The sequence below is a fragment of the Mytilus californianus genome, unplaced genomic scaffold (assembly GCF_021869535.1).
Source record: "Mytilus californianus isolate M0D057914Y unplaced genomic scaffold, xbMytCali1.0.p SCAF_8, whole genome shotgun sequence".
In the NCBI taxonomy this organism is placed as follows: Eukaryota; Metazoa; Mollusca; class Bivalvia; order Mytilida; family Mytilidae; genus Mytilus; species Mytilus californianus.
The window spans coordinates 1,918,992-1,991,080 of NW_026262734.1; the positions used below are offsets into that span (position 1 = coordinate 1,918,992).

At 33.3% G+C, this 72,089-nt stretch overlaps 1 protein-coding gene and 1 long non-coding RNA gene across 3 annotated transcripts; both read left to right on the forward strand.

The window, feature by feature from the left end:
* Positions 1-18,247: 18,247 nt before the first annotated feature.
* LOC127711449 (LHFPL tetraspan subfamily member 2a protein-like) lies at positions 18,248-37,757 on the forward strand. 2 transcript variants are annotated; one of them, XM_052217518.1, is made up of 4 exons: positions 18,248-18,468; positions 20,341-20,413; positions 26,200-26,694; positions 37,056-37,757. In XM_052217518.1, the coding sequence occupies exons 3-4, from the start codon at positions 26,325-26,327 to the stop codon at positions 37,268-37,270; spliced, it is 585 nt and encodes a 194-aa protein (XP_052073478.1). In that variant the 5' UTR covers positions 18,248-18,468; positions 20,341-20,413; positions 26,200-26,324; the 3' UTR covers positions 37,271-37,757. The 2 variants fall into 2 exon arrangements, with proteins under 2 accessions (XP_052073478.1, XP_052073479.1); XM_052217519.1 differs by lacking the exon at positions 20,341-20,413.
* Positions 37,758-62,169: 24,412 nt separating this feature from the next.
* On the forward strand, positions 62,170-64,762 carry LOC127711624 (uncharacterized). Its single transcript, XR_007986816.1, has 2 exons — positions 62,170-62,484; positions 63,095-64,762. It is a non-coding gene; the product is annotated as an uncharacterized LOC127711624 (long non-coding RNA).
* The last annotated feature ends 7,327 nt before the right edge of the window (positions 64,763-72,089 follow it).

The window sequence follows — 72,089 nt, forward strand, 5'->3', positions numbered from 1 at the left end:
GACTTAACTTAATTGAGGTTGAACATTACCGAGTCCAATAGACTCCACTTAATTGAGGTCTAACATTACCGAGTCCAATAGACTCCACTTAGTTGAGGTCTAACATTACCGAGTCGAAGAGACTCCACTATACAATGAGAAGAGTTGAGGACTAACATTACAGAGTCCAATAGACTCCACTATACAACGAGAAGAGTTGAGGTCTAACATTACCGAGGCCAATAGACTCCACTATAAAATAAGAAGTGTTGAGGTCTAACATTTTCGAGTCCAATAGACTCCACTATAAAATGAGAAGAGTTGAGGTCTAACATTACCAATTCCAATAGACTCCATTATACAATGAGAAGATATACTAAATGGTTTGTAAATCAGGGATTATCAGGAATACGGCGTGTTTCCGAGTCATGTGTACTATTCTATAATGAACATAAAATAATTGATACAATCGTATACTTTGTTATATACATCTTTTGTCTTCGTTATATAATCCATGTTTAGACTGCAGACGCCATAATTCTTGATTCTCCACTGACTGTCCGATTTCAAGTCACTACTTTCTATCCGGTTAAATCAGGTTGATTGATGGAGATTTTGGAAAAATCGTTACTGTCCTCTACCATATTCAAATTCTATGTTGTAAGATTTTATTTCAAAAATATCATCATATTCTCATATACAAATAGATATAAGAAGATGTGGTATGAGTGCCAATGAGACAACACTCCATCCAAGTCAAAATGTATAAAAGTAAACCATTCACGGGGGGGGTCTCAACATGGGATTTTAGGTACAGTCGTGCAGCTGGGATTTAAAAAACACGCCCCATTCATATATTGAATAATTGTGAAATCCCTACCTAAACATATATTTCACAGCAAAATCATAACCCATTCATATATTTATCAGCTCATTATATATCACAATTGGTCAATTACTACCTATTGATATATTTCCTCGGTAAAATTGCACCCCATTGATATATTTGACGTATCAAAAAAGGGACCCATTCCAGCGGCACATATGTATATACCTTCATATAGGAAAAGACCCCCCCCCCCCCCCCCCGTGAAACCATTATAGGTCAAAGTACGGTCTTCAACACGGAGCCTTGGCTGACACCGAACAACATGTATGTATTGTTCTCTTCCGAGGATGTATTAAAAACAATTGATCTATGATAGATAGTCTACAAAACATTACATGGGTAATTTTGTTTTGTTTTCCGTAGGTATATCCATTATCTAAAATACAATTTTGATTTTAAAACACTTATAATCACTAGGTAGCAATTGACAACAAAACGTCGAAAAAAAGGAAGACTATACAAGGACAAACAGACGAAATGTAAAACAAATAAACAACAACAAAATTCCATACACACCAAACTTTAGACTGTTCAAAATAGCGGGGAGTGAAATCAGTTACAGGTAAGCTGATACCGCTTTGCATCAGATACAAATGGTCCGGAAGGGTAAGCAAATGCCGCTCACCATCAGACACAGGTGCTCCGGAATAGTAAGCAGATACCGCTCACCAGCAGACACAGGTGCTCCGGAAGGATAATCTCATACCGATTGGCATCAGACACAAATGCTCCAGAAGGGTAAGCTTAAACCGCTTGACATCAGATTCTAGTCCTCGGGGAAGGTAAGCTGATATCGCTTGGCATCAGATAAGGTTCTCATAAAGAATAAGCTGATACCTCTTGGCATCATATACAGGTGTTCCGGAAGGGTAAGCTGATACCGCTTATTATGAGAAATAATCGTATTACTCAGTGGTTAAGTCAGTAAAGAGTCAAATGTAGGAAAATGACGCAGATGTAAACGTTTCTTTTAAGTCTCGTGCGTGTTATGTCCTCTGCATGGAATTATATTTATATTCTATTTTGTAGTTTTTGGTATATCTACTTATTTATATTTCACATACTATCTACACCTGCTATTTAAATCTGTGTCAACCCGCTTGTATTATTGGATACAATATTCAAGAGTGAAATTCTGTCACAAATAATGAATGCAAATCGCTGATGGGTTTTTTGTTAAAAAGACCTAAAATTCCTCTAACGCATGATTAGATTAGAACTAGCTTATTAAATCAAATGAAACGAACGGTTCTAATATGAATTCCCTTTAATTGTCAAAAGAATTCATACGAAGTTCCAGTAGATGTTAATGCCTCCTTATAGAGTTCGTGGATAATTTAATTTACACAATTTAGATTTTGTAATGAAATGATAGAGAAAATATGTTCACCAATCGATAACTGTAAAACTATTTGTATAAAATTCAGAATAGACTATGAATAAAAAGGAATACAGATTGTATTAAATAAAAATATATTCACCAGAATAGACTAGGAATGGAAAGAGATACGGGGTTTACCAATTCAAACATATTGATCAGCAAACATATAGTTCGCATTTCACTTCACAAACAGACATTTAATGATATTTTAATTTACATTTATACAGGTATTTATAATACTAAACATGGAATTTAGAAACTAAAAAAATTCACATCATGATTATCTAGCCCAATACCATACAGGTATTGCTTACTGTTCGGTGTGAGCCAAGGCTCCGTGTTGAAGACCGTACTTTGACCTATAATGGTTTAGTTTTATAAATTTTGACTTGGATGGAGAGTTGTCTCATTGGCACTCATACCACATCTTCTTATATCTAGGTATACTGTTTTCTCGTTTGAATTGTTTTACGTTTGTCATTTCTAGGCCTTTTATAGCTGACTACGCGGTATGGGTTTTGCTCATTGTTGAAGGACCTATAGTTGTTAAATTCTATGTCATTTAGTCTCTGGTGGAGAGTTGTCTCATTGGCAATTATACCACATCTTCTTATTTTTAAAAATATTCAAAGAATTTAAAGATAGACAAGCACAGTGCAAGATCAGAATAAGTGCACACCCCTAAAAATAGAGACGGATAGATATTAAAAAAACTATGTAGATAAATCACATAGATAATATGTAAAAAATGCACGTTGGATAAAGTTGAAGACGAAGAACATTTTATATGTCAATGTCCCCTTTATAATATCTTGAGAAAAGTGTAATTATATGATAAAATTTAGATAAGTTGTAAAAATTTCGAAATGTTAAACACAAGTGCCAAGTTTACTTGGCTTTTTATTCAAGAAAACCTAGAGGTATTGAAAATAATTGCAATTTTTATTAATAAATGTTTTGAACTAAAAAAACTATCAATATAGTACAGATATGTTTATATGTAACCCATTGAGAATATTTTACCGGTTAATTGTTATGTTTTTTTACTAATATGCGTATGGCTCTGATATGCCTGTGGTTTAAGATCTTAGAATTGAGATGATTATATTCATATTTATATATGATTATCAAAATTATTGTGTCAATTATCTAAATCATTGTAATAAATTACTTTGCTCTTCATGGGCCCTTTAATTGGAATAAACAGATCTTAACTTATCTTATCATATCTTATCTTATCTTATCTTATCTTATCTTATCTTATCTTATCTTATCTTATCTTATCTTATTCAATGTGACAGGAACCAAAACTCCTAAAAAAGAAGAACGAAGAGTAACACCGTCTTTCAAAACAAGTTTCTATACAATATATGTCACATCAAAGAAGTATTACATATAACAAAGATATGAATATTGACAAAGACTACCAGTACTGGATCGATAGCTCTGCTTGTGGAATATCACTCCCTGAGGGTAACTATCATCAGTTCAGTAGTCAGTACTTTGGAACTGACATGATTTATAACAAATCGTTCTAAAATTGTCCGTTTATAAATTTTGTAATTGTAAAGAAACTAAGGTTTCAATTGCCTCTGGCAAAGTTGACTTTCGATGGATTTGGCTATTTTTTAGGTCCTTTTTGGTCATATAGTTCTTCAACTGTTTCGGTTCTTATACATCCTTGGCTTTCAAATTTTCGGCTTTGAGCATTTCTGATGAAGATAAATCCAGAAAAGCGCTTCGGACGCATGCAATTTATAAAGCGTTGTTTTCCTTTTTTTATCTGTCATCATTATAAGCGAACTATACCAACCTGCCACATTCTTTATGTACCCGTCCCAAGTATTTCAGTGGTTGTCGTTGGTTCATGTCTGTCATATTTGTTTTTCGTTAATTGTTTCGTTATTAATTAGGCCGTTAGTTTTCTCAGTTGAATTGTTTCATACTTTTCATATCGGGACCTTTTATAGCCGACTATACGATGTGGGATTTTCTCATTGTTGTTACGGTTGCCAATTCATTTGAACTTTGGTGGATAGTTGTCTTATTGGCAATCATACCACATCTCCTTATTTCTTTTATACTAAAATGACATGGTTCCTTACATAGAACCGGCAAATGAACGTGAGGTGGGGTTAAACTTATTTAGAGCTTTATTTATGGCATGATCACTAATTCCACCGAGTGTCCTATAAGACATAAAATAGACGTACTTTGGTTGAGCTGTTATAGACATTAATCACATTAAATTAACTATAAATTTCATAAAATAAAAATCTTTGCTAGTTTTTTTCATGAATTTCAGAGAGATATCAATAATCTCAAAAATCATATTTGCAGTTTATCAAAATAAGGTACACAATGCATGGCTTTTCTTTTCATTTTACAAATTTGTATATGTATATATGTCAGATACAATAGTTTGATCACGTCAAGGTTTTATAAAAAAAAATTGAATAAAATAATGACAGCATGTCATGTCGGCTTGTATATCTTAGATAATGATACACTGAGGTTACTATACTAACTACAGTTTTTGTTTTATTTTATGTCGATGACAGGCATTTCTGGCACAATTTGCATTTGCTGACATTTAAGCATGGCACGATTTTGCATTATATATACAATTCTGTTTTTCGCTATCATCAAGTTCATATTAGTCTACAATTTTTTTTTGTCTGTCTAGGACAGTGAACCATGAAAAAAAGTGCTTATGATATAAAATACTAAATAAAGTTATAGTTTGAATTTCATACAATATCCCGTATCTACTTTGTTTTATCTGATTTGTTTCAACCAAGAATCATGACGCCGTCGTTATTGCGTTTTAGATTTCAATTCAATAAACTACATCCGGTCTGACCAATTTTAATAGTAAAATCAATTGGTTGAACTTCAGCAGCGGTATTCATATCAGTCAATTAAAGTTTCCTTAGCAAACCCAAAGACGATATCCATTGTATTCCTCATCAATCAACAAACTATAAACTGTCAATATTCCGTGTATTAAAACAACTGTTTAATATCATAAAAATTTAGAACAAGTCAACAAAAGAATCTCAAGCTTTAAAAGGTAAAACGAATTTTCACACAAAAAACAAAAAATTATAAAATTAAAGACAGCAAATAGTGATCCAACATTTCTTCTTAACCAGTCTTTGTCAAGGGGTGTATTGAAGCTGGGACTAACATATCTATTGGCCATTGATGGAAGAGAGAGTCTAAAAAGCTGAAAGTCGAGTGAAATCTACGTTCGACCAAAACATCATTTCAACCCTCTTATTTTTTCCCTTTCTGTCAGTAACTTAAACGTTAGCAAAACGTAACGGACACTACAATAATACGTCAGACGCGCGTTTCGTCTACATAAGACTTGTCAGTGACGCTCAGATCAAAATAGTTATAAAGCCAAACAAGTACAAAGTTGAAGAGCATTGAGGACCCAAAATTCCAAAAAGTTGTGCCCAGAACGGTAATCTATGCTTGGGATGAGAAAATCCTTAGTATTTCGAAAATTTTTATAAAATTGTCATCAGGTCTTTGGATAGTTATCTTATTTGTTATCATGCCATGCTTCATTCTAATAAACCTTTGTTCTATGCACTACATAGATATGTTGTTTAGAAAATTGTCAGCTAAATAACAATAATATAGAAAAATTGTACAAATAAATTATATTTACAGTACAATTTAGGAGTTGTAAGTGATTTACAATGCAGGTGCGTGGAAATGTTCGCTTGCGCATGTCATGTAGGATATATATCAATGAGAATGGATCCTAACAACACTAGAAGATTAAATTATATTTTAATTCAATAAGCGCGTAAAAATACAATTATTGGTATTATCATAAATTATGTTTTGTCTTATTTTTTGTGCATGGATAATTTATTTTCTTAGTATTTCTCCAAACACTGAAATGATATGTGTTTGCATCAAGAGTTGTTCTACTTTTTATTTAATGTTATTTCAATATCAAGTCGTTTGAAAATGTTTGTTCCATAATCGACCGTTAATGTGTTTCTACTGAGTAATAACCTTGTTATAACACGATGAGTAGAGATTTATCATTCTAATAGAAGCCACATCTTTACTATTTCAGCAATTATATAATGTTATTATATAGAAAAAGAGGTTTTTTGTTCAGTTCATATTACGGATGATGTGTTCTTTGAGGAAATTGATTATAATTATGAGAAATGGCTGCCTTTTAATAGAACTGTCAAGTGTCAATATCCTCTATGGAATAAAATATTTAGTTCTAATTAAAACACATCTAGTTAATAATTATTTCTCTTACATAGAATGCAAAAGACGGAAAGAAAACAAAAACAAAATTATCCATTATTTAAGTGGCTTTCCTTTAAAAAAAACCCAACAAACACTAGAAATTTTTAAAGGATAGGTGGTCAATGGATAGCTTGATAAATGATCATCACTTATTAAAATGTTCATTTATCAACTATTTCGCAGTTGTGCTACTTATAATAGCGACTATTGCCGTAGACGGTTCGTAGTAACCCCGATCTGATCATGTATCTACGTGACTATTGCCGTAGACGGCCCGTTGTAACTTAGATCTGATCTTGTGTCTACGCGACTATTGCCGTAGACAGTCCGTAGTAACTTAGATCTAATCTTGAGTCTACGCGACTATTGTCGTAGACGGTCCGTAGTAACTTAGATCTGATCCTGTGTCTACGCTTTGCTTACAGGTGGCACGGTAGTATTGACCCCTGGAATTTAGGTTGCTCTTTTGTGTACTCTACTTAAGTCAATGTATCAGAACACTGTGATTGGACAGAAATACAGTATCTACTGAACATACTTTCCCAAGCTGAGCGATGAATCAGGTGTAGAAAAACACGAAATAATTTTACACACAGGTGAACCTGAATTTAAAAAAAAAATGTATTCACTGCATGATAAAAGACATAAAGGCACTAATGGCCTTAGGTTTATAAAGACAGCAGAAAAAGTAAACGGTCATCATAAACATTCAAATTTATTTTTGAATATTATAATGAAAGTACTTCAGTTAACTGTGTATGTAGGTTTCTAAGCAGTGTTAGAAAGTGATGAAATTTCTAAAAAGGCAATCATTATCCCAAGGAAATACTACCGTACTACCTGCAAGCCTTTCCTTTATCAGATTGTAGCATTCTAATATACGAAATAAAAAAAAAAAAAAACATCAAGTGTCCTTGCATTTTTAGCACTTCATTTTTTAGCTGTTTGTTATTCGGAATGTGAATTTTATTTCTTCATTAAGACAGAATATAACATGAAATTATAACAGAAAAACAAATTATGAAATTATAATACTATTGTGGTTTATTTTTCTTAGACTTACTCATACAAAAAAACAATCTGTCGATTTACATATCGTAAGTAACCAGACGTTTGTAGTTTTCAACTTCGCACTTTATTTTGTCATTTTTTCTCTTTTGATTCGAGCGTCACTGACGAGTCTTTAGTAGACGAAACGAGCTTCTGGTGTACAAAATGTCAATGTCAATCCCGGTATCTATGATGAGTATATTTCCAACTGCAGAGTATCATAATAAGGCATTTTTAGCTTCAAACATGAACTTTTCACAAAAAAAAGAAAAGAAGCTGGAATTTTCCTTAACGTCAAGTTCGGCTTTATAAATGATATCCTCTAACGGAATAAGTCAAAGTTAGGTGACCATGTTGATCGCAACTATCTATACTACTAAAATACGAGGTCCAATTTGTTAGCCGGTATGACGTAAACACGACGGATCAAAGAATTCAACTTTATATATAACTAATATAGCACAATGGTGTTGATTAAAAATTACATCATTCACATGTATATGTCATATGTAGTTTCCGGTTGTTGTGTATAAAAAAAGATTTTGAAGGCAGAAAAAAACTGTGCACCTTATAATCAACATGGCTTTATCAAATGACAATACGAATACTAAAAATCCAGGCATAAAATAAAGCATAGCTACTTTCCAATTTGTTAGCCGGCATGACGTAAAAACGACGAATTTATATACACTGGTGTTGATCATAAAATTACAACATTCCACGCCCTTTTGTTTTCCACATAATTAATATTACCAATAATTAACAAGTGCCGGGTCAACAGGTTCAAACAGAAAGGTTTTAAAAGCAGAGAAAACTGTGCACCTTATAATCAGCATTACTTTATCAGATGAGAATACGAATACTAAAAATCCAGGCTAAAAATAAGGCGTTGGTATATAATTCAGCCACGGACCCACGATGTCGCGAGCGTGTTCTAGTTCCTTTAAATTAAGGACAGTCTACCGATGTGCAAGTCTCGTATATCTATTAGGAAGAAACAAATCAACCTAACAAATAGAAAATTAGGAAATTGCATGAACTCCAAAAGGAGCAAGACCTGGTGCATCAATGAGATAAGCGTCTCCTGCTCTGCATGTATTACCCGCCATGCAAATCACACTCAGTCAGAATGTCACAATAGATAACAGGACACAATCGGTAAAATAACAGATCAGACGACTAAAATACTTAAGAATTTAATGCTTCTTTTTGTAAATTCATTGGGGTGTAAAAGCGTTGACAGAAGTACATTTTGTATGAAGCGCGGAAGCGCTTTTTTCTAAAAATGTGCGCACGGTCAACGCTTTTACAACCCTATAAAATTACTAAAAGAAGCATTCAATACTTATAATTACATTTATTTAGCTAGGATCATGAAAACACGATTTCTATCAAGTTTTCTTATATTTACCTGCGCACTTTATTGTGGGAGGTCGTGTCATCACGAATGTTACATTTCATTTTGAAATGAAGGTTAATTTCAGAATGACACGAGATTGTTGTTAGCCAATCAAAATAACGTATCATAATGAAACTTGCATGCAATGTAATTATTGGTATTTAAAGATCCAAGACCAAAACATGTCGCTAGTTAGTTATGAAACCGACTCATTGTATCGGTTAACTTATTTGTGATGATGACGTAAAACTGATGTAAGTGTCGATTCCAGTCGTTCTTCCTCATATCTCTGTTGGAGCCGTTTTTGTGTAAGGACCAAACCCCGGATAATAAAATCAGTATATTGTAATCATGAACGGGCGTACGTATTAACTGAGATATGTAAACGCCATACGATGGAGCAGAGGATATATTACTGCTGAGCAATGCCCAGGGAAGTTAATAATTTGAAAGTTGAAATCATAATGTTTGTCATCGATTCTCGTTTGAAGTCTTCCATGTTTGTCAATATCGAGTAAAAATCAAGATATGAACTAATCCTTCTGTTGTTAGTTTCCTTAATATTTAATTCACTGGGATATAGATGTGAGCACACATTGAAATGTGGCTTATTGAGTGACAGAATATATTCAATATACCTGAAAGTGAAACTACAGATCTTTTGCAAGATGATTTTTCTTGTCTTTGAAGGGTCTGCATGAATTAAAAAATTAAAACGAAGGATACCATAGACACACTTAAGTCATATTCTGATTCATTTCTATAGAATATTGACAATCAGGATCGGTTGAGATCTAAACCTTACGACAAAACAGGTGATTTCATTATACCACTGTGAACTTTCAATTTCTCTGTAGCTGAATTCTATTAGCGCCAGCATATTGGAGTATATTGTTCCGAGCTTTTATACGATATTCCAAGGCTTATGTTTCAAATCAAGATTTCCCTGACAAATGGTTGTTTCTTACATACCTTCCACATATAGTACCTCAAATGGTGACTGGGGAATATAAATGTTGTCACCTTCCACCTATAGTACCTCAATGGATGACTGGGGAATAGACATGTTGTCACCTTCCACATATAGTACCTCAATGGATGACTGTGGAATAGACATGTTGTCACCTTCCACATATAGTACCTCAATGGATGACTGTGGAATAGACATGTTGTCATCTTCCACATATAGTACCTCAAATGGTGACCGAGGAATAGAAATGTTGTCATCTTCCACATATAGTACCTCAATGGATGACTGGGGAATAGACATGTTGTCACCTTCCACATATAGTACCTCAATGGATGACTGGGGAATAGACATGTTGTCACCTTCCACATATAGTACCTCAATGGATGACTGGGGAATAGACATGTTGTCACCTTCCACATATAGTACCTCAATGGATGACTGGGGAATAGACATGTTGTCACCTTCCACATATAGTACCTCAATGGATGACTGGGGAATAGACATGTTGTCACCTTCCACATATAGTACCTCAATGGATGACTGGGGAATAGACATGTTGTCACCTTCCACATATAGTACCTCAAATGGTGACCGAGGAATAGAAATGTTGTCATCTTCCACATATAGTACCTCAATGGATGACTGGGGAATAGACATGTTGTCACCTTCCACATATAGTACCTCAATGGATGACTGGGGAATAGACATGTTGTCACCTTCCACATATAGTACCTCAATGGATGACTGGGGAATAGACATGTTGTCACCTTCCACATATAGTACCTCAATGGATGACTGGGGAATAGACATGTTGTCACCTTCCACATATAGTACCTCAATGGATGACTGGGGAATAGACATGTTGTCACCTTCCACATATAGTACCTCAAATGGTGACCGAGGAATAGAAATGTTGTCACCTTCCACATATAGTACCTCAATGGATGACTGGGGAATATACATGTTGTCACCTTCCACATATAGTACCTCAAATGGTGACCGAGGAATAGAAATGTTGTCATCTTCCACATATAGTACCTCAATGGATGACTGGGGAATAGACATGTTGTCACCTTCCACATATAGTACCTCAAATGGTGTCCGAGGAATAGAAATGTTGTCACCTTCCACATATAGTACTTCAATGGATGACTGGGGAATAGACATGTTGTCACCTTCCACATATAATACCTCAATGGATGACTGGGGAATAGACATGTTGTCACCTTCCACATATAGTACCTCAATGGATGACTGGGGAATAGACATGTTGTCACCTTCCACATATAGTACCTCAAATGGTGACCGAGGAATAGAAATGTTGTCATCTTCCACATATAGTACCTCAATGGATGACTGGGGAATAGACATGTTGTCACCTTCCACATATAGTACCTCAATGGATGACTGGGGAATAGACATGTTGTCACCTTCCACATATAGTACCTCAATGGATGACTGGGGAATAGACATGTTGTCACCTTCCACATATAGTACCTCAAATGGTGACCGAGGAATAGAAATGTTGTCATCTTCCACATATAGTACCTCAATGGATGACTGGGGAATAGAAATGTTGTCACCTTCCACATATAATACCTCAATGGATGACTGGGGAATAGACATGTTGTCACCTTCCACATATAGTACCTCAATGGATGACTGGGGAATAGACATGTTGTCACCTTCCACATATAGTACCTCAATGGATGACTGGGGAATAGACATGTTGTCACCTTCCACATATAGTACCTCAAATGGTGACCGAGGAATAGAAATGTTGTCATCTTCCACATATAGTACCTCAATGGATGACTGGGGAATAGACATGTTGTCACCTTCCACATATAGTACCTCAAATGGTGTCCGAGGAATAGAAATGTTGTCACCTTCCACATATAGTACCTCAATGGATGACTGGGGAATAGACATGTTGTCACCTTCCACATATAGTACCTCAAATGATGACTGGGGAATAGACATGTTGTCACCTTCCACATATAGTACCTCAATGGATGACTGGGGAATAGACATGTTGTCACCTTCCACATATAGTACCTCAAATGGTGACCGAGGAATAGAAATGTTGTCACCTTCCACATATAGTACCTCAATGGATGACTGGGGAATAGACATGTTGTCACCTTCCACATATAGTACCTCAATGGATGACTGGGGAATAGACATGTTGTCACCTTCCACATATAGTACCTCAAATGGTGACCGAGGAATAGAAATGTTGTCATCTTCCACATATAGTACCTCAATGGATGACTGGGGAATAGACATGTTGTCACCTTCCACATATAGTACCTCAATGGATGACTGGGGAATAGACATGTTGTCACCTTCCACATATAGTACCTCAATGGATGACTGGGGAATAGACATGTTGTCACCTTCCACATATAGTACCTCAATGGATGACTGGGGAATAGACATGTTGTCACCTTCCACATATAGTACCTCAATGGATGACTGGGGAATAGACATGTTGTCACCTTCCACATATAGTACCTCAAATGGTGACCGAGGAATAGAAATGTTGTCACCTTCCACATATAGTACCTCAATGGATGACTGGGGAATATACATGTTGTCACCTTCCACATATAGTACCTCAAATGGTGACCGAGGAATAGAAATGTTGTCATCTTCCACATATAGTACCTCAATGGATGACTGGGGAATAGACATGTTGTCACCTTCCACATATAGTACCTCAAATGGTGTCCGAGGAATAGAAATGTTGTCACCTTCCACATATAGTACTTCAATGGATGACTGGGGAATAGACATGTTGTCACCTTCCACATATAATACCTCAATGGATGACTGGGGAATAGACATGTTGTCACCTTCCACATATAGTACCTCAATGGATGACTGGGGAATAGACATGTTGTCACCTTCCACATATAGTACCTCAAATGGTGACCGAGGAATAGAAATGTTGTCATCTTCCACATATAGTACCTCAATGGATGACTGGGGAATAGACATGTTGTCACCTTCCACATATAGTACCTCAATGGATGACTGGGGAATAGACATGTTGTCACCTTCCACATATAGTACCTCAATGGATGACTGGGGAATAGACATGTTGTCACCTTCCACATATAGTACCTCAAATGGTGACCGAGGAATAGAAATGTTGTCATCTTCCACATATAGTACCTCAATGGATGACTGGGGAATAGAAATGTTGTCACCTTCCACATATAATACCTCAATGGATGACTGGGGAATAGACATGTTGTCACCTTCCACATATAGTACCTCAATGGATGACTGGGGAATAGACATGTTGTCACCTTCCACATATAGTACCTCAATGGATGACTGGGGAATAGACATGTTGTCACCTTCCACATATAGTACCTCAAATGGTGACCGAGGAATAGAAATGTTGTCATCTTCCACATATAGTACCTCAATGGATGACTGGGGAATAGACATGTTGTCACCTTCCACATATAGTACCTCAAATGGTGTCCGAGGAATAGAAATGTTGTCACCTTCCACATATAGTACCTCAATGGATGACTGGGGAATAGACATGTTGTCACCTTCCACATATAGTACCTCAAATGATGACTGGGGAATAGACATGTTGTCACCTTCCACATATAGTACCTCAATGGATGACTGGGGAATAGACATGTTGTCACCTTCCACATATAGTACCTCAAATGGTGACCGAGGAATAGAAATGTTGTCACCTTCCACATATAGTACCTCAAATGGTGACCGAGGAATAGAAATGTTGTCATCTTCCACATATAGTACCTCAAATGGTGACTGGGGAATAGAAATGTTGTCACCTTCCACATATAGTACCTCAAATGGTGACTGGGGAATAGAAATGTTGTCACCTTCCACATATAGTATCTCAAATGGTGACCGAGGAATAGAAATGTTGTCATCTTCCACATATAGTACCTCAAATGGTGACTGGGGAATAGAAATGTTGTCACCTTCCACATATAGTACCTCAAATGGTGACTGGGGAATAGAAATGTTGTCACCTTCCACAAATAGTACCTCAAATGGTGACTGGGGAATAGAAATGTTGTCACCTTCCACATATAGTACCTCAATGGGTGACTGGGGAATAGACATGTTGTCACTTTGGTCTTCTTTCGACTGGCTGGAACACACTTGTCAAAGTGAGGGCGTCCGTTTAGTTGTTTGGGATGTAAAAGTACACAGCCGCGTCCGGTCAGTATGGCGACGTTAATTAAATCCGACGACTCATGTAAAGAGAGTGGCATGCTCTCTGCACATTAAGAACCCTTGCAACAACTCTTTGAGTTGTCCGCAAGTGGCCAGTCAAGTTAACATTTCCGTCACTCTACAATATAGCATCATTTTCCAGTGGCAGCTAAAATTTAACAGAAATTCATCCCTGACGATCTCTATCACAGGACATACCTATTGTAATTTATTGTTCAGTTGTTCTCGTCCTGAACATGCATAAAAGTATTTGCAACTGGACGTTAAACAACCAAAAATCAATCAATGAATCAATCGACATTTGTTATTGACTACCCTTTGGTATCTTCTCCCTCGTATCTAAGATCCAGGTCTGCGTTTCACATATAATCGTATGACTAAAAAATAAAATAACAAAAATACCGAACTCCAATAAAAATTCAAAACGGAAAGTCCCTTATCAAAGGGCAAAATCAAAAGCTCAAACACAACAAACGAATGGAAAACAACTGTCATATTCCTAACTTGGTACATACATTTCCTTATGTAGAAAATGGTGGATAAAAATGATCGTAAGTATTCTGAATTGTTCATGAATTACGATCAATTGCAGTCGTAGGATATGTTACGAAACGAGGGCATGTTTAAAGGAAACAGTTAAAAAACACTGATATGATTGTGTTAACCAAAGTAAGATCAATTTCTTTTTCTTCATGTCGAAATCAAAAACCTTAAATGTAAATGCATAATGAAAATTGTTTTGTATATGTCCGTTTTATAGTGTTGCATCTTTATCATTTATATGGTGTTCGCATATTGAACATTTATTTATCTTTGATAACATCATTTATCCAATATCATACATGTTTTAATGCAACTAAAAAGTAATAATGTTTTTCAAAGTTACACTTGATAAGTGCTTACTTGTCAAATGAAGTGGAAATCCTTTCGCAGTTGACTATGATTGAATCTTCTCTCGTCCAAATATTTTAACAAATGGTTTTCCCGCGGATTTATTGATCCTCCTTCCGATACCACTTAATTTTCATGTTAAACTTGTTACTGAAAATAAAAGGCTTGAGAAACATGTTTATTGCATTCAAAACCATTCCCGTTGGTTCCAAATGTAATCAGTTTGTGAAATCTCATACTTGTTAACAGTATAATATGCTGATCACACATATAAATGTCACGAGACTTTTGTTCAACCATTACATCTGATAACCACAGGGAATATATCACATCTCCATTTGTCTGATTCTAAAAATATTACACGAATATTTTCTTAAAATTAGACAAGTCAAAAGTGAACGATTTTGGAAAAAAAATCATCGGTAAAAACACAAATGGAAAATTGGTGGTCAAAAGAATAGAAAGAGGACCATTTGGTTCGATGAACAATGCAAGGCTCGATTTCATCTGATGTTGCAAAGTGCACATGCTAGCAACAATATATCCTTACATATGCTCTATCTGTATCTTTTTTTTGAAAACCTTATGGCTAGTAGTCCGTCGTCAGCATGAAAAGTCATCCTTGCTATCAAAGAACTTTTGTAGATCTATAATGCGAAAAAAAGAGAACGTACAAATCATAAGTCGGTGAAAAACCGACAATACCATGATGGCAAAAACCGACAATACCATGATGGCAAAAACCGACAATACCATGATGGCAAACCCGACAATACCATGATGGCAAAAAAACCGTCAATACCATGATGGCAAAAACCGACAATACCATGATGGCAAACCCGACAATACCATGATGGCAAAAACCGACAATACCATGATGGCAAACCCGACAATACCATGATGGCAAAAACCGACAATACCATGATGGCAAAAAACCGACAATACCATGATGGCAAAAAACGACAATACCATGATGGCAAAACCGACATTACCAAGATGGCAAAAACCGACAATACCATGATGGCAAAAAAACGAAAAAAGAGGAAAAGACAAACAACTATCGCAATACTCTACATAGAAAACTCAAGACTAAGCAACATGAAATTCACAAAAAACGGGGTTATATATTAGGGTTAGGCCTTTACCTAAAAAAAAAAACTCAAACACTGTATATATCTTTTTTCTGTTCTTAATAATCATCGGCATTACTTCTCACCGATTTCTGTATCACCCAACTTGCATATTACATATACATTTTACGAGGATTATCATTGGTTTCTGCAGTATTGCAAGAATGTTACTTAATAATCGATACATTAAAAACTTATTTACCCCTTTCTGATTTCCAATATTCCTAATAGAGACATTAAATTTAATGGCAACTATTTTGATTTATTCGTTTATTTTATTTATTTTTCACATTACATAATTACTATCAGCAATTATACTTTTATCTAATACAGACATTCTTGTCTTTTATTTCATACAAAATCATAAACTATCGTAAAAACTATAATGATTACTGTGCTATATAGGCAATCGTTTATAGTCACTTCAAAGATAATTCACCTCCCATCAATACAAAACACGATTTTCCAATTTAACACGAACAAGCTTGGCATTTAACTGACCATGCTAGATAATTTAATGGCCTACAATAATGTAAGAAAAGACTTCTCTCATGTTAATGCTTGTAGACATGCAAATTATCCAAGTTGTGATCTTTTGGTGGTGCAATGTACTTTAATATTAACATGACTGATATATCCTGTATAAAGCAGATTCAGTACCCAGATTCTCCGTAAATATCGAAGGTAGGTAATTTGATATGAACGATCACTTATCCAAATTGAAATCACAGTCAACTCAAAGGTGAGGGTTTAGAAACAAGTAGGTTAATTTGGAACATTCAATAAATACTTTAAACAGAAGAGTCAGGGATAGATGAAGTTAAACAGAATAGCTAGGGAGGAACGAAGTCAAACAGAATAGCCAGGGAGGGACGAAGTTAAACAGAATAGCTAGGGAGGGACGAAGATAAAGAGGATAGCCAGGGAGAGACGAAGTAAATACACATTTCTCAAATTTTAAGCCATCTCATACGTTTTTATTTTTCATCTTTCAGACTTTTTAATTTTCTTTTGAGGTTTTATATCCTAGCTCTATTTTCATTTTTGGTTTTTGCTTGGTTGGTTTGCTGTTTTTTGTATTTGTTTTGTTTTATGATATTTTTTGGTCTCTTTTTGGTCAAATTGTAATTCGCTCGTTCTAATCTCATCATTTATCCAAGTTCAGTATGACGTCAAATAACCTATATGTATGACAAATTGACAAATATATATAGACCACAAATGGGAATCTATTTTAAAAAGAGGAATGTCAGATATAGCGTAAACATGCACTTGTACCCCAATATTTGACATTTTCACCTATTATGTCTATATTTGGCTCACACATCGTCATTGTTGTCAATATAATGGAAATCTATATGACTGTCATACAAGTGAGAGATTTAGATGGCTATAAAACCAGGTTTAATTCACCATGTTCTTCATAAGGAAATACCTGTACCAAGTCAGGAATATGACGGTTGTTTTCCATTCGTTTGATGTGTTTCAGCTTTTGATTTTGCCATTTGATAAGGGACTTTCCGTTTTGAATTTCACTTGGAGTTCGGTATTTTTGTTATGTAAGAACCTCAAATATATACACAGAGCTATGATACTGTAAATTGTAGGAAAGATTGAAAGCTTTTTTGAAAATGGCACTGGAATGAAATAAATTCAGAAAAATTTGGACACCTCTCTTTTGTTTTAAAATCAGTGTAGCAAATACAACGAATGACACCATTACTGTATATAGATATGCAACAAGTAAGTTTAGCCATGGTTGAATGGTCCAAAATTAAAAAAAAGTAAGAAAAAGTAACCATGGAACGATTCATTTTGAATGTTATCTGTTCTTACATCTTGTATGATTGATTATAATGTCAATGGATGTTGTATTTCTTCGCCTTTTGATTCGATTATTTCCTGCATCTTAATAAATAAGTCGATCGAGAAGTTTCAAATGCAAATTTTACACGACTATTATCAATTTATCAAATTTAATTGAAAATCTTTTAGCAGTTAAAAGCCGATGATTGAACCCTTTTCTTCCAAATGTTACTACAAATGGTTTTCCCGCGGATTTATTGATTTACCTTCCCGCTACAACTAAATTCTCATGTAAAACTTATTACTGGATATAAAAGGCTCTAAAAACATGTTAGTTACATTCAAAGTCGCTTCTGTTGCTTTCAGGATATAATCACTATATGGTAAAACATATTGAAGGTTTTGTTTACAACATCAATGGAAATGTTATAGTGTACGTAAGAGGTAAGTTATTTATACATGATTACAAAGTCTGCCTTTTTAAAAGTCGTTCGGTATAGGTTTAGCTATAAATTAGTATAACATAACAAGCTTAAGTTCTAGTGAATAAGGTTGTTTTTCTATGTAATCGTAAGTTGTTTGGCTGCAGTCAGGTCTACTTTTACATAAGGTAGTATTTTTATATAACCGTAGGTTGTTTGGCTGCAGTCAGGTCTTTTTTCACAGTACAAATTTCCTCTGATTTAAGTTAATTTCAAATATATCCGTTAGATATTGGTCTTGTTATGAAATATATGTTTCCTAAATTAAAAACATTATATTTAATCCTATTTTGTAATAGTCAAATTACGTTATTTAAATTCAGCAGAATACTTCAGGTTTTATAAAAAGGCTTTTATATGGGAAAACGCAAGTATGGAATACGACTTCGAGAAATACTCGAAGAAAAGTATTGTAACCGTCCGGCTAATTTAGTATGTGTATTGTTTGACTTGTTTCTTTGCAACAAAATATGAAGAACAGGAATGAAAGTTTGTGTCATGATTTGATAATCATATCATGTCTTTTCCATTATGCTTTTAGGTTGATATATTTTTCATTTTAGAAAAAATAAAAGCAAGCAAAACGCCAAACATTTCTGTTGATATTATTTTGTATAGAAAAGATAAGGCAATGTCGTCGTTCATTTTCAATAAAAGGAAAGAGAATTATATAGGGTATCCCCAGCCCAGTATTTAACTCTCCATGTGATGACAAGAAATATTATTAATACACTCATTTTATGTAAATTTACAGTTTATAATGTTGAATTATTCGAAGCGATCAGGTTTTGCATGACTAGTTGTTAATTTCTGTGTCATTCGGTCTCTTGTGGAGAGTTGTCTCATTGGCAATCATACCACATCTTCTTTCTATATGACTGTTTTAATTATAGTTTTTAAAGCTTTTCAACTTTTTTAATTTGAATTGACCTTTCAATTGTTTTGATCCGAAAGCCCTTAACGAGTCTTGTGTAAAAGAAACAGGCGTCTGATGTACGTTTTAAGTCTGATTAGTATCTTTGGTGATATTGTCCATGTTGATTACATACAAGACGCGCCTCACTTATGTTAATTTGTTTTTACTATCAGCTAGAGTTTTTTATTAACATACTTTATATTGGCCTTCCACCCACAAATTTACTTACTCAAAAAATGTGTTTTAATTGCTTTTTTTCTTTTACTCAAATGATCCTAAGTAAAGTAGGCTTTTTGAATAAGTTCGAAATATTTGCACGAATACTACAAACGCTAGAGATATTGAGTTTTTGCTAATTATAGAAAGCAGTAATTGTATTAATTCAATAGTTGAATGGTAGGGACAATGGTGTCACCTTATTCCGCAGAAGAAAAAAACACTTAAATTCAATAGTGTGAAGAATAAGTTCACAGACTTCAAACTTTTTCTTGATCTCTCCATTTAATTAAAAATTTGAAAAATTAACAGTATGATTTTCTTTTGGCTGACTGAAAATATTTACTCGATAATATAAAAAGGTCCATCCCTAGAATTAAACATTAATTTTCAGATACAGAGTCATGGTTATTTAACTACAAAACTGTTGTAAACGTTTCGATCTATAGTAAATGCAGTATTGATGTCATTATATATTCCAATATTATACATAGGTTACTGATTAATCTTCCCTTTACGTATTCAGCATTGGTCTTTTCAGATATTAGATATAATCGGAAAACCATAACGGTAAGTGCTCTTATTTCCGGGCAGTTTATTTTTATTTCTTACCCGTGCAATTTGCGGTCATATAATTGACGTTTCATTAAGTAGAAAAATATTATAATCATCCTTTCTTTCATTAAATGTTTATATTTACAGGAAGTATAATACATTGACCGTCGTCATTTAGATTTACCATTCCAAAATGGAAATCACGGCAAATCAATGAAAGGTATGGCTCTTTTAACAGAAATTAAAAAACCTATTATATCTGGGGCAGATTTATCTTGCAAAAGCTCATGTACGCACCCCTCAAAGAGTCAATGCAATGGTTCTTGAGCGTACAGGGAGCTGGACACGTAACGTCCCTATTACATCCAGACATGGCTGCGTATACATCCCGGACAGCATAACGGACGCCTTGCTTTAGCGAGGGTTTCAATACCAAATTGGAGAAGGCGAAGGAATGACTACATTGCTATACCCTTGTCCATCCTTGATGCTTTTTTGCTTTTTTTTTTGTTTTTTTCATATGTATTTTAGAGTTCGACGCATTTTCAAGACAGATTTTTATTTTCAATTTTCTTCTTTCATAAAAAACCCACCAGGATCCTGTTACCATAGACAACAACTGATGAGGCTCCTGATTTAAGCATCCCCTTTCAATTTTAACCAATAGAATAAAACAATAACATAAAAAAAGATATAAAACGTAAAAGGAAATAAAGTTTAGAAAAAAAAAATTAGGAAAAAAAGAAAATAAAAACTTTGATGTCGGTATAATGGATTACTAAACAATACAGTACCAAAGATCGTTCAAAATAACTTCATGCTATGTTTAGATAATATGCCGTCCTATACACCAATTTATCTAACTTAAGAGTATGCTCAAAATTGAAACCTTAAGAACAATGTACGATCTTGTGAAGTGCACATTCGATCTGATGAGTTTAGCCTTTATCAACTGATTTTTATAGTTTGTTCTTATGTCATACTGTTACACCACTGTCCCAGGTTAGGGGGATGGTCTGGCGCCAGCAAACATGTTAAATCCCGCCACATTATGTGTGTGCCTGTCCCAAGTCAGGAATTTGTAATTGATTGGTTGTCGTTGGTTTCTGTATATCATATTTGTTTTCCGTTTTTTGCTTTGTACATCAATCAGGCCGTTAGTTTTCTCGTTTGAAGTGTTTTTTTTGTCATTTTGGTGTCTTTTATATATAACTATAACAATACACCCTCCCCCCACCCACCCATAACAATACGACCCTCCCCAACCCACCCATAACAAATACCCCCTCCCCACCCACCCATAACAAATACCCCCTCCCCCACCCACCGATAACAAATACCCCCTCCCCCACCCATAACAATACCCCCTCCCCACCCATCCATAACAAATACCCCCTCCCCCCACCCACCCATAACAATACCCCCTTCCCCCCACCCACCCATAACAATACCCCCACCCCACCCACCCATAACAATAGCAAGGTCAAATAACAAAACATTGAACTCAGTTTAAAGGCAGAATAACAAAATGTTTAACTTATCAGTGACCATCAGTTAGAAAAACAAAACATAAAATATTCAAATTCAAGGTAAATTCTTTTAAACATAGCGCATAAATTTGTCTCAAAATGGAGCTTAAAGTTTAATTCATCCAAGTCGAAGGTTCTGGTTACAGGTAAAAAGAAAGAATCAGATAAAAAATGGTATCTTGGGAATAATCTCATCGCAGAAGTAAATGAATATAAATATTTAGGCGTATATTTTTCAAGATCCCTTAAATCTACATACCATTTAGAGCAGTAACTGAAAGAAAATTTTCAACGGAAAATAAATCATGCAATTCGTATTTTAGATGATCATGGGGATTTCAATCGTATAAATTTTGGACATTCTCTGTGGATGTCGGCTATTCGTCCATCACTGACGTACGGATGTTCAATATGGTTCCCGTCATCCCAGAAATGTATCGAATTACTAGAAAATCATCCTAAACACATTCATCTAGCTGAATTTGGCTGGGAGTCAATAAATAGATTTATGGATAGACAAAGAATTGCATACTACGCTAGATTAAAAAACCTGCCCGATAATCGGCTGTCTAAAATTATCCTAAATGAAATTATACCTGTTAAATAAATGAATGGAAATATATAGAAAATATCGAAACTATTCTACAGACTGCGGGTCTTGACCATTATGCAAATGGAAACATAAACGTAAATATCTTTAATAAACTTCATGGTAACTAAACGACCAATACTCAACTATCTAATATTTTAGGAAAGAGTAGCCTAAATTTGTACCAATCCTTTGTGGTTGTTAAACGTAAGCAGCCGTATCTATCAAATGTTGATGATTTCCGCTCAACAAGGCTAAAATTTTTGGCGAGAACGAATTGTCTGCCTATAAATGCAACCTTCAACGAATGAATCTGATAACAAATAACGAGTGTCAGTTATGTTCATCAAATGCGACTCAGAATATCTTTCACGTTATGTTAGATTGTCCTTCTTTCTCGGCTATCAGGAAAAGAACGAGTACTGAAACACAAGCATGTTTTGAGAGTTTAAAAATGGATATCTGTTTTTCAGAGTTGCCGCCCTTAACACAAATACAGTTCATGATAGGTGATCTGGGTTACTTGTATTCTCCCGACTTAGGTAATAGTTTAGATAAGATCGTGAAAAAATACCTTGTAGACGTTATGAATGAACGTTCTTTTCTACTTGATAAAATTTCCAATGTATAATATCTTGAACTTTGTGCGAACGTTTTTAGTTTCAAGATTGAAATTTTTAATCTTTAATTTATGGACGAAAGATTCCCAATTATATATGCATATGAAATTGTTACTGTAATGTACTTTTACGAAATAACCAATATATTATGATATTTTAGCGTTAATGTATTTATTAGACTTTTAAATATTTGCAAGCATCTTGTACCATTTTTATTACAATCATATAATGTTGTTAGTAAATACTACGATGTCTTTTTTGATGACGCAGGTGCCCGTACCCCGCTGGCGCTTGCCCCCGTTGTAAAGGGGTAGTTTCACAATAAATATATATATATAACTCACCAATTCCCAACAGTTAAAGTGCTAACTAATAAAACATTTACAAGTTATTTAACTTACAATAAATAATGAGGTTATCAATTTGAAAATTCATAAGTTCATTTATCATAACCATAAGCAGAAATTTATAACTGAGTCTTATGAAAGGACCGAATACTTACGAGGTTACCATGGACAAGTTTATATGTATATAGTTTACTTAATATGATTGTAGATTTACAGATCTCTAGACAAATCAAATTTCCTCTAAAGATGCCAACAAGTAACTTTATCAATGCGCCAATCAATACTGATAAAGAATGCCTTGTAGATATACGACCTCTGGGAAACTTGTTGACTGTTTTACTGTTATTCATGTAAATGCAATTACTGTTTATAGGTAGTTATTTTATTCTCCCAGGGACGTGTAATTATCCTGCTTAATATAGCTGGAATTTATCAAAGTCAATTTACTTAGCACTGTTATGTGCGAACAAACTCTAATTTACGATACCTTATGTGGAGGACTAGCAATTTAAATCAAATTACACATAATGAAAAGGCTTTAATGTAAAAAAGTCCTAGAGTCAAATCAAGTTGTAGTAAAAAAAAGCCCATAATATCAAATAAAATCCTAGAACTGAAGCAAACGCCATAGACAATTAGTATGTTATTGCCAATTAAAGGCGTTCACTAAATGATGATAATGGATGGCTGTCAAGTTCATGCCCAGCAGCAATTTCAATGCATATTCAGGACGAGAACATGTTAAAGCATATAATGAACGTTAAAGCTGATTTGCTTTGTACTAGACCGACACTCTGAGCCAAATTTTTAACATGCTAGTTCACAAGGTAACAGTTAGCGGGAAGACATGTCAACCTACCCGGAAACTTTATTCTGACTGCGAGCCGACCAGTCTTTACTCTTGCTTCTTAATGCCGCGTGCTTAGCGGAGAAGCAAGAAATATCAATTTTGAAGTCTGTAGTTTGATCCGGCTTTGGTTCGAACATACAACCTACCGTACTCGATGAGAGCAAGATACATTGAGACCACCAAGGCCTTACGCTCATAAAATTTTCGGGTACAATTATCGTACTCAAAACTCGAAATTCAACTTATCAAAACACTGGATTGAGTGTTTCGAGTACTGAGTAAAGTTTTATGACCGACAGCCCAGGCCCTGCGTCCACAAGACACATAAGGATCAAAACAATCTTTCGCTGATTGCAATGAATCCAGTGTAATGGCTGTTCAGATTAATAAAATATGGATACCAATAATACATTTAATAATACCGATAACAACAACAACAAAATAAGATACACAGTTCACTTCAGGCTCGTTTTCTAAAATTCCTTTACCGAAATTCACATAATCATAGATCCATATGTGTACTTTAAGGTTTTAACAACATTTTTGCGTTTGCCGAACATTTGACCAAATTATGAATAAAATTGCAATTTTGCTAGATTATGAAAAAATCTGAGTAATTATCCTAAAAAATGTGTAAGCCTAATGAAGGACATTCATAACCAAAACCAAACTCTTTGAGAAGTATTTATATATATTTTTCTTTCTAATACATATTATTTTATTTTTATTAATATAGATGTTACTCAATAAAATATTTTAATAAAAACATGACAAATTTGAAATCCTGCTTTCAACAGCAATAAGCAGCGCTGAATAACATTTTAAATTTAAGGATCTGTGTAAGATTGCTGAACGCATATTACAAAGACTCTTTAATATTCGCAGTGAAATTTGAAGCCGCAGTCATTATAATAGGATAAAGTTATTTCGGCCACATACCTAGATCGTCTTAAAATGGAACTTCCCTTCTCTCTAAAGAAGCAAGTTGTTTTAAACGTAAACTGCCTTGGTCTGATTATTGATAATAATTCATCATTCCAGCTTATTAAGTATGGTAAATAGTGTCAAGAAGAATGTAGAATACATAAAAAATATTTTTTTATTGTAAGCTAGACTATCTAAATAAGAAATTGACCAATTGATACCAGAATAGAAAGATTGCAATAAATAAAAAGGGTGCGCATACTAGATTTGGCTCTGAGTCTAATATATAGTCACAATACAAATACAGACAAACATTTGACAACGTCGCGTCAAATGTTTTGTTGCTAGACATTAGTTGCTAGAAGTCTCACGATCTCTTATTTACAGAACCATGCCGTCTAAACAATCGCTGGGAGACTTTATCGAACTTTTAATTTGAGATTGCCTGATTACACAAAATCCGTTTTTTCCAGAATAATCGTCTTTTAAAGCATATCATGCCATCTATCTCCATTAAAACTGTATCTGTCAATCAGATGGCTGAATTACCAAACAAGATAATTACATTCTTATGCAAAAGTTAAACATTTATCATTCTTTAATAATCCGTACTCGATACGATGGAGTTTTTCTCTGTATTTAAAGTAAAAAACATTTGCCTGAAATAGCGATTCTCACTTTAGATTCCATTAATGCTATCATTTATTCCTCGTTGATAATCGAACACAGACAACCTGTAATGTGAATCAACAGCTAGGCTCGGAATTACTGAGAAAAATGCAACAATTATATTGATCTGTGGGATGATTGGGGAATCGACACTTTGCTATACTTTTATTCTTTGTTTGATCAAGTCAACAATGACGTACGAAAATAAAACAACTCTAAACTTTGGAATTCACAAGAAGTAAAACTGCAATTACTTCCTGTCAAAAAAGACGATATTTAAGGATGGGAAATTTGATTAAGTGTTAATATAAAGTTTCTGCATGGGCAAGTGTAGTTTTAATGTAAAAATATGACATATTAATAATCTAAAATTATATACAACATTGTATATGTGAATTCAGAGACATTTTGTAGACTATATGATAATTGCTCATTCTACTTTATAAGTGATAGAATAATTGTTCAATTTACTTTATAGACTATAGAATAATTGTTCGATGATGTAACAAGCCAACGATGATCTTACTAAGGACATGATACCACCCGTTCTAATGGAATAATTGTTCGATGATGTAACAAGTCAACGATGATCTTACTAAGGACATGATATCACCCGTACTAATTATCTGGGCATTCCTGTCAGTTCTGGTTTCTGGTTTAACTACGTATGCCTTCGTACAACCTGTGTGGCTTGTTGGTTCCAATCTGTTAGATACATTTGGAATGATAAGTTTGTGTTTATCAAGAACAGTATTTCCCGGAGGAAGCCTAAAACAGGAATGTGAGTTTTATGGTGGATATTTCAATTTGGGAAACTTGCCGTCAGGAGCATGGCAGGCGGCGTGTGTTTTATATGGAGCAGGATGTGTACTACTTTCATGCGGAGCATTCTTAGCAGTCTGTACATCATGTATACCATGTGATGTTGTCAGGACTGTTACAGTTATGGCAGGATATGTCCAGTTTGTCGCTGGTAAGTTGTTAGAAACGTTTATAGTCATGGCTGGAAGGTTGTCAGAACTGTTACAGTTATGGTAGGGTATGTCCAGTTTGTATCAAAAAGGTTGCCAGAACGGAAACATTTATGACAGGTAAGTTGTCAAAACGGTGACAGCTAATACAAGATGTTTCTAGTTTGTAGCTGTTATGAGGTCAGTTTGATTTAACGAAACAGTTAGCCTTTCAGATAAAAGCAGATTTTTATTATTAGAAAAACATGTATTTGAATTAAAAGCTTATTGAATTTCCGTAAAATAGGTAGAAGTTCTATAAAATCAATATATTAAGAAAACAAAATATAGGAAGCGATTATTGAAAGCCAAATCAATTATTTATTTGCGTCTTACTTTTTGTACACTAATAAATTCTTAGAAAAAATCCTATACGTTTACATACAAAAGCCCTTAAATACAGAGTTATCTGAGACGTTAAAAATTACATAAGATACATTCAAACTATGTCAAAGTAAAAATAAAATCTGTTTACCATATACACACTATAATCGTTTGAATAATATATCTCTTAAATGTTGATTAAGCGGATTGATTGGTTATTGGTTCTTAACGTCCAGTGGCATGATAAAGCGCGGATTGATTGATTGATGGTTGATTGACATTCAGTTGCATGATAAAGCTAACAAAACTGCTACCTTCCTTTAATTTGGGTATAAAACATCGGTATCAATCATATGCCTCCCAGTAACCGGTCTCCCAATACTGCAGCATTGGATGTGTATTTACCAACACATAGCAACCTAAACATGCATTGTGCTAAACAGAATTTATGAACGTGAATTTTCTTCGTATCCCATATAGCAGCACAATACTCTATTATTATTGGGCTTAATAAATGCTCGTACATTTTCGTAAATAAGTGATGCCACCGATAAAGTTTCACATTGCGATTACTGAGCATGGGCTGAACAACATTCAAATTGGATGGTACTGTGATTGAAGTAAGTCAATTCTGTTAGTACCAGTCATGTGGTACCAGTCACAACACTCAAGACAATTAGTAAACATAACCCCAAACAATTACTCATTATATTACCTCTTTACCGACTGTAGCTTTAAAGGAAACCTTTAGAGAAAATCCTGGAAGAATCGGTGAATCTTAATAAGGTCAAATTACCGCAATCTAATATTTCAAAAATATATATGTCAATATTTAACTAGTTTAGCGGATTGCAAAAAATAATTCCTAGAAGATGTAACACACCGCATGAGATAACAATTTCATCAATTTAATATACTTTATCTTTTTTCAAGATATCGTTTACACAACAATTTGCTACAACACAATTTATACGTTTTTTGTAGTTCTAACTTAATTGTATCTCCAATAACTTAACTATCTGTTAACATAAACATTATGTTATGTTTGTGTAATCAGTGCCAAGGGAGGGTTTTTATGGCAAAGTGTTGTAAATTTGTACCATTTGTTAAATTGGAAATGCAAAAACATACATACATACCGGTATCTTATCTAGATGGGAAATATTATAGCATAACGATTTACATAACAATAATCAGATGTAATGGGTTTGAAATAAAAACAATTAATGGAAAGCAATTAAATGTTCACACGTTCAACGTGATGCAGATACTTACTGACACATTTTACGCGTGAGGTAGATACTTACTGACACAATTTACACGTGAGGAAGACACTTATTGACACAATATACATGTAAAGTAGATACTTACTGACACAATCTACACCCGAGGAAGAAACGTACTGACGCTTTACACGTATGGAAGATACTTACTGACACATTTTACGCGTGAGGTAGATACTTACTGACACAATTTACACGTGAGGTATATACTTACTGACACATTACCACGTGAGGTAGATATTGACTGACACAATTACCACGTGAGGTATATATTATTGACACAATTTACACGTGAGGTAGACACTTATTGACACAATATACATGTAAAGTAGATACTTACTGATACAATCTACACGCGAGGAAGATACTTACTGACGCACTTTACACGTATGGTAGATACTTACTGACACAATTTACATGCGAGGTAGATACTTACTGACACAATTTATACTTGAGGTAGTTATTTACTTACACAATTAACACCTGAGGAGGCAGATACATACTGACACACTTTAAACGTGAGGTAGATTGATAATAAATGACGCACTATGCACGTGAGCCAGATACTTACTGACACAATTTACATGTGAGGTAAATATACTTACTGGCACAATTTACACGTGAGGTAGATTGGTAATAAATATCAATGAACTTGGGATTTTTCAAACGAAGAAAAAGATAAGGCAAGCATTTTTTTAACGTGACACCTGAAGGTATGAAACAAAAATGAGCTATCATTATATCTATTCACGACTTAATTTAATTGAAAAATGATTATTTCCTTATCATCTGTTTGTTTTACATTCAAAAATGTTGTGTATGAAAATAAGGCTCTGATCGAGGATTTGAGGTTAGTGGGTGTGCAACCTTAACAACTTCGGCAAGGATAACGGATTTTATTTTTATGCCCCGCCGTAGCGGAGGGGGCATTAAGTTTTACCCTTGTCCGTCTGTACGTCCGTCCGTCCGTCCGTACGTACGTATGCTCGTACGTCCCAAAATTGGTTTCCGTTCTCTAACTTTAGTTTGCCTCAACCAAATTTTATGAAACTTATACACAATGCTTATTACCACAAAACACAGATCAAGTTTGGATTTTGGTGGTGTCACTTCTAGAGTTATGCCCTTCAAAATGTAAAACTTGATGAATTTTTCATTTCCGTTCTCTTGCTTTAGTTTGCCTCAACCAAATGTTATGAAACTTATGCACAATGCTTATTACCACAAACGCAGATCAAGTTTGAGTTTTGGTGGCGTCACTTTTACCGTTCTAGAGTTATGCCCCTTTAAAAATGGAAAAATTGCTGAACTTTTCGTTTCCATCCTCTAACTTTAGTTTGCCTCAACCAAATGTTATGAAACTTATACACAATGCTTATTACTACAAAACTCAGATCAAGTACAAATTTGGGTAACTTCGCTTTTACCGTTCTTGAGTTATGTCCCTTTATAATGTCTTATGCTAGCGGGGGCACCATCTGTGTCCCATGGACACATTCCCCATTTATTTAATTTTATGATTAAGAAATGAGATTTTCCATGAGATTTTCCCGCGATTTGAGTTTGGAGGAGGGAGGGGAGGGGTGTCTGAATCCGACCCCGACAACATACCTATGCAGTAATATTTTTCAAACAAAAAATTGAAATGTTATTTAAAGAACAGAAAGTGGTTGATGATTAGGTAACACCAACTAAAATACTAACGGGAGCACAACTGTTTTACAACAAATGGTGGTTGTTCTAGAACCACTCAAAGCGCTGTACGGCCAAAAGGGATAAAAAAAGAATAATTTACTATTTCAATCGTGAATACATATACGTCATTGTGACATTTACCTAAAGACAAGTCTTAACAAAGAGATATCTAGAGGGCAACATACTGTCCTAAACAATGACAGGTGTCTACACAATAAGACATATAGAGGGCAATATACAGTACCAAACAAAGACAGGTGTCTACACAATATGACATATAGAGGGCAACATACAGTCCTAAACAAAGACAGGTGTTTATACAATATGTCATATTGAGGGCAACATACAGTCCTAAACAATGACAGGTGTCTACACAATAAGACATATAGAGGGCAACATACAGTCCTAAACAAAGACAGGTGTCTACACAATAAGACATATAGAGGGCAACATACAGTCCTAAACAAAGACAGGTGTCTACACAATAAGACACCTAGAGGGCAACATACAGTCCTAAACAATGACAGGTGTCTACACAATATGACACCTAGAGGGCAACATACAGTCCTAAACAATGACAGGTGTCTACACAATAAGACACCTAGAGGGCAACATACAGTCCTAAACAATGACAGGTGTCTACACAATAAGACACCTAGAGGGCAACATACAGTCCTAAACAATGACAGGTGTCCAGACAATATGCCAACCTTTTAATCACCCAGGTCTATACAAGTTGTGAAGAAATTTAACAGAAACAATCAGAGATCTATCATTAACCATGTTAACACTATATTCTTAAATAAAAAAATTGAGGTTCCTGACTTGGGGCAGGCACATGCACATGTGGATGGGTTAAACTATTGGGGTCTCTATCATCTCCATTTTAATTTGAAGCATTTGTCTATAACCGTTCACTGAGTTTCAATGGAATGGTTAAATACTTTAACTACAAATGAAGTTTGATAAAATAAGTGAATGTTGCATTGTTTTGTTTTGCGTATGAATATGATACTCCCTTGTCCTTTATACAACGACATAAATCTATTAGTTAATCAATGTTATTATTGCGTTTAATTTACAATGGTCTGTACTATTTGATAAAGGAATTTGGATAATTGGAGTCCTTCGAAATATAAAAGAGTTCTATCAATAGTAATTAGCGATTGAGTTTCAAGCACGTAAAGATATAAAATAACGTTATAAAACAGTCCATAAAGTCAGTTTATAGTGAACAAAAGGATAAAAGTTTAAATTATCATCAATTAAATAAATCAGCCGGACTCATAAAGTAATGAACAGTTATGATTGTACAACAGACATGATCAATTTATTGACTTCTTAGTTTCCGTTTAACGTCTACAAAATAGAGGTGAAAGAAACCAAAGTGACAAACTCATAATCCGAAAATAACCTCTTTTGACTTGTGGTTCCTGATTGGCCCCCGGTATATACTTCCCTCTTTTGGAAAGTTTTATGCGAAATTGATGGTGACCTTGATTTAACTGATACAAATATTACGAACAATCCAGTTGTCAAAGTAACCACACGACATCCAGAGGTCTATATACAGCATTCTACAATATATATAGTCACGCGTCCAAATATTTTGCAAATCCTACCAAGCAACAATGATGAAGACAAAAATACACACATGCACACATATATAAAACTACACTCATACTAAACTAAAAATGAATACAGTTTCATGCTGACTATTAACGTAAACTAAACATGTTCAAAATTTTTCTAGCAATCTACACATAAGTATGACTGATACAGTAATTTTGCTTGCTTAACGTCCAGTGATAAATATTTCATTTACTTTAAAAACGAGAACAAATTAATGATTTATCAAATAGATCGGTTCTGAAAGGTGGGTCGACCGGAATGAAGGGCTGGAAACTTGGATTTCCACTTGAAAATTGGTGTCTGTTGGACAAAGATATGAATTTTGCTTTTAAACAGGCTACCTCTAAGAGTTGTGCATTAGTCACGTACCAGACGTGGCTGCGTATTTAATTATACATCCTGTACAAACAAACATACTCCTTAAAACAAGTCAACCGTTGGGGTTTACGTTTAAAAAAAATTTAAACTAAACAATGATTTAGAACAATCATGTGACAAAAATTCAAATAGCTCATGCAAATAAAAATACATTCAACATTTTATCAGCAACATTTGTCCTTTTAATAAAAAAAAACCCACGAATAAGGAATCGAAGAACAAATAAAAACTAAACATATGCCTTTAAGTTCAGTCTTTGATAAATGATTTTTAGTCTGTAAACAACACTTAGAAATTGAGTTCAATACTCTAAGTATTATATAATTTAGCTTTATATAATCAGGTATATTTATCATATTGGAATATTGCATGTCTTCTATGATTGATGATTACTTGTTCTTTTAAATTGTAAATAAGCAGAAAATGATTATAGATTGGATTTTCCAACATGCAATATTTACATTGATATACAAACACCGTAGTTACACCTTATTCTATAAGAATATTATGAGTTCGAAATCTCCTTTCGTACCTGGTTGTATTTTACCCTCTTAGGCTCTAGATGTACATTTTGTTTGTGTAATTTAGTATCGTTGTGATACCCCATATCTCCCTTAATTCGACATTTATAGAGATAAGCATGCAATGAAGAAACAAAAGTATTTGTCAAATCAACAAATGGTATATCTTTTCTTGTTCAATTGTGTTTTTGGTATTGCTCGTTGACCAATACGACGTGTCTCAATTCACAAGAAACTAGGTTTCGCGGTCTTAGACCGTTAGATACCAGACTAATCGTCTGTTCTGTTAATTAAACGATTGTGTCCTATTCCCTGTTGTTACATTTGGTCGAGTCTGGATCAGCATGGCGGGTGACTATTACCCTGCTCCGTTTGTAGTTCAGGCAATTCCCCCAGTCTTCTTGAGTGCTACATTTATGTCGATAATATGAATATCATTTTTAAATATATTTTTGAGACATAGTTATGACGAATTGTTTCTGGAAATGGAAATCCAAACTTGTTGAAAGAATTAGCTGCATGGCATCACAACAATAGTTGAATCTTTGTTCTTCTACCGACCGCGATACAGGAGACTTTTTATTATAGCTTTCTCCCCATGTGTGTGTCTGACAGGAATCTGGTTTCGGACATCCGGTCGTCCTTGTGGAATTTATTAACCACGTATTTAGACCATTTGGGATTTCGAGCTGTTCATACATTGTTGGTGTTTTCCATTATTCAACATGATGGTAAATCGACCTGTAAATGTTTACTTTAGTTATTGTATTGAGTTGCTTCCTCGTTAGTATTTATTTGGTCATATTTCGTGACTCGTTTAATTCCCATTTGAGTATAAAATATTTGGAAAGTAATTACGTTAACTTATAAACATATACATCACAAATGCAGCGACCTATAAAGGAAACAGCACAGTAGTTTTCAATGTTGTATGTTAACTCTTAATTCATTACGTTAGGGCAGCCAAAACATTTTATACATGTATAAACAGTTTCATGACGTTACAATAAGAATTCCTACACATGCGAAATAGTTTTGTAAGTGTTTATTACTTTTACTATAATACATGTAAGACATTGTAAACATATTTGTACAACTTCCATAATTTCTCATAATATTGTGTTTTCCCATAAGACATTGATCGTTACAGACTGCATACTATCATCTCTCAAGTACAGCTTTCTCTCATCAATAACTCTTACGATCGCTAATTTATAACGTTTGAAAACAAACATACTTTTGAATGGTGTAACTGGTGTCAGTATTAACATGATATTTAGTTTGATGTTAACTATATCTTATAGTTTATAGGTCTTACATCACGCAGATAACGTTTTACTGGCAATGCTTGTGTTTTTACGTTATCAGAGAGTTTTTTCATGGATTTATTTTCATCTACAAATTGGACATCAAATAGCAAAGAAAATAAATTTGTCAATAGTAAACAGCATTATCTTGAAACTTTTCTTTCTGCTGTATAGATGGTGTCTTCTCACTCATTTTAGTGTGACTTTGTTGAACAAATCTATCCAATCGAACGTGAAATAAAGGATACAACAGATACAGTAAATATAAATAAGAAGATGTGGTATGAGTGCCAATGAGGCAACTATCCATCAAAGTCACAATGTGAAAAAAGTAAACAATTATAGGTCAAAATACGGCTTCAACACGGAGACTTGTCTCACACCGAACAGCAAGCTATAAAGGGCCCCCAAAAGACTAGTGTAAAACAATTCAAACAGGAAAACCAACGGTATAATCTATATAAAAAACCAGAAACGAGAAACACTTATGAACCACACCAAAAAACGACAACCACTGAACAACAGGGTCCTGACTTAGGACAGGTGCATAAAAATGCAGCGGGTTTAAACATTTTAACAGGCGCCAACCTTCACCCTAACCTGAAACAGTGGTTTAACATTACAACATAAAAAGACACACAATAAGAAATTAATTGAAATGGCTTAACTCGATCAAAAAGACAATACACAAAAACAAGTAAATATACACTGAACGAATAAGTTTGATCTATGACACAATATAAATAAAAAAGATGTTTCAATGTCAAAAAGACAACTTTAACCTAGGACAAAAAGTGTGCTTTATATATATTGACTAACATGGAGACAATGAGGGTAGGTGGAGGACTAAACTTTACGTCAAAAGAGATGATTTCAGAATTTCTATTTCTATTAGAAACAAAACAGCAGCACCTGAATATGTCGTACATATCTGCAAGCTGATACGTTTTTTTCAGAGCTTGCTTTTCCTATTAAAATTTCTTTGATAGAATGGTTGCTGCTTTAAATGAAGATATTGAACCAAGGGTTCCTAATGGTAAACTTGGAGTCATTCCTTCAAAAGTTTTGCAGACACCATCATGATTTGGTTGACATTTATAGAACATCTGTGTAACAGATAGCCGTGGAAATGTTTCAAGTGTCGCAGCCACAATCCCTTCCTCTTTTTCTCGATGTGACATCATCGAATGAGACTTATTACCGAATTTGTATTTGTATTTGAGCAGTTGCATAGCAGGATCCGCTTTATATTCTTCCGGAGCACCTGCGGTCATCCTGTTTTTTGGGGCTTCGTGTTGCTCAGGTTTCTGTATAGTGTTTTGTAGACTTATTTGTCTTTTTTTCCATGGTTTTGTCATTTGTTCGTAGACTTTAAATGTTTTATTGTCTTGTATCAGCTGCCTCTTTTAAAATCTTACATAAGAAGGCAAGTTTGGCCAATCATGTGTTTGTTTTAGTTTTGTGTCTTCTTGCTGGTATGTTTTGATGGTCTGAGATCAAACACCAACACATTAAAAGAATAAATCAGAAAATTAGGAAATAAGAATTTTTAGATGGACAATTTAAACTTTATCTAGTTTTTCCTGTTGTAGCTAGGTAACAGGCAATTAGAATAAGGATACTATTATTCACATAGTTCAAAAGTAGTTTCCCAAACTCTGGAAAAAAATATCTAAAATAGGTAAAAGGTATGGGTATAAAAAATACCTCGCCTCCATCATTTCGCGGATTAATACACATTTAGACGGTAGTAAAATAGCTTGTAAGTCATCGAAAATGGGAAAAAAATTGGTAATGTAATTTTTTAATTTTTGTTTGTTTGAATAAAATGGCTGGAAAAAGTTGGCATACAATCAAACTAACATATATACAGACAAAAGTAATAAAAAAAACCTGGGATTTAAGTGGTTAACAATTATTTTTCGTCATATTTCTTTTTTTCTTCCGACTATTTCTTTTAGGATTAGTCATTGAAATTGTTTATAAAGTTTCAATGAAACATTATTTAACCTTTCAGAATTTTTCTAATTTAATAACGAGACAAGAAATGAACCTAATCATATACATCCGAGCAATATCAATTATTGTAATCAATACAACGGAAACTGTAGATGATGCATTGCTTCCATCCGGAAATAAGAAATTTTATCTATTTTAAAATCAATCATTTTCAAAATATGGAAGGAAATTCAAATGAAGCCAAAACAATCAATATAAACATATATAAAAAATGACAGGATCGTAGATTATTAATGAAATAGAAACAAACATACTGTTCTGATTCACAAAAATACCAATGTAATTTATGATGCATCAATGGCTAGCAAGAAAGCCAAATTCCCAATATAATGTGAATGTTCCAACATAGAATCAATGCTAAATAACGTAAATGTCGACAAATAAAAATTCAACGTAGTATTATATACGTTAAGAAGATATAACCGTCTGATGCTGTCTCCAGAATATTTGAAGTTTATTCCCAAACACAAATGTCGTTCGGGATGAAATTCAGTGTTATCATGTCTTCTTATTGCACCGGATCTGACTCCATTAGAGTCAACGAGTTTTCAATTTCATGTTTGTGTCTTTGTATCTGGATTTATGAGCCTCTGGCCTTTGTTAGTCTTGTATGTTTTTTTAATTCTAGTTCATTTATATGTTTTGGAGTTTAGTATGACGTCCATTTCCACTGAGCTAGTGCACATTTTTATTTAGGGGCCAGCTGAGGACCACCTCCGGGTGCGGGATTTTCTCGCTGCGTTGAAGACCCATTGGTGGCCTTCGACTGTTATCTGCTCTTTGGCCGGGTTGTTGTCTCTTTGACATATTCCCCATTTCCATTCTCAATTTTGTGATCTGTCTGTCTTCATATTGCACAAACAAAAAAGAAAAAAATGTTAGAGACACCCATTAAAACATTAATAAACTCAACAAACAATAGAATGGAAAAGAAAGCAGGAAAACAACAACAAACGTACAAAAACTAAATGAAACCCAATAAAACCCAAATAAGAAAGGGAAAAATTTGTCTAGAAACCGCGAAAATTCAAAATAATCAAGGTAAGATGTAAACCTTAGGCTTATGTCTGTGAAAATATTGTCACTTGAATTTAAATTTTATATCACACAATATACTATCATTTTCATCATATTGGTAACGTGTAGCGTGTTTTCTATATTTCAGTCCTGGTAATGATTGCAGGATTATTTATTTATCCACTTGGATTTGGATCATCGTTTATAAGACAGTACTGTGGATCAAAGTCCGTTATGTACCACGCCTACGATTGCTCTATAGGCTGGAGTTTTGTACTGGCTGTAACAGGGACGTGTCTTGCCATGTTTTGTCCAGTTCTATCTCGTTTTACAGACATGAAAGGGCGTGACATAATGCCCTAATCAGTATTTTCGGAAGTTATTAGAAAAATCTAAAGCATAAAACAAAAGACAAACCAAGCTGAATAATAACAAACCTTGAAAGTGGATGTAAGCTTTTCGAGAGGGTATAAATGTGTATGAAAAATTCAGAAGTCATTTATGAAATTAATTCCTAATACATTACTGCTGATGAGCTAAACAACTAGAGTTATTTAGCATATTTACGTCTAGTACAAATAGTAAAAATGACCTAGAATGGTAAAACCATCACAACCGTCTACAATAGTATAAGATATTTAGCTTTATAAAACTAGAACATGTAGAATAAGTAGTGAGTAGTGTACAAGCTTGATAGAAACTATCAATATTAGAATGATTTGTTGTATAATGATCTCCAAGGCTAAATAGGCCTTAATCGTGTCAAAGCAATAATAAATGGATCAGTTATCGTTGGTATTTGTCAAGTTGTTTGATTGTTTCGTTTTATTAATAAAATTTATTTATAAAATGCTGTTTGTAATCTATTTCACTGAAATATATATAAAGAAAATGAGATGTTTGTAAGCTTCAAAGTGACAGCACCGTAGCAACACCATTAAAAATAATAGTAGTATTTAGAGGTATTCACGCTCTATTCATCTATTCTTGAAAAAAGGAAAACACGAGGAGTAGAAAGTAAGTAACTTATCCCGATCAGAGCATGTGATGATCTCTTTCATATAACCTTTCGAGCACGAGCACATCTTGTAAGTCGCCAGATTAGCTCCCCAGCAGTTACGTGCTCATCTGGTAAAAAGTTAGGGTGTTTCTACTGTAAAAATAAAAGCATTACAAAATTCTGAGGACAAGGTGGGATCTAATAAAGGCAGACCAACACAACATGCACTCCGGAAATCAGATGAAAATCTGTAGAAATAATAAAAACAACTTGATTCTCACAAATTCCAGTAAAAATATCAAGATATTTGTAAGTGTAAGAATATTGTTAGGCATACATTTAACTAAATACGTTTTTTAATATAACTCCAGTCACTAGTCAAAAAGAAATATTTTTAAAATTCATCGTGTTATTTGTGATCCGAGCAAAAAAAAAAAACCCAAATAGTCCGAGTATAACTGTGGTAATGTTGCTGCAAAAAGAAAATAACTCTTTTGCTGCAAACATTCGGAAATAAGTTATATATATAATATATATACACAAAAAATGTTGTTGATTTTTTCCCCCATAACTTCTGTGGAGACAATTATTTCCTGCATATTCAGTACGAAACCAAATCAACAAAAAAATTAGAGCTATTTTCCTAATGCTTGTAGTTTAAAGGTTTGGTTGACTTGCTTGCTTTGTTTGTATAAATGTTTGCTCAAGCATTGTATAACTAAGATTGACATCTGAAATCAATAGATAAGCTTTTCTCTAATTCTTCGTCAATTTATCCCTTTCTGCACCCATTGTATAAAAAAAATTTAATCAACGTGTGGTTCGTTTGATCTCAGTTCTTCATTGGTTAAAATCCGATTATGACGTCGAATTTTCTTGCTTTCCTCTGAATTTCCTATTGTGACGGCATGAAAAAAGGCGACCATGTCTGATGACGTCACATAGAAAGAACACATCTTTTTGCAGATCATTCGAAAAGAAGGAATAACTTTGCCTGCATATTGTTAGAAAATCATTAGAGAAACAGATTCCACCACCAAATCTCGTGTAATACGATATTTATCCACTCTCGACAGTTAAATTTTAAATATTAAAAACGCTCGGCGAGCCTCGCGTTTTAAATTTGAAAATTTAACTGTCTCGAGTGGATAAATATCGTATCACACTCGATGCATTGGTAGAATCTATATGTATACTTAAATGCTATTGGATGTAAAGTATAATGCAGAGTATAATGTATACAAGCTGAAGCCCCACCTATCTATTGATTGCAGATGTCAATCTTTATTACAATGCTTGAACAAACATTTATACAAACAAAGCAAGCAAGCCAACCAAACCTTTTAACTACAAACATTTAGGAAAATAGCTCTAAAGAACAGTTATTGGACGGGAATTAAGGCCGGGGAAATTGGACTGCCACTAGAAAAAGACAAAACGGACTCCTCAAATAATTGTTGCAACTCTCCGTGGGATTCAATATCCCATAACCGGACACGGCTGTGTATATATACACCCAAACTACCAAACAGACGCTCCTCGTGAATGGTATTATTATCGCCCGGGAAAAGTCGAATTACAATATTTCTACACCACAACAACCCTTTTAAGTTAAAATTGCCTTATTCAAAACTGGAAATTAAGGAAATGAATTGGTTTTTAATCATCAGACAATAATATAACCTGCAGAAAAGCTCAACAATACACATTACTGATATATTGAATGTAAAGATTGATTTTTGAAGTATGATACTACTAGAGTAAAACAATATTTGTCATGAATCTGAAGGACAAGAAAACAATAAATATTCTGTCCAAGCAGTAGAGCATTAATTGCTGACCGTTTCTACGCGCATGATGTAAACATGACTATTATGCTTATGTACCATCTAAAATACGCAGCACACCCTATCGTCCTATATCATGCTTGTAAATCAACTATTTAATTTTTATCCGTTTTAGAATGTTTTTCTCTTGATAAGTATACAAGAAATACAAATATTGCATAATAATCGGAAATCTGGTAAATGGAAACGTCAGTCAGAATTATATAAGAAGACATATTTAGATTATTGTAAAATAAAAGTCAATACCATTTTTACTGTTTATTGAATAGGGATTGGTTATGTAACTAAATAGCTATAATACATTTGTTTAATGGGACGTTATAATTGTTTAAACAATTACATGATATTGATAGTATGATTTATCAAGATGATTATAGGCACTTGATACTACATTAACTATTTAAGATTTAGTCATAGTGTTTAGTTGTTGTGCAGTGTAGTGTTGCTTGGCTTTCCGTCGTGTTTCTTTTTGGCCGTTGTATTGTCTGTTATGCTTTGACTTGTGGCTTTTGGTCGCATTCGTGGTATCTTTCCCCCTCCACAATGAAAAAAAAACCAAACGTATTTAATCTTTTTTATTCATTGTTACTTTCTACTTTCTACGCTTCGTTTAGAAAAAGGTACTTTCCATAAGTTTAGTGGTACATGTTTAGATGTTTTGCTTGCATGGATTTTTCTATTTGTCTATTTGTCTTTTTCAATCTGGTAATGGTATTCAGACTAAGAAATCGGAATGATTGTTTTTTTTAAATTTTGTAAGGATATATATATATACTCTGCTAGGGTTTGTAAGTTTGTTTAGATCCTAACCCGATACTCGGCCTAGAGTTTCATCAGAACTTTGTAAGGATATATATACTCTGTTAGGGTTTGTAAGTTTGTTTAGATCCTAAACCGATACTCGGCCTAGAGTTTCATCAGACCTTTGTCAGGATATATAGACTCTGTTAGGGTTTGTAAGTTTGTTTAGATCGTAGGAACCGATACTCGGCCTAGAGTTTCATCAGACCTTTGTAAGGATATATAGACTGTGTTAGGGTTTGTAAGTTTGTTTAGATCCTAGGAACCGATACTCGGCCTAGATAGACTCTGAATAGGGTTAATTAGTTTGTTTAGATCTTATACGGATTCTTGGTCTAGAGTCTCCTTTATTCATATTCAATCAATCATATGGAAGTTCCAAATTGTCAACATGTGAAAAAAAAAAAGAAACGAAGAAAGACAAATTAGTTTCTAATAAGACATAGAACGATGAGACAAATCATATTAAATAAGAATATAAATGTAAAAAAAAAACATATTTCCCTAACTACTAATACTATAACAACTTAGATCCAATCGCCTGTTTTCTTATAAACAATTTTCTTCGTCCTTAGGAATAATCTATATTTACAGGGAAATATCTGGCCATATCTCATATTATTAAATAGCTGTATAATATTTTATTGCAGTAATAACACTATGTCGTATTAATATAAAAGTCTTTTACGCGGGAAATCAATAAGTTTGATTGACGTATTTCTTCACTTTCCAATTTTTATATGACGATTTGTTATATGGGAAGACAAAACAAGATTAATATTAATCCCTGGAAACACAAAATATCCTAGAAATTCCAATTCATATTCCCGAAATCTAATTTCACGCTATAATATTTGTTACCAAATTCATCAGTGACAGTTTATTAGACAGAATACAAATGGCGATAACATCTTCAAGACGACGGCAACAAAAAACCCAGAAAATCAAAATGACGTGTTACATAATGTTTGTAATTTGTGGACTTTCGATAAGCGATAGAAACACTATTAAATGAAATTAAATGGTACCGCTTCATCGCTTCTTGTACCATGACATTCAAGATGTATCAGATCGCATTCAAGCGAATATTGTCGTTTCTAATAAAAAAAAAAACCAGGGTAATTTCTCACTTTAAAAGTCTAATACACTGTTAATAGGAAATCGATCAATTCATGTTTCTTAAAACGCAATCGTTTAAAACATACAAATTAAACATTACTGGTATTACATAAGATAACAAGTATATGATGTTCAATTGTCCAGTACGTTGAAAACTCAATACATCTTTGATTTTTACATTGTCCTCTAAAATCCGACTTCAAGAATGAGTAAAAGTAGAAATAAATAATCACAAACTATAAATCATTAGGAAAATGTCTAAGTTTGCCTCTCACAAATTAATAAAAAAAAAAGACTATGAGTAGACATTTACTAGTAGTAGTTATATCGCTATTTCGTCGGTTTGGACATCACTGAACTTGTTCATCAACATGTGGAGTAGATATAAAATTGAGAATGGAAAAGGGTAATATGTCAAAGAGACAACAACCCGACCAAAGACCAGACAACAGCCGAAGGCCACCAATGGGTCTTCAATGCAGCGAGAAAATCCCACACCCGGAGGTGGTCCTCAGCTGGCCCCTAAATAAAATTGTGTGCTAGTTCAGTGAAAATGGACGACACACTAAACTCCAAAACATATAAATGAACTAAAACTAAAAAACATACAAGACTAACAAAGGCCAGAGGCTCCTGACTTGGGACAGGCGCAAAAATTCGGCGGGGTTAAACATGTTTTGTGAGATCTCAACCCTCCCCCTATACCTCTAGTCAATGTACAAAAAAGAAACGCATAGCAATACGCACAGAAAAACTCAGTTTAAAAGAAGTCCGAGTCCGATGTCAGAATTTACCCTTACGGAAAAAAACCCATGACCAATCCCTTTTTTTGGTGGAGTATTTGTTCCTCAGTCTTTCGTATTCTACAGATACAAGAAGATGTGGTATGAGTGCCAATTAGACAACTCTCCATCCAAGTAGTAGGTTTTTCAACCTGTTTGTCATTTTATTATAGAGAACATTTCATTAAAAGTAATTTAAAATTTGAAGCATATTGTATTGTATAGTTTAGTAGTACTTGTCCAGAGTTGAATGGACATGTATTGTATAGTTTAGTAGTACTTGTCCAGAGTTAAATGGACATGTATTGTATAGTTTAGTAGTACTTGTCCAGAGTTAAATGGACATGTATTGTATAGTTTAGTAGTACTTGTCCAGAGTTGAATGGACATGTATTGTATAGTTTAGTAGTACTTGTCCAGAGTTGAATGGACATGTATTGTATAGTTTAGTAGTACTTGTCCAGAGCTGAATGGACATGTATTGTATAGTTTAGTAGTACTTGTCCAGAGTTTAATGGACATGTATTGTATAGTTTAGTAGTACTTATCCAGAGTTGAATGGACATGTATTGTATAGTTTAGTAGTACTTATCCAGAGTTGAATGGACATGTATTGTATAGTTTAGTAGTACTTGTCCAGAGTTGAATGGACATGTATTGTATAGTTTAGTAGTACTTGTCCAGAGTTGAATGGACATGTATTGTATAGTTTAGTAGTACTTGTCCAGAGTTGAATGGACATGTATTGTATAGTTTAGTAGTACTTGTCCAGAGTTGAATGGACATGTATTGTATAGTTTAGTAGTACTTGTCCAGAGTTGAATGGACATGTATTGTATAGTTTAGTAGTACTTGTCCAGAGTTGAATGGACATGTATTGTATAGTTTAGTAGTACTTGTCCAGAGTTGAATGGACATGTATTGTATAGTTTAGTAGTACTTGTCCAGAGTTGAATGGACATGTATTGTATAGTTTAGTAGTACTTGTCCAGAGTTGAATGGACATGTATTGTATAGTTTAGTAGTACTTGTCCAGAGTTGAATGGACATGTATTGTATAGTTTAGTAGTACTTGTCCAGAGTTGAATGGACATGTATTGTATAGTTTAGTAGTACTTGTCCAGAGTTGAATGGACATGTATTGTATAGTTTAGTAGTACTTGTCCAGAGTTGAATGGACATGTATTGTATAGTTTAGTAGTACTTGTCCAGAGTTGAATGGACATGTATTGTATAGTTTAGTAGTACTTGTCCAGAGTTGAATGGACATGTATTGTATAGTTTAGTAGTACTTGTCCAGAGTTGAATGGACATGTATTGTATAGTTTAGTAGTACTTGTCCAGAGCTGAATGGACATGTATTGTATAGTTTAGTAGTACTTGTCCAGAGTTTAATGGACATGTATTCTATAGTTTAGTAGTACTTGTCCAGAGTTGAATGGACATGTATTGTATAGTTTAGTAGTACTTCTCCAGAGCTGAATGGACATGTATTCTATAGTTTAGTAGTACTTGTCCAGAGTTTAATGGACATGTATTCTATAGTTTAGTAGTACTTGTCCAGAGTTGAATGGACATGTATTGTATAGTTTAGTAGTACTTCTCCAGAGCTGAATGGACATGTATTCTATAGTTTAGTAGTACTTGTCCAGAGTTTAATGGACATGTATTCTATAGTTTAGTAGTACTTGTCCAGAGTTGAATGGACATGTATTGTATAGTTTAGTAGTACTTGTCCAGAGTTGAATGGACATGTATTGTATAGTTTAGTAGTACTTGTCCAGAGCTGAATGGACATGTATTGTATAGTTTAGTAGTACTTGTCCAGAGTTTAATGGACATGTATTGTATAGTTTAGTAGTACTTGTCCAGAGCTGAATGGACATGTATTGTATAGTTTAGTAGTACTTGTCCAGAGTTGAATGGACATGTATTGTATAGTTTAGTAGTACTTGTCCAGAGTTGAATGGACATGTATTGTATAGTTTAGTAGTACTTGTCCAGAGTTGAATGGACATGTATTGTATAGTTTAGTAGTACTTGTCCAGATAGAGTTGAATTGACATGTATTGTATAGTTTAGTAGTACTTGTCCAGAGTTAAATGGACATGTATTGTATAGTTTAGTAGTACTTGTCCAGAGTTGAATGGACATGTATTGTATAGTTTAGTAGTACTTGTCCAGAGTTGAATGGACATGTATTGTATAGTTTAGTAGTACTTGTCCAGAGTTGAATGGACATGTATTGTATAGTTTAGTAGTACTTGTCCAGAGTTGAATGGACATGTATTGTATAGTTTAGTAGTACTTGTCCAGAGTTGAATGGACATGTATTGTATAGTTTAGTAGTACTTGTCCAGAGTTGAATGGACATGTATTGTATAGTTTAGTAGTACTTGTCCAGAGTTGAATGGACATGTATTGTATAGTTTAGTAGTACTTGTCCAGATAGAGTTTAATGGACATGTATTGTATAGTTTAGTAGTACTTATCCAGAGCTGAATGGACATGTATTGTATAGTTTAGTAGTACTTGTCCAGAGTTGAATGGACATGTATTTTATAGTTTAGTAGTACTTGTCCAGAGTTGAATGGACATGTATTGTATAGTTTAGTAGTACTTGTCCAGAGTTGAATGGACATGTATTGTATAGTTTAGTAGTACTTGTCCAGAGTTGAATGGACATGTATTGTATAGTTTAGTAGTACTTGTCCAGAGCTGAATGGACATGTATTGTATAGTTTAGTAGTACTTGTCCAGAGTTGAATGGACATGTATTGTATAGTTTAGTAGTACTTGTCCAGAGTTGAATGGACATGTATTGTATAGTTTAGTAGTACTTGTCCAGAGTTGAATGGACATGTATTGTATAGTTTAGTAGTACTTGTCCAGAGTTGAATGGACATGTATTGTATAGTTTAGTAGTACTTGTCCAGAGTTGAATGGACATGTATTGTATAGTTTAGTAGTACTTGTCCAGATAGAGTTTAATGGACATGTATTGTATAGTTTAGTAGTACTTATCCAGAGCTGAATGGACATGTATTGTATAGTTTAGTAGTACTTGTCCAGAGTTGAATGGACATGTATTGTATAGTTTAGTAGTACTTGTCCAGAGTTGAATGGACATGTATTGTATAGTTTAGTAGTACTTGTCCAGAGTTGAATGGACATGTATTGTATAGTTTAGTAGTACTTGTCCAGAGTTGAATGGACATGTATTGTATAGTTTAGTAGTACTTGTCCAGAGTTGAATGGACATGTATTTTATAGTTTAGTAGTACTTGTCCAGAGTTGAATGGACATGTATTGTATAGTTTAGTAGTACTTGTCCAGAGTTGAATGGACATGTATTGTATAGTTTAGTAGTACTTGTCCAGAGTTGAATGGACATGTATTGTATAGTTTAGTAGTACTTGTCCAGAGTTTAATGGACATGTATTGTATAGTTTAGTAGTACTTGTCCAGAGTTGAATGGACATGTATTGTATAGTTTAGTAGTACTTGTCCAGAGTTGAATGGACATGTATTGTATAGTTTAGTAGTACTTGTCCAGAGTTGAATGGACATGTATTGTATAGTTTAGTAGTACTTGTCCAGAGTTGAATGGACATGTATTGTATAGTTTAGTAGTACTTGTCCAGAGTTGAATGGACATGTATTGTATAGTTTAGTAGTACTTGTCCAGAGTTGAATGGACATGTATTGTATAGTTTAGTAGTACTTGTCCAGAGTTGAATGGACATGTATTGTATAGTTTAGTAGTACTTGTCCAGAGCTGAATGGACATGTATTGTATAGTTTAGTAGTACTTGTCCAGAGTTGAATGGACATGTATTGTATAGTTTAGTAGTACTTGTCCAGAGTTGAATGGACATGTATTGTATAGTTTAGTAGTACTTGTCCAGAGTTGAATGGACATGTATTGTATAGTTTAGTAGTACTTGTCCAGAGCTGAATGGACATGTATTGTATAGTTTAGTAGTACTTGTCCAGAGTTAAATGGACATGTATTGTATAGTTTAGTAGTACTTGTCCAGAGTTAAATGGACATGTATTGTATAGTTTAGTAGTACTTGTCCAGAGTTGAATGGACATGTATTGTATAGTTTAGTAGTACTTGTCCAGAGTTGAATGGACATGTATTGTATAGTTTAGTAGTACTTGTCCAGATAGAGTTTAATGGACATGTATTGTATAGTTTAGTAGTACTTGTCCAGAGTTGAATGGACATGTATTGTATAGTTTAGTAGTACTTATCCAGAGCTGAATGGACATGTATTGTATAGTTTAGTAGTACTTGTCCAGAGTTGAATGGACATGTATTGTATAGTTTAGTAGTACTTGTCCAGAGCTGAATGGACATGTATTGTATAGTTTAGTAGTACTTGTCCAGAGTTGAATGGACATGTATTGTATAGTTTAGTAGTACTTGTCCAGAGTTGAATGGACATGTATTGTATAGTTTAGTAGTACTTGTCCAGAGTTGAATGGACATGTATTGTATAGTTTAGTAGTACTTGTCCAGAGTTGAATGGACATGTATTGTATAGTTTAGTAGTACTTGTCCAGAGTTGAATGGACATGTATTGTATAGTTTAGTAGTACTTGTCCAGAGTTGAATGGACATGTATTTTATAGTTTAGTAGTACTTGTCCAGAGTTGAATGGACATGTATTGTATAGTTTAGTAGTACTTGTCCAGAGTTGAATGGACATGTATTGTATAGTTTAGTAGTACTTGTCCAGAGTTGAATGGACATGTATTGTATAGTTTAGTAGTACTTGTCCAGAGTTGAATGGACATGTATTGTATAGTTTAGTAGTACTTGTCCAGAGCTGAATGGACATGTATTGTATAGTTTAGTAGTACTTGTCCAGAGTTGAATGGACATGTATTGTATAGTTTAGTAGTACTTGTCCAGAGCTGAATGGACATGTATTGTATAGTTTAGTAGTACTTGTCCAGAGTTGAATGGACATGTATTGTATAGTTTAGTAGTACTTGTCCAGAGTTGAATGGACATGTATTGTATAGTTTAGTAGTACTTGTCCAGAGTTGAATGGACATGTATTGTATAGTTTAGTAGTACTTGTCCAGAGTTAAATGGACATGTATTGTATAGTTTAGTAGTACTTGTCCAGAGTTAAATGGACATGTATTGTATAGTTTAGTAGTACTTGTCCAGAGTTGAATGGACATGTATTGTATAGTTTAGTAGTACTTGTCCAGATAGAGTTTAATGGACATGTATTGTATAGTTTAGTAGTACTTGTCCAGAGCTGAATGGACATGTATTGTATAGTTTAGTAGTACTTGTCCAGAGTTGAATGGACATGTATTGTATAGTTTAATAGTACTTGTCCAGAGTTTAATGGACATGTATTGTATAGTTTAGTAGTACTTGTCCAGAGTTGAATGGACATGTATTGTATAGTTTAGTAGTACTTGTCCAGAGTTGAATGGACATGTATTGTATAGTTTAGTAGTACTTGTCCAGAGTTGAATGGACATGTATTGTATAGTTTAGTAGTACTTGTCCAGAGTTGAATGGACATGTATTGTATAGTTTAGTAGTACTTGTCCAGAGTTGAATGGACATGTATTGTATAGTTTAGTAGTACTTGTCCAGAGTTGAATGGACATGTATTGTATAGTTTAATAGTACTTGTCCAGAGTTGAATGGACATGTATTGTATAGTTTAGTAGTACTTGTCCAGAGTTGAATGGACATGTATTGTATAGTTTAGTAGTACTTGTCCAGAGTTGAATGGACATGTATTGTATAGTTTAGTAGTACTTGTCCAGAGTTGAATGGACATGTATTGTATAGTTTAGTAGTACTTGTCCAGAGTTGAATGGACATGTATTGTATAGTTTAGTAGTACTTGTCCAGAGTTGAATTGACATGTATTGTATAGTTTAGTAGTAATTGTCTAGAGTTGAATGGACATGTATTGTATAATTTAATAGTACTTGTCCAGAGTTGAATGGACATGTATTGTATAGTTTAGTAGTACTTGTCCAGAGTTGAATGGACATGTATTGTATAGTTTAGTAGTACTTGTCCAGAGTTGAATGGACATGTATTGTATAGTTTAGTAGTACTTGTCCAGAGTTGAATGGACATGTATTGTATAGTTTAGTAGTACTTCTCCAGAGTTGAATGGACATGTATTGTATAGTTTAGTAGTACTTATCCAGAGTTGAATGGACATGTATTGTATAGTTTAGTAGTACTTCTCCAGAGCTGAATGGACATGTATTGTATAGTTTAGTAGTACTTGTCCAGAGTTGAATGGACATGTATTGTATAGTTTAGTAGTACTTGTCCAGAGTTTAATGGACATGTATTGTATAGTTTAGTAGTACTTGTCCAGAGTTGAATGGGCATGTATTGTATAGTTTAGTAGTACTTGTCCAGAGTTGAATGGACATGTATTGTATAGTTTAGTAGTACTTGTCCAGAGTTGAATGGGCATGTATTTTATAGTTTAGTAGTACTTGTCCAGAGTTGAATGGACATGTATTGTATAGTTTAGTAGTACTTATCCAGAGTTGAATGGACATGTATTGTATAGTTTAGTAGTACTTGTCCAGAGTTGAATGGACATGTATTGTATAGTTTAGTAGTACTTGTCCAGATAGAGTTGAATTGACATGTATTGTATAGTTTAGTAGTACTTGTCCAGAGTTTAATGGACATGTATTCTATAGTTTAGTAGTACTTGTCCAGAGTTGAATGGACATGTATTGTATAGTTTAGTAGTACTTGTCCAGAGTTTAATGGACATGTATTGTATAGTTTAGTAGTACTTGTCCAGAGTTGAATGGACATGTATTGTATAGTTTAGTAGTACTTGTCCAGAGTTGAATGGACATGTATTGTATAGTTTAGTAGTACTTGTCCAGAGTTGAATGGACATGTATTGTATAGTTTAGTAGTACTTGTCCAGAGTTGAATGGACATGTATTGTATAGTTTAGTAGTACTTGTCCAGAGTTGAATGGACATGTATTGTATAGTTTAGTAGTACTTATCCAGAGTTGAATGGACATGTATTGTATAGTTTAGTAGTACTTGTCCAGAGTTGAATGGACATGTATTGTATAGTTTAGTAGTACTTGTCCAGAGTTGAATGGACATGTATTGTATAGTTTAGTAGTACTTGTCCAGAGTTGAATGGACATGTATTGTATAGTTTAGTAGTACTTGTCCAGAGCTGAATGGACATGTATTGTATAGTTTAGTAGTACTTGTCCAGAGTTTAATGGACATGTATTGTATAGTTTAGTAGTACTTGTCCAGAGTTGAATGGACATGTATTGTATAGTTTAGTAGTACTTGTCCAGAGTTGAATGGACATGTATTGTATAGTTTAGTAGTACTTGTCCAGAGTTGAATGGACATGTATTGTATAGTTTAGTAGTACTTGTCCAGAGTTGAATGGACATGTATTGTATAGTTTAGTAGTACTTGTCCAGAGTTGAATGGACATGTATTGTATAGTTTAGTAGTACTTGTCCAGAGTTGAATGGACATGTATTGTATAGTTTAGTAGTACTTCTCCAGAGTTTAATGGACATGTATTGTATAGTTTAGTAGTACTTGTCCAGAGTTGAATGGACATGTATTGTATAGTTTAGTAGTACTTGTCCAGAGCTGAATGGACATGTATTGTATAGTTTAGTAGTACTTGTCCAGAGTTGAATGGACATGTATTGTATAGTTTAGTAGTACTTATCCAGAGTTGAATGGACATGTATTGTATAGTTTAGTAGTACTTGTCCAGAGTTGAATGGACATGTATTGTATAGTTTAGTAGTACTTATCCAGAGTTGAATGGACATGTATTGTATAGTTTAGTAGTACTTGTCCAGAGCTGAATGGACATGTATTGTATAGTTTAGTAGTACTTGTCCAGAGCTGAATGGACATGTATTGTATAGTTTAGTAGTACTTATCCAGAGTTGAATGGACATGTATTGTATAGTTTAGTAGTACTTGTCCAGAGTTGAATGGACATGTATTGTATAGTTTAGTAGTACTTGTCCAGAGCTGAATGGACATGTATTGTATAGTTTAGTAGTACTTGTCCAGAGTTGAATGGACATGTATTGTATAGTTTAGTAGTACTTGTCCAGAGTTGAATGGACATGTATTGTATAGTTTAGTAGTACTTGTCCAGAGTTTAATGGACATGTATTGTATAGTTTAGTAGTACTTGTCCAGAGTTGAATGGACATGTATTGTATAGTTTAGTAGTACTTATCCAGAGTTGAATGGACATGTATTGTATAGTTTAGTAGTACTTGTCCAGAGTTGAATGGACATGTATTGTATAGTTTAGTAGTACTTGTCCAGAGTTGAATGGACATGTATTGTATAGTTTAGTAGTACTTGTCCAGAGTTGAATGGACATGTATTGTATAGTTTAGTAGTACTTGTCCAGAGTTGAATGGACATGTATTGTATAGTTTAGTAGTACTTGTCCAGAGCTGAATGGACATGTATTGTATAGTTTAGTAGTACTTGTCCAGAGTTGAATGGACATGTATTGTATAGTTTAGTAGTACTTGTCCAGAGTTGAATGGACATGTATTAGATATAGGAAGATGTGGTATGAGTACCAATGAGACAACTCTCCATCCAAGTTACAATTTATAAAAGTAAACGTATTGTATAGTTTTGTTGTACTATGTCCAGAGTTGAATGGACATGTATTAAATTTGATAGAACATGATTGTGAAAATTTAACCAATGGAGTATATGATGTTGAATGGACATGTATTAAATTTGATAGAACATGATTGTGAAAATTTAACCAATTGAGTATATGATGTAAGTAAACACTCCATTCAGAATATCGAATGACCATGTTACTCAAACCCCATTACACTTGTTATATTTAACCGTATTTTGGTGTTGTTTGTGGTATGACTGGCTTGGTTTAGTAAGTGATTGGATGAAGACTAAGGTGAACGAAAAGTTCTCTAAAATAATTGTGTCGTCTTTCGATTTTTGCTATAAAATTGGCCGTTTCTGACAACTAGTTAGTTTTGAATGTCCATTCCGCCATTTGTTTCAGTAGAAGGTATGCCGAAAAATAACCATTCATGTACAAAACGATATGTTTTACTCGAATGTATGATAATCGACCTTGACTTAAGTGTTGTTCGTTTGATTTTTCATTGATATATACAACAAAATTACCAAATGATGCTACAATTTGTCTACTTAAAAAATATTCCGGTTTATTATCAGTGACTTTAAAACATATTCCATGTCTTTCATATTTTTCTGGTAATATATGGCTATGCGGTATTGGCTTTGCTCATTATTGAGGGCTGTATGCCAACAATCAACCATTTTGTTTACACCTTACTCTTTATCATATAAAGATTTTAGTTTTCGTGTAGCGGGAAGACGCGACGAGTATGAAGAAGTAACGACACCCCCTCTTCCGCAAGAACGAGATAATGTGTACAGTGATGGTGTACTCCCGGTGGGGGGGGGGGGGGGGGGGGGGGTTGTGCCTAGTGAATAAAACAGATACGCAAGGGTATTGAACTATACCTGCATAACAATATAATACATCTATGGTCAGTGCTATTGGTTTTATGGTTCCAAATCGTACATGTACAAGTTATCACATATAAATATAAATGAATTTAATTGGAATATTAAATCATTGAATTGCATATCTAATTCATTGAAATAGATAATCATCATATTTAAGGTAAACTGAGAACTTAACATATTCTTTTTAATTTTTTTCTTTTATATATAAAAATGCATTAAATCTAAATTCATTAAACAAAATTTATTGGAAACGAACACGATGAATAAAACATGCATATCAGTATTATAGTCAGTGATGCTTGGTCCATTATCATATAAATGTTAGAACCCTAGGACCATGGACTGTCGTGCATTCTTGCTCATCATCAATGAAAATACGTATTTTGCACAAATGTTGTTTAGACATAAGTGTAACTTCCACGTTGTTAGGTCTCACGTATTTAATTTAAACTTTACTCGGTTTGGAGAATCTCATTAGATTGCCTACTATTATGTTTTATAGAAAGTAATTGTGAATCCGGTTATTCATTAAGATGTAGAATTTAAGTTGACAATGGAAACAAGTTTCCATTTATCTTTATAACTTTAGGAAATCACCTTAAGTATTTAAGCCGTTAAACCATTATTTATATGAATAGCGCCACTGAAATTAAATCAAATTGGATGATTATTTTACACCAAAGAGTTTTATATTCACGACTATATGATATACTAGCTTATTTGTTCGAATTTACTTGTATCTTTTTATAATGATAACACAATCAATTTTCAAAAATATTTAACATGCAAATTTGTATTGGTACATTTTTTCGAACAAATATTACAATTGATCAATATTGAAAGTTGACAACATCATTTTACAGAACGCAGACCCATGCATGGTCTCATGAATATTATAGCACTCTATTTCTGTTACCCATGCATGATCTCATGAATATTATAGCACTCTATTTCTGTTATCAAATGACCATTGTATGAATGCATCCGATCCTTCGTCCCATCTTGTCAAATCTCTTTCCAATTTATGTTTCAGCTGAACTCCTAGCAAATATATTGTGTTTCTTTCAAATCTTAAGTTCTTTCATAGCTGGTCATGGCGAAAATCTCTCTCCAGGAGATAGATATATCTTAACGTCTCACATTTCGAGCATAAGTCAATTTTTGCATTGGTACAGCAGCCATCTTGGATGTTTTAATCATATGATTAAAGTTTAATACACCTCAAAAAGTTGGATTAAGTTTACCGACAGTTTAAGCATTTTTAACGACTCGTTAAAATAAACGACAAGTTGAACAACACACTTTAGAATATAGCAAAGTGCTCTCGACCAATGAAATTGTAGGATTGGATGCCTCTTAATTGTGAAGAAGTAATGTAAATCATGTTCTTAGTAAGGGATTATCCTATTATTTGGGTCTATTTACAGTTCAAAACAAAGAGTTTCTATAAATGAGTTACAACTGCCCCGAAGCACATTTATCAGATTGAAAGGATTTATCATACAGTGATTGAAACTGACTAAAAGTTGAATTGTGAAACAAACAAAAATCTCAAAATAAGTTGAAGTTTACTGGTGCAGTAAAATTGGTACTGTAAATGTTATTATAAAAATATTAATAACTTCAAATTACTAAAAAATTAAACAATACTAGTACCAAAGCAATGCAAAAAAGAAAAAAAAACTTTAGAGAAAAAATAACCTAAATCTTTAGCTTTCCAAAACTTTGATTACTTGATCAGCGGTTGGGAAGAATAGTTATTTCCAATATTCCGATAAAAAAAACCCCAAAAAACAGGAATTTAATTTTTAACATATTAAAAACTTTTAAAGGCATTATTTTTTAACATTTCCCTGACATATGAAATAGAATTTGATGCAAAAAGCAGGACCAAAATATTGGCTGTGAAATAAAATTTAGTTGTAACTCAAATGCATTAATTGATTTAAACTGTAAATAAAAAAAAGGATAATTGCTCACTTAAATATTACATGATTTACACTCATACTCACAATCAGGAAACATATACAATTCCTACCTTTTCTTTCTACTGTTGTGTCACCTAATATCTATAACGCATTTTTTTAAAAAATATTTCCCAAATGATAAGAAAGTCCTTACATCACTAAAACTAATCCATAAATGACCTGCTGAAAAAAGAAGTCATGCGTCAATTATAAACATTGCACTGACAATGAAACTTATTCTTGAATAGATCATTTGAGCCTTGAGCACCTTACAATATTCTAAGTTTGTAAGAGAATGATAATCCCTTACTTCATGATATAAGTACTCGCTAACGCTCGTACTTAATCATGAAGAAAGGGATTATCATTCTCTTACATATACAATCATATGATTAATTTTAATCGAATGATTAAGAATTTTAACGACTCGTTAGTACTAATGACAAATTGAACATCAGACCCCTGGTCTTTCGCATTTTATAAACCGCTATCCTCGTGAATAATAACACCTGTCAACAAATGGACATTATATAATGTTTTTACCTATGACTGACCATTACATAAAGTTATTAGATATATCTTTGATTGACGATAACACTGATAACATTATCACCCTGTTATCTAATCTCTATTTACAAACTGACCATGTGAAACTCTTGCTGTAAGTGGCTTATTTGGTATTTTAATGGTCAAATTCTGAAGGTCAAAAACTTCTTTTAGATATATACCGACCCGAGCAAACGCATGCAAAAATATGGCGTTTGTATTGGGTTTATGAAATAACATTGTATGAATAGACTATTAGAGTTGGGATTTATTCAATTGAACAAGTTTCTGTCACACAATGTGAATTTGCCGACGGAGCTATAGAGGGGACACATAGTCAAGTTTGAATACCACAAATTTATTGACCAGTCTTACGGTTATAATTGACTAATAGTTTTTCTCGTGTCACAAAATGTGTTGAAAAGGATGACATCCTTGGTAGAGGATTAGTAACTTAAGACGAACAACAAGCAGCTTAAGTGGGCCATACATTTAATAGCCATTACACAAGTGGACTTTGGGAACTTACTACACACAGTAGACCTTCATTGGATAATTACATAACTTTGGACTTGGACAGATAATATAAAAAAACAACATTGGAAAGATATATTTATGGCAATGTCAGACAGATAACGTAAAAAAAGCTGCAGTTTAGTATAAAGGCATAGAAATTCAGCGTTTTAGTTAGGTGTAACAATTCGTTTAAAGTTAACAAAATGAGGTACAACGTTTACAAAGAAGTTTTTCATTCGAACCATTACAATAATTTGGCGGGAATACAGGCATCTAAAACAACTTTTACAGACACCAGAAAACGAGCGTCGATTTCTCTTGGTTAACACATAGCATATGTCTCCAATGGAATAGCGAAACGGAAAAACGTACGTTAATGGGTAAGATACAGATGATACCAGTATGATCTCTTCATTTTTAATTCTAATTCAATTATTTTCGACAGAACTTGTAAGTTTTTTCAAATCGTTTATCAATGCAGAAATACAGAAAAAAAAACATGAGTATTAAAATAAGAAGATGCGGTATGATTTTCAATGAGTTAACTTTCCACCAGAGACCAAATGGCACAGAAGTTAACACGTATAGGTCACTGTACAGTCTACTTTTAAAATTCACGTCCTTAAAAATAGAATAACAGTTGTTTTGGTCCATTTCTTCAAATATTTAAAACAACTTGACATTAGTCATTGCTAAAGATAAACAACTTTTGGACAAAAGAAACTGGAAAACCTACACACACATTAAAGGGTAAGATGCAATATAATACAAGTATGATCTCTTCGATTTGAATTTTCTGAAGAAATTGTAATTTTTTTTAAATCGTTTATCAATGCAGACACTTTTCCTTGGAAAGACCTATTGATTTTGTTCTGATTTTTTTTCTTCCGCCTAATTCTTTTCTTTCGCTGTATTGTTGTTTCAAAAAATGTCGGTTAGATTTTTAGTATATGATATCGAACAGTTTATACGCTTTTGAAACTGACACCGCTTAACCGAACATTTTCTCATGAAAGAGTTATCTCCCCGAACACTGTTTTTCTTGTGTGTGATACTGCTTCGCAACCGTATAAGATCACTACAAATTTATATGACCAAATTGCTCGTTATATCCTCAGGATGTTTTGAGCAATTTTGACCGAAGCGGTATAGAGATTCCATATGAGAGTTATTTCCTTTTATGTATTTGATATAAGTGATATGCATGTGAAACTGGTAAAAGATAAGTGATAGAGACCTAGGGTCTTTTGATTTGAGGTCCTTGGTCCAAAAAAAAAAAAAAAATAGAAAAAGAAAATTAGATCAAGGTCAAAGGTCAAGGTCATATTCTAAATATTTATTTTGGCTTATTTTCAGCTCGTTTCAAAAACCGTATTAGATAATATTCTTACTAAATTGTTAGTTGCGACATGTCGTAACACATACATTTTTGTTGAAAGGGTACGTTGACATTTAACGGGAGTTTTCTCCCTTCTCATATTTAATAATATGCGTATGATGATATAATTCATTAACCATTTATAATTAAGACCTTGGGTCTTTTGATTTGAGATCCTTGGTTAATGACCTTGAAATTGAGGTCAAGGTTATAGGTAAATTTGACATTCTGGATTTTGACCTTTGTTTTAAATTCATATTTATACATCATAAAGCCATAGGACTATGTGCATTAGGTAACAAGCCATATGACTATGAAAGAGCAAACCGGAAGTGACCTTGTGTAAACCGGAAGTAGCTATTTTTTGTACTTATTTCATGTAAAAGTATATAGAACAATATGTTTTTGAAAGCAGTGTCAAATAAACTATTTATGAGTACCAGAAGTGACATTTTTCAGACCGGAAGTAAGAAACTACCTCCCTTATTTCAAACAAAATTGTATAGCAACCATATATTTTTGGAATCAGCAACAAAAGAGCTATCATTTGACACTCGAAATGACATTTTCAACCAAGTTTAAATATTTTCATATCAAAATAAATTGTAAGAAAGATGTTAATAAATATATTTTGAAACATATTTTGGTAATTTCACAAGCAGAAATAAAAGAAATTAAAGAAAAACTAGTTTTTATATAACTATAGCCTGGTTCTGGACCATAACTATATTTAGGCATTCTTATTTATTTGGTTTAGAAATTGCAGATTAAGAATAATAGATAAAGGGTCACTATGACACTCAGAAATTAGAATATAAACTAATCAAGCCGCTATAACATTAATAGCGAGTTTCTTGATATTCTAGGTGAGTCTCTTGGGTTTTGAAAATAATTTAGATTTAAAATTAATTTTGTTATAATTTTACTTTGGAAAAATAAAACAAAGTTTATAAGTAACTAATGTTTTAATTTAAAAGGTTTAATTTAATAGTAATTATTATTGTTATTATTTTATATTTAATTTGAATTGTTTGTAGTATTTTATTATTGTTTTCAATTTAAAATTTGTACTTTGAAATTAGATTATGATTATTTTGATATTTTCTTTATTAAATTTATAGCGAGTTTCTTGATATTCTAGTTTGGGTTTCTTTCCCGTTGTTGTTCCCGGCCTTCTACCATGAGGCTCCCCCTAGATTGTGCCACAGTGCATTACAATTGTCGGGTTATTAGACACCAAAACAACAACACAAATCATCAACACAATAGAATGATAGAGGACCATGTTTGGCAACGGGAAAAAACCACTAAAACCAGGAAAAACACCGTCAAATTACAACAGACAGGAGATTTAATTAAAAATCGACTCCGCGTTTGAAAGCTTAGACATATTTTCAAACCAACCAGACGACGGTGTCATTTTCAAGAAAGATCATCCAGTTTCGCATCCAGTTGTCGATTGTGACAACTTCACAACAATTCCATACGTGAATGACCAGCCATTCTTTCAGTCGTCGCCTTTTCATCCAAAGACCAGTAATTTTCTTTCATCGTGGACAGGACAGCCTACTCTTCCGACAAGTATCATCCCCTTCAGACCGTCCACCGTACATAGGCAAACAATTCCATCTTCATTTTAAAAAAAAACGGCACCTGTTGCAAGAAATTATCGGTTGCAGACGCCACATCATTTTGCCTCATTATACCCCAAATTGCCAACATCCATTTCTACAACTGCAGCAAGTGCATCAACCGCAAAAAACGTCAACATCAACAGGAGTTACAACGGAAGCAGGAGCAACAGAGCAATAATTCCATGACCAATACCATCAACATCAACCCGTTCATCAGGTAGGACAGTGCAACCAAATATCTACACAATAAGACTTCGACAAAAAGCATACTACAAATGATAAATTATCATTCTGATGCAATTCGTTTGTAACTATAATTTTCATTGGACGTTGACAAATATTTTGAAGGGTTAGATTCCAGTTGTTCTTATCTGGTCATTCTATAAATTCAAAGTCATAGCTGTCACTAGCTTTTTACCAACTTGTCCAAACGTCGGCTACTACATTTCCCAATTTTAGATTTGAACCTTCAACAACTCAAACACCTACTACGTACTATTCCAATTCAAACTCTGGGTCATGCTTTTAGCATTACATGTATTTTATTTCCTTTCTATTGATGATAGTTTTGGTAATTAAATCCTTCAAAAGAACAAATATGACTACTACATTATGCTTACAATTAACACAAATGTTCGATTGCGTTTGCATTCCAATTCTTTCAATGCCTGTATGCTCAACTTTTTGTGATGTTCAATATCCAAATAATATTGACAATTTAACTGTTGTATATTACACCAGACTTGACATATTTCGTATCTAAATTGTACATTCGTTGAAAATTTCTTGGTTCACCTGTATCCGAAAATTGGTATCCAAGGGATAATAATGAATCCACAGTAATAACAATATTCTCATGACAAATAGTGATACCCCATGACAAATAGTGATACCCCAGGTGAAGAAAACTACCGCAATACTTCTATGTATATCCTTCGTTACTTTCTAACTACAACTTACGATTTTTTTTTCTATTTTTCAGATTTTCCAGAGTTACAAGAAACTTTTCGCCGTCACAAATCTAGAACAAACTTTTAAAGCATTGACTATTTATTGTCATATGATTTTGATCCATTTGACTCTTCAAGTCTACAATCTTTCTGTTTAGACACAATTTCAAATAATCCTGACATATATATTCCAGACTTACCCCTATTTATTTATTTACATATATATAGAATAAGTTCAAGAATTGAAAAAAAAACATACATTAGAGACGCAAACAGCTATATTTTGCTCATTGTTGAAGGCCGTACGGTAACCGATAGTTAAATTCTGTGTCAATTGGTCTCTTGTGGAGAGTTGTCTCATTGGCAATCATACCACATCTTCTTTTTTATATTCACTAGAATAGAAATCCTTACAAATACCACTATAATTTTAGCTCAAGTAGATCAAAAAAATAATAAATTTCGCAGAATAATTTCAGGCTTTATTACGTTGTTATGTTGAATCATATTTAACTTTTATCGTTTGTTAAAATTAAATTTCCCTAACATTGCAAAAGATTGGGCCCTTGGAGGTAGACTCCCCTTACATTATCAGACGTACAAATTCAGCGTATCAATTTGGGGTAACAATGCGTAAGGGTTAAAGAAATGAGCATCTACGGCTACAAAGAAGTTATTCACTGGAATAATGACAACAATTTGGAGAGAATACAAGAATCTAGAATAACTTTTTACAGACACTAGAAAACGAGCGTCGACGGATTTCTCTTGGTTGACTACAATGGAATAGCGAAACGGGAAAACGCACGTTAATAGGTTAGATGCAGTGTAATAATATCATTTCTTCTTCAATTTGAATTCTGTCAATTATTTTTTCTAAAGAACTTCGATAGTTTTCTCAATCGAATTGTTTCATATTTTTATAGCCGATTATTCGGTATGGGTTTTCTCATGGCTGAAGGCCGTACGGTTGCCTATAATTGCTTACATCCACTTCATTTGAACTTTGGTGGATAGTTGTCTCATTGGCAATCTTACCACAGCTCCTTATTTTTATATTGTACTATTTTAGAATCGTTTATCAATGCAGAAATACGGAAAAAAGAGAAAAAAATATTTGCAAAATAAAAAAAATGGAAATCGTTTAGAATAATATCTAGAAAACTTGAGTTTGACAAAAAAATCAATAATTTCAGGAATATAATACAAGACCAAATCTAAACAAGCAGAATAAATACTAGGATTGAAATATCCAAACACACATTGTATGATAAAAAACATATTCATACATAATTTTCAAAATAGAATACAATAAAAAAAATATGTACATAATATTTTGTTTCAGGAAGGTTAAGTGAACAGTTATTATAGAATTAATATTTAAGATTTATTTGGAAATTTCTATTGTTCTTACTGTTTTTTTCAGTCGTCACCGGTAACACCTAGATCTGAATTCAACCCCTACAGCTCCAGAGAAACCATCGATTGGCTAGACAAATAAACCGCTACAGCCATCAAAAATACCAAAATGCTGAGGAACGTCAACAAATCAAAACTGGCTTAGAAAATCCTGTTTTACATATACCAGAACATATTGTCGTTGTAATATCCAGATAAAGCAGCCAGCGCACCTGTTACAGCTATGCCAATATTTCAAACAACAATATGTGCACTGTTTTCAACATTTCAGGCAACAACAACCGATACATCGGCACTTACCAACACGCATTTCTTTAATGCAACCTTCTTTGAATATTTATGTAATATATTTCCCCTAATTTATTAATTAAGACTCGTACATTTTATGTATATAAGAAGTTAACATGCACATACAATAATTAATACCTAAATCGGATGATATTTAAAAATAACATAACGAAAATCGTTTGTTTAAAAATACTTATCTAAGTACTAAAACGGAACATTATATCCTCACTTTTACAGAAACCAGAGCCTGCTCCGGGCATTCACAACATTAGAATATGTAAACATTATGTGATCATTCTTTTAATGTATTGATGTATGTTTCTATGTATGATTGGCGGAGCAATCTCCTTTAATAAAAGGGAAAGCGAGTAACTAAAGCGAGGTAGAGTCCGTTCCAAAATTTTGTTTTCAAATCTAACCCTAAAAGTTATCCAAAATTGACTTAAGCTGTAATTTTGCTATTCTTTATATGTCTCCTTATGTCACAAGGCTATTGTAAGATAAATAATTTAATTAAAATTTTACAAATTGAAGCTTTTTTTTATATATCCGAGGAAAATTTAAAAAGATTGTTACCCCAGCCAGAAATTTCAATCTTCAATGTTGGATCCTTTTTTGATTTATTCATCGTTTATTAGGTTAACATTTTCCTAACAATGTGGAAGATAAGGTGATTCAAGGTGGGATTTCTCAAATAGTATTAGATAATCTAAAATGTGCCTATAATAACTTCAAGCGAGCGCACAAAAACGCGAAAAACTTGCATGAATCTAAATTAAAAGTCTTATCATGATGCCTATTTTAAAAAGGTATGGAACATAGAAGAAATGTTATGTGTATATTGGACCCCCATGCAATTTTCTGTTTTGATAATCATATCCCTTTAGGCTAGTTTTGTTCTGCGGTAAAATGATTTATATTGTATTGTTGTTCTTCATCTTTAAACAGTTCCTAAAAATTAATTAAGATTAAACTATTTTACCCTAAAAAAGTTCATGTGCGGCGTTTTGACGTAAACGTAGCTACGCGGCTGAGCAGGTCTACACGAAGCATCAAATAAAAGTTCACATTCCAACTGGCTTGTGTGCGTATTAATTATATTCATCACAAACAGCTTAACAAACCTTTTCGACAGATATACTGAGAACAAGTGATAAACCACTGAGTTATTGAATAATACTTAGCACATTTGAACCGGTGTGCATAAATTAATGTTTGTGTGACAAACATACAGTATTGAATTACAAAAAATGTAAAGGAACCTGATGTTCAGTGGTTGTCGTTTGTTGGTGTGGTTCATAAGTGTTTCTCGTTTTTTTTATATATATTAAACTGTTGGTTTTCCTGTTTGAATTATTTTACACTAGTCATTCTGGGGCTCTGTATAGCTTGCTTTTCGGTGTAAACCAAGACTTTATTACGTTGTTATGTTGAATCATATTTAACTTTTATCGTTTGTTAAAATTAAATTTCCCTAACATTGCAAAAGATTGGGCCCTTGGAGGTAGACTCCCCTTACATTATCAGACGTACAAATTCAGCGTATCAATTTGGGGTAACAATGCGTAAGGGTTAAAGAAATGAGCATCTACGGCTACAAAGAAGTTATTCACTGGAATAATGACAACAATTTGGAGAGAATACAAGAATCTAGAATAACTTTTTACAGACACTAGAAAACGAGCGTCGACGGATTTCTCTTGGTTGACTACAATGGAATAGCGAAACGGGAAAACGCACGTTAATAGGTTAGATGCAGTGTAATAATATCATTTCTTCTTCAATTTGAATTCTGTCAATTATTTTTTCTAAAGAACTTCGATAGTTTTCTCAATCGAATTGTTTCATATTTTTATAGCCGATTATTCGGTATGGGTTTTCTCATGGCTGAAGGCCGTACGGTTGCCTATAATTGCTTACATCCACTTCATTTGAACTTTGGTGGATAGTTGTCTCATTGGCAATCTTACCACAGCTCCTTATTTTTATATTGTACTATTTTAGAATCGTTTATCAATGCAGAAATACGGAAAAAAGAGAAAAAAATATTTGCAAAATAAAAAAAATGGAAATCGTTTAGAATAATATCTAGAAAACTTGAGTTTGACAAAAAAATCAATAATTTCAGGAATATAATACAAGACCAAATCTAAACAAGCAGAATAAATACTAGGATTGAAATATCCAAACACACATTGTATGATAAAAAACATATTCATACATAATTTTCAAAATAGAATACAATAAAAAAAATATGTACATAATATTTTGTTTCAGGAAGGTTAAGTGAACAGTTATTATAGAATTAATATTTAAGATTTATTTGGAAATTTCTATTGTTCTTACTGTTTTTTTCAGTCGTCACCGGTAACACCTAGATCTGAATTCAACCCCTACAGCTCCAGAGAAACCATCGATTGGCTAGACAAATAAACCGCTACAGCCATCAAAAATACCAAAATGCTGAGGAACGTCAACAAATCAAAACTGGCTTAGAAAATCCTGTTTTACATATACCAGAACATATTGTCGTTGTAATATCCAGATAAAGCAGCCAGCGCACCTGTTACAGCTATGCCAATATTTCAAACAACAATATGTGCACTGTTTTCAACATTTCAGGCAACAACAACCGATACATCGGCACTTACCAACACGCATTTCTTTAATGCAACCTTCTTTGAATATTTATGTAATATATTTCCCCTAATTTATTAATTAAGACTCGTACATTTTATGTATATAAGAAGTTAACATGCACATACAATAATTAATACCTAAATCGGATGATATTTAAAAATAACATAACGAAAATCGTTTGTTTAAAAATACTTATCTAAGTACTAAAACGGAACATTATATCCTCACTTTTACAGAAACCAGAGCCTGCTCCGGGCATTCACAACATTAGAATATGTAAACATTATGTGATCATTCTTTTAATGTATTGATGTATGTTTCTATGTATGATTGGCGGAGCAATCTCCTTTAATAAAAGGGAAAGCGAGTAACTAAAGCGAGGTAGAGTCCGTTCCAAAATTTTGTTTTCAAATCTAACCCTAAAAGTTATCCAAAATTGACTTAAGCTGTAATTTTGCTATTCTTTATATGTCTCCTTATGTCACAAGGCTATTGTAAGATAAATAATTTAATTAAAATTTTACAAATTGAAGCTTTTTTTTATATATCCGAGGAAAATTTAAAAAGATTGTTACCCCAGCCAGAAATTTCAATCTTCAATGTTGGATCCTTTTTTGATTTATTCATCGTTTATTAGGTTAACATTTTCCTAACAATGTGGAAGATAAGGTGATTCAAGGTGGGATTTCTCAAATAGTATTAGATAATCTAAAATGTGCCTATAATAACTTCAAGCGAGCGCACAAAAACGCGAAAAACTTGCATGAATCTAAATTAAAAGTCTTATCATGATGCCTATTTTAAAAAGGTATGGAACATAGAAGAAATGTTATGTGTATATTGGACCCCCATGCAATTTTCTGTTTTGATAATCATATCCCTTTAGGCTAGTTTTGTTCTGCGGTAAAATGATTTATAAATTAAACCTTAAACGGGATGACTTTTAAAAATAACATGACGATAATCGTTTGTTTAGAAAATAGTCAATTTGTTTTGTATTCTTTTGTATTTTTGATAGAAAGTTTGAAATTTAAAACTAATAGGTGTCAGTCGATCCCGACCTGCCTCATCACAAGTAGCAATGGAAGATTGATTTGTTCTCTGTCAATCTCGAACGACTAATACAATCGACATTTGTTTTTTGGAATGAAGTATATACACATTATCAATGAGTGCATTATTTTCTAATATATTTCTACTCAAAGAATTCTGATCCCCAAAATCACAGGGTGCCACAAACTTTTGATAGTTTTCATCCCACTTTGTATTAGCGTGGTTACTACAAATGACAATGTCGATTTCTAGTCAAATGTTGAGTATGTGTTATTTGTTTTATGTTGGTACATTATTGTGTCTGTTTGTATGAAATTAGAAGCAAGTAACATATATATATATTGGTGATTTGAGTTACTTCCCTTCTACCGTTCGACCATTAAAGGAGTATTGAGAAATACTTAAATTTGAAAACATTGCTTTCTTCACTTCACAAACCATCAAATGTATCACTTACAATGGAAAACTGCATTCATTTGAACTGAAATTAAAATTATTTTCGACCTTTTTTCCTGAGATTTTAATCGCTAAAATTGCATTGATGCAATCATGGGTAACTATAAAAGAAGAAGATGTGGTATCATGATTGCCTATGAGAAAACTCTACACAAGAGACCAAATGGCACAGAAATTCAGAACGATAGGTCACCTTACGGCCTTCAACAATGAGCAAAACCCAACATGCGTAAGTGCGCTTAACACCCTCCCCCTATAACATTGGACAGTGGCGTAATAACACAACATAAGAACGTAAACAAGACTCGTGTCTGTATTGTTAACGTTATTCGTTAATTATAGAATAACTAATCGAAGAAATTAAATAGAGAAAAATATTCAACGAGTGACCGAACGACACATTAATTCACGAATGCCATCCATGAAACAAAATCAGTACATACAGAGCAAAAAAACACATAAAAAGCAAATGAACAGCGCTTGTATTGTTGTTCTTCATCTTTAAACAGTTCCTAAAAATTAATTAAGATTAAACTATTTTACCCTAAAAAAGTTCATGTGCGGCGTTTTGACGTAAACGTAGCTACGCGGCTGAGCAGGTCTACACGAAGCATCAAATAAAAGTTCACATTCCAACTGGCTTGTGTGCGTATTAATTATATTCATCACAAACAGCTTAACAAACCTTTTCGACAGATATACTGAGAACAAGTGATAAACCACTGAGTTATTGAATAATACTTAGCACATTTGAACCGGTGTGCATAAATTAATGTTTGTGTGACAAACATACAGTATTGAATTACAAAAAATGTAAAGGAACCTGATGTTCAGTGGTTGTCGTTTGTTGGTGTGGTTCATAAGTGTTTCTCGTTTTTTTTATATATATTAAACTGTTGGTTTTCCTGTTTGAATTATTTTACACTAGTCATTCTGGGGCTATGTATAGCTTGCTTTTCGGTGTAAACCAAGACTCTGTGTTGAAGGCCGTACTTTGACCTATAATTGTTTACTTTTTATGCATTGTGACTTCAATGGAGAGTTGTCTCATTGGCACTCATACCACATCTTCTTATTTATAAGTAATATTTGTGTATATTAAAAAAAAAGATGTGGTGTTATTGCCAATTAGACAACTCTTCACAATATTAGGTCTCGTCTTTTATATCGATTACCGGTTTTCCGGTTTTTGGGGCCCTTTAAAGCTTGCTGTTCGGTGTAAGCGAGGCTCCGTGAAGTCCGTGTTAAAATCCGACTTTAGGAATGAGCAAAAGTTGACATAAATAAACACAAATCATAAATCATTAGGAACATATCTCAGTTTGCCTCTCACATATTAATAAAAAATATAATAATCAATGTAGACCTTTAAAGTCTCGCTTATCCTTCGTCATGGAAACATTGTTTAGTATTCAACTTTCTCATTCGTTCAAGTTTTAGGATTAGAGAAACAACTTACCAATGGTTTTGTATTTGGTGATGTCTTAGTGTTTAACGAGAGACATGTATCATTCCGTTTTTGTAAGATGCCATATAAATACTTTTAAAGAGTAACATGACGGGTGTCAAATTTGAAGCAGGATCTATTACCATTTCTGGAGCACCTTAGATCACCTCCGTGTTTTTGTGTGTTCCTGTATCTAGTTTTCTTTGTAGTGTTTTGTTGAATTATTTGTCTCTTCGTTGTTTTTTTTCGTATTTTTCCATGGCGATGTCATCTTCTCCTAGACTAAGGAGTTTTGAATGTCCCCTTGGTATCGCCTGCATCGTTTTGGCTGTCTGCCATATTTGTGTGTCGGTATTCCGCGGCAAGTCTCTACGGCAAAGCTTTTTACAATTTGGATTAAATTGAAAACTTAAGACCATGTTTTGAAATCACCTGGTCGAATTATGCACCTTTAATGCACAGCTACGTGCTAATGTCTTAATCATCTGTCAATTTTTTGTACTGGCACATTTGGCAAAGAAAATTTCGTTTGATGTGTTTAAGCTTTTGATTTTGCCATTTGATTAGGGACTTTCCGTTTTGAATTTTCCCCGGAGTTCGCTATTTTTGTAATTTTACTTTTTTTTCAAGTTTACATTAATAACTTGGTAATGTTGTATGCCGAATTGATTTAGACAGAATAGTCCACGTAGGATTTTCATTGAAAGTACTTAATAGAAAAGAAAGGATACGGGGTATTCATCCATGACACAAAATCAGTCTTCGCACAGAATATGTTCACATTTAAAAACTGATTCACACATGTATATCCAAGTTTTCATTTCATGTACAACGTATAGAGAAATAGACATTAAAAATAGTTTTACTGCGAGATATTTAGGAATTCCTAGTGTATGGAAAGCCTGTATGTAGTTTTGTGGCTACCTTTTATTCTGTTCAGTGAAAATAAATGTATAAAACAAACAATTACAATTCATCGCAGATTAAAAAAAAATATCTATAGTAGATGGACCTGGATTATTTTCTTTTCTCAAGCCACATAGTATCTGTACCTTCTTTTTTAAGAAATAGCAAATCGACAAAAAGAAGCAAAAACAAAGTATACATTTTTTTGAATTAAATAAACAGTGGTCTCCCAAAAAAGTGGCTTCTGTCATCATTGGTATATAATACGGCTTGTCATCTTATGAGAATCACAACAAGACGTTGTCAAAGAAGGTGCCATCATATTCATTTAAAATATTTTTTTTATATATTTGCAACGTTTTAGTCTTATACAGCTTTTTTGGTTTTTAGACTTGTAAAAACAATTGACTGCCAGCTTGAGTCTGGTAAGATTACTCGATCATAGCTGTACAAAGGTAAGGAAAACCGAGGTACATACCAATTCAATGATGGCTATAAATCAAATGATCTTTAAATTGTGAAAATAGAACTAAAATATTTAGCGAGTTTAATGTGCACCGTTAAATTAGCTTTCACTTTGAGCATTGCAAACTGAATTCTTATTCTACAATTATGGATCAGTAATTTTCCCAATGACATTTGTTCATAATACTCTGCTCCGAACATGTGAATTTTGGCTATATCTGGAACATTAAGTATCCCATATGCTCAATCATTGAACTTATTTATACCGATGAGGCCCCTCATGGGGATGTCCAAGTAAGTATTCACATAATCACAAATTGTATTGCCAATATAATTTTTTTTAACGACATTATATATTTATTCACCAAATATGCTTGTTACATTGTTACTTGAAGAAATCAAGCTTTTCTTGATGTATCCTGTAAAATTCCACTGATTACCCATGTTAGTAGTCAGCTACCGGTATATATATATGTACACATTTCTTGAAATACAATTGTACAACATTTTTATGCATTATGTTTTAATCTTTTCAATCGTCTATACTTCTTTTTAGTGACTTCAGTAATTGATTTAATTTCCTTGTTCTGTTTTGGTTATATCTTTTTATGTATTCTTGAACAAAAATTTGATAAACATTTACATTTGTCAATTTCTGATTAGATACATAATATGATTTGTATATAGAAAAACCTAAAACTGTTAGGAAATAATTTCAGACCAAAATCATTTTTGTCAAAATATTTATATCCGAAGACTAATTGCTTTAACGATACTCTAAAATTTAAATTTGATTTTATCATTAACTCATGAATATTTTTCCAAAATTTTTCTAAAAATCGACAAGAAATAAAAAAGTGGTTATAATCTTCTTCTTCGTTACATACATTACATGGACCGTCATTCTTCTGTTTCCATTTAAACAATAAGTGTTTTGTTGGTAATATGAATTGTAAATGTTTCCATCTATATATTTTTAACTTATTCTTTCCTAAATAATGAAACATGAAAAAATATAGTTGGTTAATACTAAGGTTCTCATTAATTTGAAAAATACGCATCCATTTGCTAACACCAATTGAGGGTTCAGTTTTATCTTTACAAATTGACTTATATAATATGTTTGTTGAAAAGCTTGAAGTCTCAATGTAATTACCTTTCCAGATCAATTTCTGTCTAGGAATATTTACAATACTCTTAATAGAACTTTCAGACTTTAACATCTGAAGCCAGTCTTTTGGGATGGCTTTTTTAAATATTTAATTCTGCTATCCAATTATTCTTGCAGTCTAATTGTTGCAAAATAATATGTTGAGATATATTACCAGTGTCATCCTTAATATCATTGACAAATATCAAGTTACTCTTAATCCAATTTTCAAAAATAATGGTTTTATTTTCAAAATTAATCAGTTTGTTCCCCCAAATTACCTGTTTTCTTATTTCTGTGAAGTTGGTAGGTTTTTTCGTCTGTCCACCGCCTGATATTACCCAACATTTAAATACTTCTCTATAAAATTCAGGGATGTGTTTGATATATTCTAGAATTTTCTTCTTTTCAAAATTCATCTTAAAAATCAACTAATTGATACCAACCACACTGAGATATTTTAAAGGAATCAACTTCCAGTTTGAAATACCGTTACTAATGAGTTTACTTACCTAAGATGCTTTCAGAGACATACAATAACTTTGTATGTCAATCATTTGTAACCCCCCTTCTTCGTATGACTTAATCATGGCATTTCTTTTAACCTTATCTGGTTTACCATCCCAGATGTATTTATAACATTTACTTTCTACATCTTTTCTAAATTTCTCTGGAACTGTACAGGCATTTGCCAAAAATGTAAAAAGTGGTAAAACTAATGTTTTTATAATAAGAATTTTCCCGATTAAAGTTAAATTACGTTTCCCCCATAAACGAAATAATTTATCCATTTTCTCAATTTTATTCTCCCAGTTTAATTTTTCACATTCTTCTCTGTTATGAACAAAATATATTCCTAATGCTTTAACTGGTTTATTTGTCCAATTAATCCCGGTTACCTTATTTTTACTATTTTTCAGTTTTCCTATTATTGCCAATATAATCTCATAATCATTACTTATCTTTTTAAACAAGATATCATCATAATAAAAGAAAACAGTCCTAGATTATCAAATAATCATGAAACATTTGGTCTGGTAATCAAATAATCACTATAAAACAGCCAAGTAAACACATAATCAAAAACCCCATGTTATTGAGGAGTTTCATCGATGTTGTACATAAGGCCAACCGATAGTTCAGATAATCCGGATTATGAAAATTAATTCAGTTTTCAACAAACAATTGAATTAGATGATTAATTTAGATGCATATAAACACTTGTAACCGGAACCTGACCTGTAGCTCATCAACAATTAATGAATACTTTATACGATAGAGTACAATCTGGTAATACACAGCAAACTTTTTAATTAATTTATCTAAGCTTCAGCTCAGGTTAACAGTCGAGTTCAACAAAAGTATGAAGTGAATATTTACCATCAGTTTTGTGTTTTTACAATATAAAAATAAGAAGATGTGGTATGATTGCCAATGAGACAACTCTCCACAAGAAACAAATTGACGCAAAAATTAACATCTATAAGACCCCATACGTTTGAAGGCACCATTCCTCCCATAACCTGGGACAGTGGTGTAACAGCTAGTACAACATATGAACAAACTATAAAAATCAGTCGAAAAAGTCTTAACTCATCAGAAGGATACAGATATAAATAAATATAACAAAAACAGGTATTAAGAAAGGACCTAAATATCGTCCTCCATCTATAATAGATTGGAAACAGTGTCATCAGGTCATTAAAGACGCTCTGTCTGCCTGTTGTAAAAATTGGTGTAAACGTGACAAATCTGATAAAAAAATCTCTAGACAGTTATTTGAATAAAATTGTGAATACGGTTGATATTCGTATATCTCATTTTGAAAACAATTCTGAAATTGATAATAGGGTCCATGATATACCCATTTCTACAATAAAAAATAAACTGCAAGTACTCGCAAAACGGTTTATGTTCGTACCGGCAGACAAAGCAGCCAAGAATGTAGTGGTGGTTTGACGCAAATACTACACAGAAGTTCTCCAAAACGAAATTATCAATTCTTCTACATTCAGGTCCGTACGCGCCAAAGAGAGTCAAATTGTAAACAAGCATATCACTGCCACTACCCAGCTTAAAGCCTCTTCCGAACATTTGAAAGTCCCTACTATGTACTGGTTACCCAAATTGCACAAACTACCTTTTAAATTCCGTTTCATCTCCGCATCTAGTAGTGTTCTTCTACTAATCTATCAGTGCTTCTAACTACCTCCCTTACTACTATCAAAGAACTTGTTATTAACTTTTGTAATAAAGCTTATGAAAATAATGGTATTAATTATTTTTGGAGTGTTAAAAATTCTTTAGAGGTTTTAGATAAAATACATGCTCTTGATGGTCCTTTTAAATCTGTTGACAGTTATGATTTTTCTACTCTCTACACTACACTTCCACACATTCTTGTTAAGAAAAAGTTTTTATATTTAATTAAATGGTCTTTTGAAAAATCTCATTGCAAATTTATTTGCTGTAACTCGTTTAAAGCCTTTTTCTGTAAGGACAAATGAAAGTTTGCTAGATACACTTACTGGAAATGTGAATATATGATTGAAGCTTTAAATTTTCTCATGAACAACATATATCTACGTTTCGGTGATAAAGTGTATCGATAGGTAGTAGGTATTCATATGGGCACTAACTGCGCCCCTTTAATAGCAGATTTATTCCTGTATTGCTATGAATCTCAGTTTATGACCAAACTCAGTAAAGACACGTCATTGTTACATTTGGTTGATACATTCAACAATACCTACCGTTATCTTGATAATATTTTTTCGTTAAATAATCCAGAGTTAAATATACTACCGAAATTTACCCAAAAAGAACTTACTCTAACTAAATCCAACAGAAACAGCAGTAGTTGTCCTTTTCTAGATTTCGACATTTCAATTTCTAAAGGGAAACTCCATACTAAAATTTACGACAAAAGAGACGTTTTTCATTTCCTATTGTTAATTTTCCTTTTTTAGACGGCGATGTTCCTTTGGCTCCATATTTCGGTGTTTATATATCTCAACTGGTTCGTTATTCCCGTGTGTGAAGTGATGTCATAGATTTTAACGAACGTAATCAATGCATCACTGGTTAATTATTAAGTCAGGGATTTCGTCACCATAAATTACTTAAAACTTTTACTAAATTCTTTCATAGATACAAAGATTTCACATCCTAATTTTACGGTAATATTGTACTTAAAGCGCAGAAATCACTACGTGATCCGTGTAAACTCATCGAAC

Bases quoted from the DNA above. Each gene is read 5' to 3' on its own strand.
- LOC127711449 (XM_052217518.1), top strand. From the start codon at position 26,325: ATGATATCACCCGTACTAATTATCTGGGCATTCCTGTCAGTTCTGGTT. The intron at 26,695-37,055 runs GTAAGTTGTTAG...TCTATATTTCAG, and splicing joins ATATGTCCAGTTTGTCGCTG to TCCTGGTAATGATTGCAGGA.